Source organism: Oncorhynchus keta, chromosome 20, assembly GCF_023373465.1.
Source record: "Oncorhynchus keta strain PuntledgeMale-10-30-2019 chromosome 20, Oket_V2, whole genome shotgun sequence".
Taxonomy (NCBI): domain Eukaryota; kingdom Metazoa; phylum Chordata; class Actinopteri; order Salmoniformes; family Salmonidae; genus Oncorhynchus; species Oncorhynchus keta.
This window is the reverse complement of record NC_068440.1, coordinates 9,054,181-9,119,028: the sequence shown is the minus strand read 5'-3', so window position 1 is coordinate 9,119,028 and position 64,848 is coordinate 9,054,181. Positions and strand designations below refer to the sequence as shown.

The following is a 64,848-nucleotide window of genomic DNA, read 5'->3' as shown; positions in this document are numbered from 1 at the left end:
TGTTATTACATTAACCAGTGTTATTACATTAACCAGTGTTATTACATTAACCCGTGTTATTACATTAACATTAACAGTGTTATTACATTAACTAGTGTTATTACATTAACCCATTAACCCGTGTTATTACATTAACCGGTGTTAACCGTTACATTAACCAGTGTTATTACATTAACCCGTGTTATTACATTAACCCGTGTTATTACATTAACCCGTGTTATTACATTAACCAGTGTTATTACATTAACCCGTGTTACATTACATTAAACCAGTGTTATTACATTAACCCGTGTTGTTACATTAACCAGTGTTATTACATTAACGGTGTTGTTACATTAACCGTGTTATTTACATTAACCAGTGTTATTACATTAACTAGTGTTATTACATTAACCGTGTTATTAAATTAACCCATGTTATTACATTAACCTGTGTTATTACATTAACATTTACATTTAAGTCATTTAGTACAAACCAGTGTTGTTACATTAACCCGTGTTATTACATTAACCAGTGTTATTACATTAACCAGTGTTATTACATTAACCAGTGTTATTACATTAACTAGTGTTATTACATTAACCGGTGTTAGTACATTAACCCGTGTTGTTACATTAACCAGTGTTATTACATTAACTAGTGTTGTTACATTAACCGGTGTTAGTACATTAACCCGTGTTGTTACATTAACCCGTGTTATTACATTAACTAGTGTTGTTACATTAACCGGTGTTAATACATTAACCCGTGTTGTTACATTAACCCGTGTTATTACATTAACTAGTGTTATTACATTAACTGTTGTTACAAGGCCTATTCCCAGCACCAGAAGGATAAAACCCTTCATTTTCACATTGGCCAGTCAATTCCCGATTTGTTCTCTCTGGTAATCTTCCCTCTTCAGGCGTCCAGACACAAATTATCTGGAAAAACTATTCGCACCAAGATGTTAGCTTGTACATCGTTTTTGAGCCGATGAGAATTTAGTAGCATAAAATACAGGTGGAACCAACCAGCAGAGGTGAATTTTATTTATTTATTTACAAAACTGAAAGTAAGTTATATGAATGTCAATCAACCATTAGGTCCAAAACAGTGCTCTCCTCTGAGCCTGGGGATCTGGATATTTTCACTGACTTTGATGGCTTAGTTGCAACTCTTGCAAATATGGACAGACAGAAAGCCAGCCGTAAGATTGAGACAAGCAGACAAGCAGACTAATGTAAAACTGTATTTGATCTGAAACAGAAGAAAAGGTCTGATGACAGTCATAATGTCATTAAGTCTGTGATAGTTAAATGGGTTTCATGCAGAAACATACAGTAAAAGGCCACCACCTCAATGAGAAGCCATATCTTGATCTTGACCAGGTTCATCTAGTTGCAGTTTTCCCATCACTGAAATTCACCTCAAAGTGTTGACAGTTCATTCTCTGGCATACAGTGACTTCAGAAAGTATTCATACCCCTTGACTTATTCCACATTTTGTTTTTGCAGCCTGAATTCAAAATGGATTAAATAGATTTTTTTCTACACATTTTACACAATAATGACAAGGTGAAATGTTTTCAGACATCTTTGCAAATATATTGAAAATGAAATACAGAAAAATCTCATTTTCATAAGCATTCCCGTCCCTGAGTCAATACCTGTTAGAATCACCTTTGGCAGCGATTACAACCGTGAGTCTTTCTGGGTACGTCTCTATGAGTTTTGCACACCTGGATTGTACAATATTTTCTTTAAAAAATTCTTACAGCTTTGTCAAATTGGTTGTTGATCATTGCTAGACAACCACGCATTGTATTCAGGACATAAAGTTCATTTCTTCGACACATTTTTTGCAGTTTTACGTTAGTGCCTTATTACGAACAGGATGCATGTTTTGGAATATTTTACAGGCTTCCTACTTTTCACTCTGTTATTTAGGTTAGTATTGTGGAGTAATTACAATGTTGTTGAGCCATCCTCAGTTTTCTCCTATCACAGCCATTCAACTCTGTAATTGTTTTAAGGTCACCATTGGCCTCATGGTGAAATCCCTGAGTGGTTTCCTTCCTCTCCGACAACTGAGTTAGGAAGGATGCCTGTATCTTTGTAGTGACTGGGTGTATTAATACACCATCCAAAGTGTAATTAATAACTTCACCTTGCTCAAAGTCTGGTTTTTTAAAATCCTTCTACCAATAGGTGCCCTTCTTTGCAAATGATTGGAAAACCTCTCTGGGCTTTGTGGTTGTATATATGTTTGAAATTCACTGCTAGACTAAGGGACCTGACAGATAATTGTATGTGTGGGGAACAGAGAAGAGTTAGTCATTAAAAAATCTTGTTAAACTCTATAATTACACACAGAATGTGTCCATGCAACTTATGTGACTTGTTAATAAACACATCTTTCTTTCTGAACTTATTTCAGTGTTCCATAACAAAGGGGTTTGGCCTCCCGAGTGGTGCTGCAGTCTAAGGCACTGCATCATAGAGCTAGAGGCGTCACTACAGATCCGAGTTCGATCCCGGGCTGGGTTAGGGGAGGGGAGGGTTTTGCCGGCTGGGATGTCCTTGTCCCATCGCGTTGTAGCGAATCCTAGTGGCTGACGTCGGTCGCCCGCTGTGTGGTGTTTCCTTTGACACATTGGTGCGGCTGGCTTCCCGGTTAAGGAAGCAGTGCGGCTTGGCGGGGTCGTGTTTTGAAGGGAACATGGCCCCCGACCTTCGCCTCTCCCGAGTCCGTACCGGAGTTACAGCGATGGGAAAAGACCGTAACTACCAATTGGATATCAGGAAAAAGGGGTAAAAAAACATTACAATTTCTTTCTTTTTATAACTAAGGGGTTGAATACTTATTAACCCAAGACATTCCAGCTTTTCATCTTTGATTAATTTGCAGAAATTTCCAAAAACATAATTCAACTTTGACATGGGGTATTGTGTTGTAGGCCAGTGACACAAAACCTAAATTGAATCCATTATCAATTCAGCCTGTAACACAACAAAACGTGGAAAAAGTCAAGGGGTGTGAATACTTTCTAAAAGCACTGTATATCAGATGTATTGGGATAAAGGAAAAAGGAAAAAGACACATCTGTCTCTTTGTGAAAATTGATTAAAAAAGTATTAGTATTCAGACCCCTTGGCTTTTTACACATTTCGTTACGTTAACGCCTTATTCTTTTGATTCAATTGTTTTTCCCCCTCATCAAGTAAAAACAGGTTTTACATTTTTTTTGTTGCAAAAAAACAAATAAATAAAAACATTTACATAAGTACTCAGACACTTTGCTCAGTACTTTGTTGAAGCACCATTGGTAGCGATTAGACTCGACTCTTTTTGGGTATGACCCTACAAGCTTGGCACAACTGTATTTGGGGAGTTTCTCCCACTTTTCTCTGCAGATCCTCTCAAGCTCTGTCAGGTTGGATGGGGAGCGTTGCTTTACAACTATTTTTAGGTCTCTCCAGAAATGTTAGATTGGGTTCAAGTCCGGGCTCTGGCTGGGCCACACAAGGACATTCAGAGACTTGTCCCAAAGCCACTCCTGCGATTGTCTTGGCTGTGTGCTAAGGGGTCATTGTCCTGTTAGAAGGTGAACCTTCGCCCCAGTCTGAGGTCCTGAGCGCTCTGGAGCAGGTTTTCATCAAGGATCTGTCTGTACTCCGTTCATCTCTCCCTCGTCTAGTCTCCCAGTCCCTGCAGCTCATAAACATCCCCACGGCATGATGCTGCCACTACCATGCTTCCCAGTAGGGATGGTGCCAGGTTTTCTCCAGACGTGACACTTGGCATTCAGGCCAAAGAGTTCCATCTTGGTTTCATCAGACCAGAGATGTGTGTCATGTGCCTTTTACTGAGGAGTGGCCATAAAAGCCTGATTGGTGGAGTGCTGTAGAGATGGTTGTCCTTCTGGAAGGTTCTCACATCTCCACAGATGAACTCTGGAGTTCTGTCAGTGACCATTGTGTTCTTGGTCACCTCCCTAACCAAGGCCATTCCCCTGATTGCTCAGTTTGGCCGGGCTGTCAGCTTTAGGAAGAGTCTTGGTGGTTCCAAACTTCTTCCATTTAAGAATGATGGAGGCCACTGTGTTCTTGGGGACCTTCAATGCTGCAGAAATGTGGTGGTACCTTTCCCCAGATCTGTGCCTCGACACAATCCTGTCTCAGAGCTCTACGGCAATTCCTTCGACCTCATGGCTTGGTTTTTGCTCTGACATACACTGTCAACTGTGGGACCTTATAAAGACAAGTGTGTCCCTTTCGAAATCATGTCCAATCAATTGAATCTGGACTCCAAACAAGTTGTAGAAACATCTCAAGGATGATCAATGGAAACAGGATGCACCTGTGCTCAATTTCAAGTCTCATAGCAAATGGTATTAATACTTAGGTAAATAAGGTATTTCTGTTTTTATTTTTAATAGATTTACTAAAATGTCAAAAAATATAATTTCCCTCTGTCATTATGGGGCATTGTGTGTAGATTGATGAATATTTTTATTTATTTAATCCATTTTAAAACAAGGCTGTAATGTAACAAAATTTGGAAAAAGTCAAGGGGTCTGAATACATTCCGAATGCACTTTTTCTCATCTAAGACAATCTAGATAACCTGCAAACGTATTGTGGTCAGGCCTACATACAGGGAGGTCTTCCAGCAATCTACTGCTGTAGGTTTAGTTCTTACAATGGCCGTGACTCAAATTAATAACATGGGAGGATGATGTGAAAGAGGAGAAACCATGTATTCTTCCAATAGTATTCTCCGAGGGCTTGTGGTTTGGGAGGATGACACAAAAGAGCTATCTCAGGCTAAGGTCAATGGAGGTTTATTTGGCATACTGGATGGGAGCCATTGAAGGACACACATTGTGTTGGATCTAGCTCCATTTGATAGGAAATGGTTTGAAAAACACAGCAATAAAATCATATAGTATAGAAATGCAATGGAATGTGGAGTCAATCAGTGTTGAGGTAAGTCCCACACCCTTTCCAATAAGAGCGTCAGTATGCAGCCATCTTGTGTCTATCTATCCTCAATCATAAGATGGCCGACACACTGAAGCATCATCTAGTTCTAGTAGCCTATACATGGTTGTTCATATTTATACTGAGTGGGATGTAGGACTATTACATTGACACGTTCTTTTCAATTAAAAAGTGTTTTTGTTTCACTAAGACTATAGGCTACTGAAATAACTAAAACAGAGCCAGTGTATACCAGCTGAAAACGTGTTGACCATAACTCCAGTAACAAGCCTACACATCCAACCAAGTCATCTTTGATCATATTTTCACATTTTCTCTCCCCAATGAAAATGTGTTCTGGAATTCTTGCCCACTCCCAGTGTGTTCTGGTATGTGAGTGACGGGAATAACCAAAGCAAGTTCAGTTTGTGAATGGAAAGTCCCTGAAATGAACAATAAAAGAGTCAAAAACCAGCCATCACGCAGGCTACAGTGAAGGATAAACAATGCCACAGTGCCATCTATATGTAGACTGTAACTCTCCTCACTACTGTTTCAAAGAAATCACATGATGAGTCACTTGACTTTTGGGTATCTGTCGCTCTGGGGTAAAGATTCCTCTAGGAACAGATATGGGATCAGCTTCCCCTCGTCCATTGCAAACCTTAACCATTAGTTGGGAAAATGCAAATCTGACCCAAGATCAGCGTTTTAGGGCAACTTCACCCGACTCCGTCTCTCGACATCAAAGTAGAAGTTGCCTCACCACAAACAAATCTTGGATCAGATTACCCTATTCCTTCTTGACATCTTGTTTCTCTGCATTCTGCAAACAATCAGGCAACTCTGTGACATTCCAATTCAGGAAGAATGAAAAACAAGCTATTTAAATGTTCTATTTAAAAGGGAGCACATTTCACCTGTTGACTGGAAATACAAGACAGCCAGGGGCTAACTCTTTCATAAAATAATGACCTATCGTGTATTAATTAATGCCACTGTACCGAAATCCATGTGACGTTCGTAATTTCGAACAGAAGCAGCCAGCCAGGTATAACCTCCAATGGTGTGCATGTTCCCAGATTCCAGTTTCAAAGAAATCAAGTGATCTTGACCACGCTGGGGCACGTTTGAAAGTAACGTCAGTGTTGGTGCACCATCTAGTGTTGAGTGTGCATTCTGCAATGTGTGACGTCGTCGGATTTCTTTGCGGGGCAAATCATGTTGTGCACGAAGCTCTCTTGAGTTTGTAAAACAGTATATTTTTCACAACATGTTCATGCAATTTGCGCCTCATAAAACCAGTGTATTGACTTAACCTAATATTGGACACCGTGATGGTTTATCGTTATCTATGCCTCGTCTAGCTATGCAAATGTCGGCCTGAAAAATGAAAGTGAAAGCAGTTTCCGCAGGCCACTGGGGAAGTCCGAAGACAAAATCATATTTCTCCATGCTTTAACAACTCCAAACTACACCAGAACAGCTGATAACAGTGTCGAAGACAACCATGGCCAATATTTCAACAATTTACAAGCTATCGTTTCTCGCCTTTACTTACTTCATACAAGGTAAAATTATCGACTTTTCTTCGTGTATTTCCTTTCAACTATCCGGCATCTGTGGTGTAGCTTTTAAATATATATATATTGAAGAATATTGAAAATGACTTAATATATGATACAATTTGAAGCAACTGCTGCTACCGTATCTACTTAATCTGGATTGATCTGTGATACTTTTTACTTTTGTCGCTTGTATATGCATTGAACTTGGTTGATTAATTTAGATCATTGTGTGAAATGACAAGCACACATAAACAGCCTTACAGCAAATATGCATTCATACGAATGCAATTGCTATGTATTACATGTATATTAATGTATTACAGTTCAATAATAGAGATTTACAGTAATAGGGACTTACAATATTTTTGTTTTCACTGTCTGAATACTAAGCATCTCCATCTGCTCTTTTGATTGCCTTTTCATATCTATTCTTACCAAGCTAATCTACAGTAGTTTTATATTCTCACCTGTCCACATTGACGGTCTCACATATTCACACAACTTTCTCGTCCATCTCTCTTCCAGGCTATGGGACCAGCTGTCCAATTCTGGAGTGCTGGTTTGTCCAGGAGAAACCAGGTCGAGGTGGCGGATTCCCTGCTGCAATGATTCAGGAGAAGTCACTGCTGTATATCAATACAGACCCAGAGAGTGAACAAACCAAGTCACAGCAGGGACCATCTGCAGACATCAGCAATGATAGAGTCTACTACATCACTGGTCAGTACTTATACATTGTACATTATGTAGGACAATCTCTTTAGAAATTATGTAGGATTTGAATGACAAACCAGTCGCTGTTAAAGGTGCACTCCGTCAATTTGGTGTTACAGCTCAACAATTCGCCATCCTCTAAAACCAAGCCTCTCATTTAAGTTATACAAGACTACAAAGGTGTTATCGTTTTAGGCAGAGCGTTTCAGAAAAATAAATGTTATTTCATTGAAAGGACCACCTCTACAGACAAATCTCCCTCTCTCTCATCAGACCCTGCAGCCATCCTCTGCAGTTCCTCTCTGCACCCACCAGAGGGCTCAGTCCATAAACCACAGTGTGAGATAAACCCCTTCATGCCCCAGCCCTCCACCGTTCAATGGGCAGTCCCGCTCACTGACTCTGCCCACAGTCCTATCTACCTGCAAGCTGACTGGTACTCTGCAGCCTTGCAGGGCCTGGACGGACAGCTGGCCCTATCCAGTGTCATGCGTGCTCCCACGGCAACCAAGGAACCCACTGGTAAAGAGCCCTATGATTGAAAAATAATTACATTCTTCTTGAGCAAGGGTTGTTAAAGTCAGATTGTTGTATTTAACCATTACAAGTGTTAAAGATGGACTTCGAATCAAAATTGTATACAGTTACCAACACCACAGTTATAATGACTTATTATTAACTAGGGCTCCCTCCCGAGTGGCGCAGTGGTCTAAGTCACTGCATCTCAGTGCTAGAGGCATCACTACATCTCAGTGCTAGGGGCGTCACTACAGACACCCTGGTTCGAATCCAGGCCGTGATTAGGAGTCCCATAGGCTGGTGCACAATTGGCCCAGCGTCGTCCGGGTTTGGCCGGTGTAGGCCGTCATTGTAAATAAGAATTTGTTGAAAAGAAAGTCATTTAAATGAATTTGTCATATGCCATGAAGAAGTATAGAATCCAGTGATGTTTATTACTACGCAATGTCACAGATAAAGCAGTGTGAAAGTTTAATGTCTCTTTCCTACCCCTCTCTCTCTCTCTCTCTCTCTCTCCCAGTGGTGCTCAGTGTGTCCAGTCGAACCCCCATGGTCCGTTCCAGACTCGGGGAACCGGTGGTTCTAGACTGTGGGTTCTGGGCGGAGGCCTCTTCTCCTCTCTCTGGCTCGGGCTTCGCCGTGGAGTGGCGCTACCAGTTCAGGGGCGATGGCCGTCTAGTCCTGGCCTACGACGGCAAGACTGACCGATTTGCCGAGACCAAGGAAAAGGGAGCGGGGCTAGACTTCACGGCTCTGCACGAGACAGGAAATGCCTCACTGATCCTGCAGGAAGCTGAAGTGCGCCACACAGGGACCTACATCTGCACGGCGTACTTGCCCTATCTCCTGGCTCAGGTGGCAGTGGAGCTGGAGATTGTAGGTGAGGAGAGATGAATACGCTTGATTAGTCTGCCAATACTAAAGCGTTGCAATGTTTGTTTTAGACCTGTAGAATTTCAACCACTATGTATAGTATATTCACTGTAATAACTACTGTAACTCCATATACAGTACATTAGAAAACATGGTATTTATGTGTATCATCCTCTTACCTCATTCTCTCACTCCTATTTCTCCCTCTATTTCTCCCAGAGCCTCCGTCCCTCTCCATCTTCCCCTCCCCGCTCCCTCTCTCCGTGCCCGGACAGGTGGTGAAGGTGCAATGCGAGGCGTCAGGATTCCTCCCCCTCTCCCTGGAGTTCTACTGGGAGTTAACAGGGCCTGACGGTAAGGTCAGGCCCCTGGGTCAGGGCAGGGTGACAGGCCACAGGCAGGGCCCAGACAACACCTACAGCCAGACCACCCGTCTGGAGTTAGACTCAGCCAAGCTGGACCTTGGCCGTGGAGGGGAGGTCACCTGTGTGGCCGTCCATCCTGGAGGCACCCGGCGGGCCAGCGTCACCCTCAATGTCATCGGTGAGAGATAATTTAATAGAGCTGCATTGAGTTGATGGATGTTGCTCCTGGGTTCACTGATTCAGAGCCTGATATTTGTATCCCTGTAGAGGTAAAGGTTAGGATTGGCGTAAGGGAATCAATCTGTGATTAGGGGCAATTTCTACCTCAAGCAATGTTCTTTACATTCCATACATGGGTCCATATAGCAGTGTCTCTAGGCCTACCAGTATAATAAAGCAATAAGGCCCTAGGGGGTGTGGTATATGGCCAACATACCATTGCTAAGTGCTGTTCTTTGCACGACACAACGCCACCTGCCTGGATACAGCCCTTAGCCGTGGTAGATTGGCCATATACCACAAACCCCAGAGGTTCCTTATTGCGAATATAAACTGGTTACCAATGTAATTAGAGCAATAACAATGTATATTTTGTCATACCTGTGGTACCTACTGATATACCACGGCTGTCAGCCAATCAGCATTCAGGGCTTGAACAGCCCAGGTTATCATTTCTGATATGCAATTACATTGATCTGAAATGTCAAATACATTTGACTTGACACAACACAACTTATCCTGAGTATGTCTTAAATGTACTCTATCTCTTCATCCCAATCAGGTGTTAATGGTCCCACCATTGAAGACTCCATGGCGATGGTTGCCGTGGCACTGGGGCTCTATGGTTTGATCAAGATCGTCTCCTGGACATTTAGCTCTGGTAACTACAATCGGTTTGAACTAAGATACACAAAAAAAGATGTTGAAGCCGTGAAGCTACAGTGTGAATTTGGATCTTTCGAATTCATTTGGATCTTGTGTGTCAATCTAATGCTTGACCTTTTCTTGCCTTTATAGGGTCCGATGATACTAACTCACAAGAGAAGGTAATTGCGCTTTCGTAAATGTCGTCAGACATATTTTGGAGTTAAGTGTAACTACTATGTGTCTATGTATATTTCCCAGATAACACTGTCTTGCCCAAATCTCAAGCTGTATCCCTCTAGTTAAAACTCCAGCCCCTGGATTGTCAATCAATCAAATGTATTTACTATGGATTACTATGTAATATGATGACATTATCTGTTATGTAGGCCCTTGGATTTCTCCCATTGTCTTTTTTTTTTGTTAGTTGACACACTTTGGGCTCATCCTTATCCTCTCTCAATTACAGAAAGTGAAGTAAATGTGGAAACTCCTGGGATTCCCAGGGGAGTGTGTAATGGAACCAACAAAGCTGGAATTTCAGGAATAAAAGTGCACCGTTTTGTGGAAGGTGGTACACGGAAAGAAGATATTGAGTTTCTGACAGCAGTTGAAAATGAACGATCTAACAAGTGGTCGGGGGAATACAAATATTTGATTGGGTGACTGATTTAAATATTGACATATTTAAATACGGTTATACAACTGTGAATTCCTCTGTAGAAGAACTCAAGAGACTTGTGCACATGAGCGTATGTACATATGGATGTAGATAATTGTGTGTTGTGTTATTAGTGGTTCTATTGGGTTAATTGACCCTGGAATTATAGATTGAACCCTGTCATTATTGGCTCTTCTATTGATTCTGAAGGTGAACATAAGACAAAATCCTTTCAATTGGAATGAGTAATTCCCTGGAAGTGTGTTTATATATTGTTTTCATTTAGTTTGTTTAGGGTTTTATTTAATTATATATTGTCTTGTATAGACGGTATATAGGCTATAGTGATGTTTTGTTTTTTGCTATTGATGTTGCTACCACCACATCAGAATTGTTAGATTAGTGTATTTGCCAGGAATGAGCAACAACTTTGAGCAAATGAGGACTATTTGTGATGGGATGTAATAAATTCTTAATCTTCAAAGCATTTTCCCCGTTGTTGAATTTGTGTTATTGGTCATGTGATAAGTAGATAAGAAGTACTTATCATATGAAAATCCTAGGATCTTTTGATTAGGGGTGCTTTTGCTTCCACACAACTTGACTCAAGGATGTGAATACTCGACGTTTTCCTTGGTCATAACCTAGCTGACTAAACTCAACTCCACGATTTAGAATGGAGTTGAGCGGCAACAAGTGTGTGCATCAAGTCTCAGTCAGTGGATTCTTGTAAAAATGTACATTCTCCCCACCCTGTACATGTTTGTCCTGTGTCACTGTGTTATTTTTTGTGTGTGTTGTAATCCATCGTTTTTGATTAAAAGTACCGTTTTATGTGATGTCTGTCAAACTGCACCCGTATCCACTGTTTTTCAATGGAGTGTAGGAAGTTACTTTACGCACTACCACGCTATATATATATACTGTGTTTCTGTGCTTTTCGTGATTGAAAAGCCCAAACAAAATAATCTAGTTCAATGACTGGTTGCTCCTTCTCTGTTAAAACAATGGCACATTTGGCAGATGTCGCGTTAAAACACCACTTTTTTTTCAGCGCCAAAATAAAAACACGCAGATATACAGGACGAACACAGTCTCAAGGTAGGCATTAAAAAATTGCCTTTTTTTATTTGATTTTTTTTACAAGTATAGACTGACAAGTGTATTCAGCCCAAACTCGTCGCTGCTGGAGTTGGCCTAGTTTTAACCATATGGTTGTACTGTCAGTTGCAAGGAGCGAAACTGTATTCGCCTAATCACTTAATCCAAATGAAATACACATTCTTCTTATTTTTTTGCTATCAATATTTATCGAAGAGTCTCAGACAAACGAAATAACGAATTTGTTTAGGTAAATGCACTATGCAGAAATCGCTCCGCCATTTCATGGTTGCTAAAATTCTAATAGTTTCAGTTTATGTGATAAAACAAGCAAGTATAATGTAGAAAATCATTTTACCAATCTATTCTTAAACCGTTGTGAAATACAGTATTTAACAAAAAATATTGTATTTTCAGCTGTTTGAAGCTGGTGTACAAAAACGAAAGTAAAAGACTAAAAAACTTAAGAACAAGAAGCATAGAAATAGCGCACATAGAACAATTCTAGCACTTCTTAAACGTGCTTTCAATGAAGAATGACAGATCCATAACACACATTTATATGTTGAATTTGTTCGGATCGACCAAAAAGTGACTTATACAGCTTTAAACAAGCTGACGGGCAAATGTAGACAATTTGGACAAAACACCTGACATGTGAAACTGGAGTAAAGTGAATAGCCAATGATCGATGATGTTACTGAGCGACAACCAACCAACAACCAATGGTAGGCTTGAATGTTCCCGAGCTCTTCGGGGCGAGACATTTCGGTATCAAGCGGGTAAGTTGACTATCATTGTTTTGTCCATAGCTAACCGTCTAACCACGGTCTTAAAACAGTAGCTTTATTATATACATCTGCATTTTCATACATAAAGCTAGTAAAATAATTTGTTTATATGTTGTCTTTGTCATACCCCTACCATTTTACCCGGAGAGATTGGCGCTTTCCTGAGCAGTAGCTAACATTAGCTTGTTGCTAATTGAGGTTAGCGAGGTAGCCAGCCAACAAGGAAACAACAAACACAACAGTGGTGTTTGGAGTGTTTTTGCAGTAAACGTGTTTTTTTTTCCTGACAGAAGTTTCAACCAGCTCAAATCTAGTTTAATCCAAAAAATTAACTACTTAGCAAGAGTCCTCGACGTTAGCCTAGCATGCTAGCTCACGTTACTGGCGGTCAGTGTCTGTTTTCGTTGTAGATAAGCCTACAAAATATAAACAATGTTTGTTGTTATAACATTTGTTTTAAATCGTGCTGGTGAAAAGGGACAGGGTGGGGTTTACAATGGATAATAGGTAGCAGTGATGTTTGTGCCTGATCCTGTGTAATTGTCGTATTGTAAAAATGGTTGACCATTCATTGTATTGGATAGGCTCACTAAACCAGATGGCATGACAGTGGTATGTTACTTTTGAATTTGCCCACGGTATCATTTTAACACAGTTGTTTTTGCCGTTCCTCAGCAAAGAATAGTCCCTATCTGATGGCGGTTGCCTCAGCAGCAGTGATGGACAGCATTGTAATCCTTGATGATGATGAGGAAGAGGAGAGGCCTCAACCCTCTTCCTCCACCTCCTCTAAACCCTCAGCCAATCATCGTACTCCCCCAAAAATCCAACAGCCCGCTCCAACTCACATCACCCAATCTCCTTTTGCTACAGTGAAGAAAGAAAGCCATGTTCTTAAAGCAGAAAACCAGAAGCTATTTACTGAGGTAAGAGGGTAGATGGATGGATGGATGGATGGATGGATGGATGGATGGATGGTGGAGATGTTTGGTGGAGATGTTTGGTGCAGTCACATTACAAATATGTCAGTGGAGCTGCAACACTGGAAAGCACAACTACGGCTGTGGCTTTGAGTCTTTGCAGATCACGGAAATCATAACAAATTTGTGCATGATCCTTTCGAATTTGGGCCTTCCCACATCACTCTTAATCAGTGTTTTTTCAAATCCCATAGTTTTGCAGGCTTTTGCTCAATCCCAGCACTAACACACCTGATTATAACTCATCTTTAAGCCCATGTATTGAGCAGGAACAAAAGTCTGCACCAACCCTGTGTCCCCCCCAGTGGAAAGATAGAACAACATTCTTCTAAACCCTTCTCCCTCGTTCACTCCCCTCCCTCGCTTTGTTCAGTTTGTAGAGTACTGCTCGGCCCACACACAGGACTGCCCTGAGGTCATGACCTTCCTGCACGCCAAGCACTCAAAGGCCTCGCCGAACTTCCTGGCCTCGGTGGAGTTCCGCAACACGCTGGGCCGCTGCCTGACGCGCGCCCAGGCCCGCCGCACCAAGACCTTTGTCTACATCAACGAGCTGTGCACCGTCCTCAAACAGCACTCGGACAAGAGGAGGCAGACTGTCGTGAAGGTGGAGCCTACTGCCGGGGAGAAGAAGGAGATGAAAGAGGAGGCACCGACAGAGGAGCTACCGTCTACCTCGGGGCAGCAGGAAGAGAAGAACGACGAGGAGGAGGAGGAGGAGGAGAGGAAGACGAAGAAGGCTTCCCGGAGACAGGTCAGCAGCCCCAAGAATGGACAGAGTCCAAGACTTCTCTATAGCTTTATTCCTCTTCTGCCCAAAGTGTGCACTTGGTCACCCTCACGGGTTTAAAAGCTTTTATTTGGTGTAGATTACTATAATGTTTTGCATCTGATAGTTCATCATAAGGAGCAATGTGCTAGGCATATCTTCATATCTCGCTCTCTCTCTCGCTCTCTCAGATTGCGTACCTGGAGAACCTGCTGAAGATGTACAATGATGAGATCCGGCGGCTGCAGGAGAAGGAGCTGAGTGTCAACGAGCTAGAAGAGGAGGACTCCAGCTACATCCAGGAGCACAAGCTCAAGCGCAAGGTCAGATCACCGAGGCCTATTGGTTCCAATGGCTCAGTTGGTTGGAGTGTGACGCTTGTAACACCAGAGCTGTGGGTTTGATTCCTGCTTGAGCTGTACATGACTTTGATAGATAGAAGCCACTGAAGTCCTCTCTCTCCTCTCAGATGATGAAGATCTATGATAAGCTCTGTGAGCTGAAGGGCTGCAGCAGTCTGACAGGCCGAGTGATCGAGCAGAGGATCCAATACAAAGGGACACGCTACCCTGAGGTCAACAGAAAGGTAACCAACATATTGTTTATTGACAACCCAATGCTTTTTGACCACTGCTAATTTATGTTATATAGACTATGGATGAATATTAGATTTAAAACTAACCCCAGTATGAGATAATATCAAGGAATAAAAATAAATGCATGAAAACAATAACCATTTACATTTTATTGGTCGCATGCAGATGTTATTGCGGGTGTAGTGAAATGCTTGTGTTCCTAGCAATTGATTTTGCTGTCCTTAGTGTTTGCTCATGGCGATACAGTACACTCTGACCCCTCCTCATCCTGCTCTTCCCACCCCTACTTGCAGATTGAGCGTTTCATCAACGGTCCCGAGGCCCAGCTGAATCCCCCCGACTACACAGACATCCTGCAACATATCCGCCGGGCCAACGAGCGCCACGGCCTCAACCTCAGCAAGAAGCAGCTGACCCAGATCGCTCAGGACGCCTTCCGCGAGACCGGCAACCGCCTGCAGGAGAGACGCCACCTCGACATGGTCTACAACTTCGGCTCGCACCTCACAGACCTCTACAAGCCTGGTAAGAGAGCGTAATACACACAACTTTACATTCCTAGTTGGAGCTGTATGTTTCCGTCTGTGCGATTTCTGTGTGTGAGAATAAAGAGAATTACACACTAGGCTGGAAATTACGATACGATATTATCACTATACTTATGTGCCGATTTAAAATATGTATTGGGATTCTCATGATTCTATATGTATTGTGATTCGATACTGTGATTTTATTGCGTTTCGATGTTTCCAAACATATTGATCACAATGGGTGTGTTTGTAAATTCGCTCTGGCTATCTACTCAGATTTCTGAGCACTCTCGTTTGAGCATGCCAGAGCGCAGAATAACTGATGAATTCACGAACGTCGGCAAAAACGCATAATTATATTGTTGCCAGCAGCATCATCAACACTCTGGATAACATGAAAACAGCCTAACCAGCTCTGCTAGGGCGAGTAAAATGGTCAGTGAGCTGTTCCCACGTTTGTGTCTGGAAGTAGCTAGCCAACGTTAGCCAGTTAGCGTGGGTGCTTGACTGGCATTGTGAGGTCAGAACGCTCAGATCAACCCTACTCCTCGGCCAGTGTCCAGTGTGCTCTCTGAACGCTATGAATTTACGAACGGACAATCTGACAACGCTCTGAATTTTACGAACACCCTGAGGGCACTCTGGCACTCAAAATTGAATTGACGAACACACCTCCATACACATTAGGGCGGCAGGTAGCCTAGTGGTTAGAGCATTGCGACATCGAATCCCCGAGCTGACATGGTAAAAATCTGTTTTGCCCCTGAACAAGGCAGTTAACCCACTGTTCCTAGGCTGTCATTGTAAATAAGAATATCTGTTCTTAACTGACTTGCCTAGTTAAATAAAGGTTTTAAAAAATAAATATATGTGTGTGTGTGTGTGTGTGTGTGTGTGTGTGTGTGTGTGTGTGTGTGTACCCCACACCCTCTGCTGCAGAGAGACAAGAGCCATAAATGAGAAACATTGTGTGTGAAGCTGTGAACCTGGTAGTTGACACACAATTACAGAAAGAGTGACACCAGTATGCTGCTTTGTGGATATCAGGTTGGATGTGTGGGAACTATTTAAGAAGATGGACTACGAAGTCACTCTCACTCAAGTCACTCCCACCCCCCCTTTCATTTTGCCCACTTTTACCAGCCACTGACCCTGCCCTGTTGGACCCCACGTTGGCCCGTAAGCTGCGCACTAACCGGGAGGTGGCTCTCTCCAGCCTGGAGCAGGTCATCTCCAAATACGCCCTGAAGCAGGACGACACAGAGCAGGAGGAGAGGGCTAAACGGATAGAGAGAGAGAGGCAGAAGAAAGAGGTAGGAGGAGGAGAAAGGTGTTGAAGGAGACCAATTTACATTTTAGAAATGACTGGAGATGACATTTTAAAAATGTTTTGTAATTCTGACCTGTTGTAGTCAGCCAACGCTTTTCCACATCTGCTTTGAAAATACATGGTATTTATTTACATAAATTACTATATCTGTCACCACTCACTGTCTGTCTTTTCTGTGTGTGTCAACGGAAGGGTCAGTCATCGGCGCTGGAGGCCACCACAGCCGATGACAATCCCCTGAAGAAGGGAGAGGAGGGTGAGGAGCAAGTTGAGGAGGAGGAGGATGATGATGAAGACGACGAGTCGTCTGATCCAGACATCGAGGAGGAGATCCAGGCCAGCAAATCACAAGCAGGGCCAGGTGATGAGGATGATAATTTGTATTTACACAGCACCGTTCTCAAATTCAGTTGTTTTAACCCGGTTTATCCTGGGTCAATAACATGCAGAAATCAAATTTAAAAAATCTGTTTTCAACTGATTTGGGTTTTCTTTTCTTTTTCAGAGGATGATGAGGAGGAGGACAACGAAGTGGAGGCAGCAAACGAGAGTGAGAACGGGGTGGATGGTGGGAGTGACAGAGACCAGGATGGAGGAGAGGATGAAGGAAACGCTGAGGTGGACAAAGACTCCGTAATGAGCGGAATCAGCCTCATTTCCCGGGTTGACACCCCACGGATCTCCTCCTTAGTCGACGAATCCCCCACAGACAGCCCCAGCCAATCAGAGGCGATGGAGGTAGACAAGGGGAACGAATCATCCAATACCAACCTGACAAAGGAGGACATTGTTTCCTCCAATCACGTTTCAGCTGTGTCAATAAGCACTGGTGTGGAAACGAAGGACTCCTCAGCCTCCCCCATGGCGGCGAATCAGGTCTCTTTGCCACCGTCACCGGTGCTGATTTCGACCAATGAGGACTCCTGCACGGTCATCACTGAGACGAGGTCAGCGAATTGCAGCCCCAGGCCACCCAGTCCCAAAGACACCTGCAGAGGCAAGAAGAGAAAGAGGAAAGAGGAGGTGAAATCCAGGAAGTCTTACAACGGGGTTCTAAGGCACCACAATGGGAGGTAAGGCTGTAGCACCAGAATGAATGATGGGAAAGAGAAAAAAAAATCCATGGAGATACCTATCCATTTTCAAATGTGGAGACTTGAATGAATGAATTCTCTCTGTCCGTGTGCAGTGGCCGTGACCTCCCTCTGGACATGGATGTGGTGACCAGTAGCCCCTTGCAGGCGGACTCCACCAGGGCAGACTCTCCCACCCAGGAGATGGTCACCAGCTCCCAGTCCACCCCGCCTCCCAAGAAAAACAAGGTGAGGGTAAATGATGATTGCTAATGTTTAAATACCATGACACAACGCTTTTTTTCCACGTATGCTCAGCATATCAAACATACAGTGCATTCTGAAAGTTCAGACCCCTTGACTATTTCCACATTTTGTTACGTTACAGCCTTATTCTAAAACGGATTCGTGTATCCCCCCCCCATCAATCTACACACAATACCCCATAATGACAAAGCGAAAACAGGTTTAATTTAAATAGAATAAAAGAGAGCCGCACATTCTAGGAGCTCAGACGCAAAAATGTAATACCAACGTTTCGACAGCCAAGCTGTCTTCATCAGGGTGTACCTGATGTCGAAACGTTGGTATTATATTTTTGCATCTGAGCTCCTAGAGTGTGCGGCTCTCTTTTATTTTCACGTTTCTACTCCACTAGCCAGCACCTCGTCTTAATAGGTGTGCGTTTCTTTTTCTTCTTAATTTAAATAGAATACCTTATTTACATAATTATTCAGACCCTTTGCTATGAGACTCAAAATTGAGCTCAGGTGCATCCTGTTTTCATTGGTCATCCTTGAGATGTTTCTCCAACTTGATTGGAGTCCACCTGTGGTAAGTTAAATTGATTGGACATGATTTGGAAAGGCACACGCCTGTCTATATAAGGTCCCACAGTTGACAGTGTATGTCCAGTGTTTCTCCTTTTTGCTGTGGTGCTTGCGCCGCAGCAAATTCGTTTCCGCCACACAACAACAAAAATATGAAACATGAACAAATATTTCTGCTGAGGCGCATTTTGAGGATGCTAGAACAGTCCACATGTACTTTTCCTCTGCAAACAAAATGAGTAATTCATAGGAAAATCAACCAACCCCATAGAACAGCTTATATATATATATATAACACACACATAGCTAAATATTCCTCTTGTGGCGCATTCATGTTACAAGTGCTATAGGGAGGGAAACATGCATTCTATGCTGCTGCTACTCTGTTATCTATACATAGTCACTTTAACTCTACCTACATGTACATATTACCTCGACACCGGTGCCCTTGTATATAGCCTCGCTATTATTTACTGCTGCTGTTTAATTATTTGTTATTCTTATCTTACTTTTTGGGGGGTGTTTTCTTAACTGCATTGTTGGTTAAGGGCTTGAAAGCATTTCACAGCGCGTGTGACAAATACAATTTAATTAAACCAAGATTTAACTTTTTGGCATGACTGCCAAGCCTCTCGTCTGGAGGAAACCTGGCGCCATCCCTACGGTGAAGCATACCCAAGAAGACTCGAGGCTGTAATAGCTGCCAAAGGTTCTTCAACAAAATACTGAGTAGAGGGTCTGAATACTTATGTAAATGTCATATTTCAGTTTACTTTTCATAAATTTGCAAACAATACTAAACTTGTTTTTCTTTGTCATTATGGGGTATTGTGTGTCGATTGAGGGGGACAATTTAATCCATTTTAGAATAAGGTTGTAACAAAATGTGGAAAAAGTCAATGGATCTGAATACTTTGAATGCAGTGTGTGTGTGTGTGTGTGTCATGCTCTAACTCCACTGCCGTGACGTCACTTGTGTACACTATACAAACCTCTTAACAATCTCCACTTTGTGTCATTTTCAGGTCAACGTGGCCACTCAATGTGACCCGGACGAAGTGATCATCCTATCGGACTCGGAATGACCTCTGCCCCAACCCTACTGGGTGTTCAGGCTTCCCATTGCTAGCCTGGAACCAGGTCTGTTTATGCCGCACAAACAGATCTGGGACCAGGCCATCCCATTACTGCCTCTTGACTTCCAAACCAGTGCCTGCTAATGTGAACTCTTGAAAATGCACACATTTTCAGATGGGAGACAGCAAACCTTTCATTACAAATTGAAATTGGCAATGGACGTGGTAGTTTACCACCAGTGTTTACATTTTGTATTTATATGCCGATTTTTGCCCAGCGTCTGGATTGTGTGAGGGAGCAGTATCACGTCAGGTTATTTTTGTATTGTAGCTGTAAAAATGAGTTCAATTAGATATTATTTTACCCGTTTTTATATATTTCTTTTGACAAACCTTTTAGGTGGGTGAATGAATGGGTGTCTGTTTGTATTCTAGAATGCCGGCAATAGAAGATGAACACCGAAGTACTGTATCTTAGATTTTATACAGAGCCATTACACAATCTACACGTCCAACTGTCAGCGTAATCATGGATCATTTACTGTGTGGTTGCTGTGTCCACGTAGTGCAACCTAATGGCCTGAACAACTCTATTTCTCTCAAGTAATTACAAGAGCAACTTGGTGGCAGATTGGCCATTTGTGTTCAAGGTGCCAAATGAACATGATTGAGCAGATGCATTGACGTAAACTGCCAGGTACAGCTTTGCGTTAATGTGAAATGTAGTGCAGTGTCCTACTTTATTCAGGCATAACCCACCCTGAAGAAATGTTCACATTGACTTCGCAGAAATAGCTGTGTTCATGCTGATGGGTGTTGTTGTAGGGGAAGTTAATCTCGGCATGTAGTAAGCAGGTAGGTGTTTAGGTTGATTTGCATCAAAGGAACGTTCATAACGCCTCTTGCTTGAGACTGCAAATGGTGGTAATGATTTAATCAGTCTCATTCTTTTTCAAACCTCCCTAAGACACTGATTGGATTCCGTTGTTTTGACCAATTCAAGAGGGTTACGGGGAAGGTCACATATTTGTTATCTAATTTTCCTTTTAGTACACTGACAAGCAAAGATCACATTTCCTTTTAAATAAACTTTGATAAATGAAAGTGGTTTGTGGTAACTCATTTAAAGCAATTAGGTAAGTTGTCCTTGCAAACAAAGCGCCACATTGTTGCCCAACGTTGTTGAACATGGCAGATAGATTTTCCATGGATAAAGCCGACGTGGAATTAGTAATCACATGTCAGAAATGCGTGTTTGTTCTACATACCATATTTCTATCTGAACGTTCCAAAACGTCCCACTGAACACTCCACAGGTGTTTTCTGGGTAAAGACATAGAAAAACATGAATTGTACATTTGGAAATGCGAAAACAGATTACAGAAATGGACTTTATACTTATTTAACTTGGCAAGTCTATTAAGAACAATGTGTGCTTTGGGGACCTAGATCCAACCCTTTTGGGGGGGGGGGCAAAAAATGACATAACCCAAATTCAACAGAATGTGACCGGTAGAACGGGTGCTGTATGTGGAGGATGAGGTTTGCAGTAGGTATCTCAGAGGGGAGTGAGACTTGAGGGTTTTATAAATAAGCATCAGTGATGTGTTCTATAAGGAGCCTTGGTGGCAAATCGGATGGCCAAATGGTAAAGAACATCTAGCCTCTCGGGAGCACCTTTACCTGACGATCTATAAATTACATCTTCCTAATCTAGCATGGGTAGGATGGTCACCCACAAATCAGGGTGAAAGAGGAGTGATTACGATAGAGGAAACCAAGTCTAGATTGAACCTTAGCCTGCAGCTTGGACATGTGCTGGGATAAGGATGGTGTACTGTCTAGCCATACTCCCAAGTATGAGATGACTACCTCAAGCTCTAAACCCTGTGGGGAGAGGCACATTCTTACCGAACCACATGACCTTTGTTTTGGAGGTGTTCAGAACAAGGTTAAGGGCAGAGTAAGCTTACTGGACACAAAGCTTTGTTGTAGAGCGTTCAACATAAAATCTGTGGAGGGGGCAGTTTAGTACAAGACTGTATAAAGACAAATGAAGGCCTTTAAAAAAAAAAGTTTGTTTCTTTTGTAACAGATCACACATGGGAACAAGGCACAGCTTGCTAAATTACACCAGGTATTTTATTTAGCCTTTTGATAAAGATCACATTGATGTACTTGGCCTAAAGTAACAATGTCTAAGGAAGACTTGCGCCTCGCTCACACCGACTGCGTCATTGTGTTTTGGTACACCAGAAGTACATTCATTTCCAATGGAACACTGCGTTTGCCTTGCAACATGGCAGTTGCAGTGCGTTCTGTGTGGTGCATACGTTGGATTTATTGAACGTATGCGTAGAAGGCTTGACAGACATAAGGTGAATGTTGAACTTTTGTTGCACACATCGACGATGCTGCGCAATGACGCTGTAGGTGTGATCGAAGGCATTAGGCAACAACTCCGGTTCCACACGCATGTGCAACAACTGTGTTCAATATCAAATAATATGTAACCCAAAATATGCACTATTCAGAAGTTAAACAGTATATTTCAGACCTAGTGTACAGTAGCAACAAGCTTTCTATATTTTAACCTCACAATTTTTCCCTTTATGGAAAAAAAGGTATTTATCCTGCCATAAAGATGACAACTGGATACTGGCTGTTAAGTGTCATACAATAGTACAGACTAAGATCAACTGATGAAAACGTGTTACATGAAGTTGAATCCTTTTATGTGATTTAAATGCTATGAAATGCAGCCAGGCAAGTTGTTGAACAGTCCTCTATTGAAACCATACTGTAAAGTCTTGAAACAGTCCATGGAATTCCTTTTCAATCTCACAAATAGCAGCCAACTTGAGAATTAAGAGGGAGTCAATACGAAACTCACTATTGACCAAAAGCACTTTATCTCTATAAACAGTGGGGTTTGAAATTGACACCCTTGATCACGAGAAAAATGACTAAAATATTTAAAATACTGAGCTATATATGCTAATACAATGCTAAGAGAAACCCATTTTGTTTAAAAAAAAAATTCCCTCAAAAGGTAGGGGTAAAAATGGACACCCCTGTTTTTGATACCTCACCATGTGAGGATAATGACATTGAGCCTTTTTAAACATGTTTTATGAGATTGGAGAACACATTGGGAGGGATCTTAGACCATTCCTCCATACAGAATCTTTCCAGATCCTTAGTCTGTGCTTATGGACTGCCCTTTTCTGTCTGGTGACAGATGGCCATTTCTTTGTGGATTTTGATGTGTGTTTGGGGTTATTGTCTCACTGGAAGATCCAGTTGTGGCGAAGTTTCCTCCTCCTGGCAAAAATGTCCTGGTACTGGGTCAAGCTCAACTCTCAGTCTCCGGATTTGAAACCCAATTGAAGAGGGCAGTCCATAAGCACAGACAAAGGATATCAAGGATGTGGAAAAGTTTTGAATGGAGGAATGTTCCAACAATCCCTCCCAAAGTGTTCAACAAATCATAAAACATTTTAGAAAAAGGCTCTGTGCAGTTATCCTCACAAGGTGGGGTATTGAAAAAAGTGGTGTCAGGAGTAAAATGATTGAGACTTTTAAGACAATCTTTCTCTGAGCAATTGTATTAGTATAAAATAATATTTCCAATTTTCTTTTGCATACAATATAGCTCAGTATTAACATTTATACTCTTATCAAGGGTGTCTATTTTCAGACCCTACACCCGTATGTTCTAGTAAGGCAGTCACATTAAGCATAAATTAGTGTTAAATAGTTCAATATTCCCTATTTGTTAAATCTAAACATATCTTTAATTATATTCACTTCAAATACAATTTCCTCAACTGCTGCAATCATGACATTTTACCACATGATTTAACAGATAAGCACACAAAGACTACAAGCAACAAGTTTTTCTCCTGAATAAAAATATAGCCACAACCTTCATAGAAGGTAAAACCCTGGTAAAAACATACAGAATCCTGGTGGATACAGCTTTGTTGAGCCTGCCTACTGTTAATAGTACTCAATGTCTCTCGAGGCATGCATTGGAATTTGGCAGTTTGAGTAAGGAATGATCCGTAAGTAACCCAAGTGTCAGACTGTAATGCTTTGTTGTCTACGATCAATATTAAATGAGGATGACTTGTAAACACACTATACACTTTATAGTTTTGCACCTATCATAATGGGAGCAGATTAGCAAGTGATGTAATACTGTACCGTAACACTGGAATTGGACATTGAACACATCACCCATGTGGAAGGGCATCCTGTGAAACAAGACCGCAGTACTGCAAGGGTCTTCTTCACAGACACTTGAAATGCACTCATTCCCTGGTAGAACAAAGCGTAGAATATTGTAGAACACATCACTTGCAACTTTCCTCTCTATTTCTAGTTTAGACTTTGCCAAAAGTGTTGTTGGTGAGTCATTATCTCTTTTGATTTTTGGTTTTCTTACTGGCATGTGCCACAAAAGTCATACAGAGAATAACCTTGACATGTCCAGTACACTGAACTGTACAATGGTCCCTAGCCATTTTCCAAGGAGGGGCACTTTCCAGAGGTCATTGGAATACCTCTCCAAAGCCCCTAGTCTTAAACACACAAATGGTGTTCACCCGTTTGGTCAAGTGACACTATCATTATCACCAACCTCAGACACTTCCTCCTCACACCCACCTTGGCTGACCCCCAGACCAAACACAGAACCTTGACCCTGCAACACGCTCGGAGAGTTGACCCCTAAGTGCACTCCTGCACTGGCCATGGCCAGGCAAGAGACGGCATTGCTGCTGCTACCTGTACTGGAATGATGTGGCGACAAGACAGAGATCCCAGTCCTGCCACCAACGGCATCTTGACTGGCCGAGAGGGGGAGATGAGATAGGTGCTGAGGGGAGACGCCATCAGTGCGGTCGGACCCTCCCCCATCCCCGTGCCCACCAGCCGCCCCGCCATGTCTCTCGCAGTGGGAGCGGTGCCGCATGTAGCTGTCGCGCCACATGAACTTCTTGCCGCAGCCGTGGCAGTCGTAGGGCTTGAGCCCCGTGTGGGTCTTCATGTGCTCCGTCAGGTGGTGCTTCATCTTGAACTTCTTGGCGCAGACGGGGCAGTTGAAGGGACGCAGGTCCAGGTGCATGTTTATGTGGCGGTCGCGCATGCTCTTGTGGGTGAAGGTCTTTCCACAGTGGCACATGAACACCTTCCCTGAACCCCCGCCACCACCCCCATCCAGTCCATCTATGCCACCGCCCAAACCCCCCTGTGCTGACAAATGGACCGCTCCATGCTCTAAGTTTGGCCCTTTAAATGGTGCCCCAGCCATGCCTATTCCTATGGGATGAGAGGAGTCTACAGAGGATTGGCTGTACATGAGGATCTGGTTGCCTTGCATGTCTATGGGAAAGAGCTGAGCTCTAGCAGCAGACTGGACTTGGCCGAGTAGGGCAGAAACAGCTCTGCCACCACTCTGACCAGCACTGTCATGAAGGTGCTGTGGGGGAGTCTGGTCCATCAAACCACTGTCAAACTTGAGGAAGTCTTCAGAAGATTGGCAGTAATCCATCTATAAGAAAAACTGATTCAGTTTGGTAACGATCCAAAAATACAGAAACTGAGTTGTCCTCCTGATAAGTTAGAATGGTAAGTAGCCACATACACAGACAAACATTTCGCATCAAGGGTTTGACTAACCTGTGCCTCCATCTCATGGTCCGCTCTGCTCCTCAGCTCTCCAGACAGAGTCCTGACATTGGATATGTTGAACGTCCTCTCCCTCTCCCTCAACATCTCCAACTCTCTCTCCTCTTCCTCATCTGGCCCTTCCTCCCCCGACACCACAATCAGGTCATCGTCCTGTGATCTCTCCGTCTTCACCACCAACCACTGCTTCCGGGGCATGATGCTGGGCTGGCTGTAGGTGGGTCGCTTCTGGAGAGGGGAGGCGCCCCCGTCTTGGTAGGACGACACTCCGAAGCTGTCGCTGACTCCAACCTCTTGGTCCGAGACAGAGGTTGTCCGTTTCCTCCTGCTGCTCCCTTGCTTCCTATGGTACAGGAGCTCTTCTTCATCCTCCTCTTCGATCAGGAAGGCCTCTTCGGCCCCAGAAGGGGTGCAGTAGCTGGGAGTGGCGTTCAAGCCTTCCTGCCCTGCAGCTCCAGCTGCCCCCCCTCCGAAGTTGACATCTCTGGGGCTGAAGTAGTTGGTGCTGCTGGGAGACTGGCTCTCACTCAGGGACGGGCGGCTGGGAGGGTGAGGGGCTGCCTGGGTGTTGCTTCCACCTGCTTGGGCACTCCCAGCCCCTAGGGAGCTTTCACTGCTACTGCATCCAGGGTTCCCCTGCACTCCCCCAATGACCCCCTGGGATGCGCTACCCACCACCCGCCCCTCTTTGAGGAGCTCTGTGCACTTGTCCACGATGTGCCACATCTGCAGCACGCTGCCCACGGTGAGGTAGTTGACGATGTCTTCGCGGAGCATGCGCAACTGGCCCGTGTAGGCGCAGCTCAGGACGCTCTCGAACGCCAGCGGGTCCATGACGGCAGGGATGGAGACAGTGGACATGTTCTTCAAGAGCACCTGGGGGGGGAGACAGTTAATGATGGCTGGTGACATCCCAATGCACAGAATCAAGGTTATCGTAAGCTCTCACTTTAGTGCAGCAAGTTGCATAGTGCCATAGGCCTTGGACGAAAACTATCTACATGAGACACTATCAGAGGCTGTTAGAGTTAAACTAAGTTCAGTCTGGCTCTGCAACGCACAGCAAGCAGAACAAGACACACACCTGGTCGTGAAAGTAGGGTGAGGATGCAGCTAGCACGCAGCGGTGGGCCTTGAACACCTTCCCCTGGACCTGGATGGAGAGGTCACAGAGCTGGCCCTCCTCACGCTGCCGATTCAGGCTGTCCAGTACAGACGCCTGGGAGCTGGGGAAGCACACCTGAACCACCGAGCCAGAGGGGGCGCCTGAGCTGCTACAGCCCTGCCCCATTGACAGAGAATGCATCTAAGCTTTTGAAGAGATGGAAAGATAAGTGTGACAGAATAATTCAAAGGCCACGTTATATCAAGTGGTGGATGAATGTTTTATATCCTTTCATTTACCTACAAGAAGGCAGTTTTCCTATGATTGACCCTTTATTAGTGCTTATTAATGCCTACCACAAAACATTGTTCAACCACATTCCCGAAACAGTTATGAAATTGCACTAGGTGGTCAATCAACCAATCAAAACTAATGTAATGTAAGCTAAGCTTTACAGATCACAACCGATTCTTTCTTATAATACATTGACTCAAATTTCTCTGAATGACAGACACTACCTTGAGACTCAAAAACATTTAACATTTTGCTGGGGTTAATGTTTACAGCCTACAGATTGGTTCTATAAATCAAAGTTGTCACATGCATAGCAAAATAACAGATAGCAATGCAATTAGTTAGCACAGGCTTGCAGTCAGTCGATTATTCTAACCAGCTAGCATTTGTAGCCAATCTAGCTAGCTAGTAGTAAAGCATGCTGGTGTGTAAACAGTCTGCCCCGGTGGACATGCGTTGAAAAGGCAGTGTTTAGAGTTTCTCTCGTTACAAAGCATAGTAATTTTCAAGCTCTTAATCGTGAGAGCATCATTTAGCTACAACTAAAAAGTGCCTTCAATGTCTATCTACATCTACTGGTAGCTAGCTAACATTGGCTTGTTAAAACGTATCTAGCTAGCAAGCTAAACACAACTTACCGTTTCAGAATGTGCACCTTTGAAACAATTATGTCAAGCCAGACTCTATACCGACAAGCTACCCTCTCTCCGTTGTTTACATATACATTTCCAATGGTATGATTTGTTTTCCATCGTGTTTTGCATACAACCCATCATGCGCCGCCTTTGAAGAAATGCCAGACGACTAAAAAGGTAGCAGGGTTGTCTCGATTACCGACTAGACACTGGAGGTAGCATAGCAACCAAGCTAATTCAACCTCTTGTGGCGTTTAGTGAAAGTGGTCAAATAAAGAAGGGGTTAGTTAATTAAACCAGACAAAAATGGACAAAAATATAAACGCAACAATTTCAAAGACTTTACTGAGTTACAGTTCAAGGAAATCAGTCAAATAAATTCATTAGGCCCTAATCTATAGATTTCACATGACTGGGAATACAGATACGCATCTGTTGGTCACAGTTACTTTTTAAAAAACTAGAGGCGTGGATCAGAAAAACAGTCAGTATCTGGTGTGACCATTTGCCTCATGACACATCTAGACTCGATCAGGCTGTTGCTTGTGGAATATTGTCCCACTCCTCTTCAATGGCTATGCGAATGTAACAGTACAACTTTACGTCCGTCCCCTCGCCCATACCCGGGCGCGAACCAGGGACCTTCTGCACACAACGACAACAGTCACCCTCGAAGCATCGTTACCCATCGCTCCACAAAAGCCGCGGCCCTTGCAGAGCAAGGGGAACTACAACTTCAAGGTCTCAGAGCAAGTGACGTAACTGATTGAAACGCTATTTAGCGCACACCGCTAACTAAGCTAGCCGTTTCACATCCGTTACACGAAATTGCTGGATATTGGCGGGAACTGGAACACACTGTCGTACACGTCAACCCAGGGAATCCCAAACATGCTCTATGGGTAACATGTCTAGTGGCCCCTCAAGTGGATGGATTATTTTGGCAGAGGAAAAATTAACAGGGATGTAAACAAATTTGTGCCCAACATTTGAGAGAAATCATCTTTTTGTGCAAATTGAACATTTCTAGGATATTTTATTTCAGCATGTGAAACATGGGACCAACACTTTACATGTTGCGTTTATATTTTTGTGGATATAATGAGATGCTCATCTCCGCCCTAGGCGGGAAGGCTTGCGGCAAGTTTAGGTCTGCATATTAAACCCATAGAAACACATTGGGTTTATTTTGAGCATATTTAGTGGAGAGTGAGCGCTCTCACTTCGCCTCTTCCTCTCTGAATAAATTGTATTTCAGTTTAACCTCTCTGAAACAGATCTGGAAGGTAACATTATCAGACGAAATAACCATTCTGCTTAGCGGGGGAGATTTTAGCATGTAAATCTTGGTGGGGCAAACAATAAATGTTTATGCATGCCAGCAAAGCCACAACGCTAAACAATACATTCATTGCGCTATAACCGTGACAAAACAGTGCCGACAAAACTGTTGGGACAGCTTTATGTAGGCCCTAACAGTAGAGCTTTCTTTTCAGCACCATGGAGTGAATCCTTACACCTGGCTATCAGCAGAGCCTTGTCTGGCAGCGAAACAGTTAATTCAGCCTCATTTACTGCCTTTTTGAAAAACAAAGCTGATATGGCTGACTTGATTAAACAAATGTGGTTTCTACTGACAATTGAGATGTACAGACTATGGTATAAGGGGACGACAAGCGGATAAGAGGCTATCGGTAATTTCGACTAAGACGTTAATGCTAGGACAGACGTAGTCAATATAACTATTTGTTCAGGTTTTGAAATCTACAGCGACAGAATTCAGAACATGGTTCATCCTTACAGTATTCTCCCTATACACCAAGCCAGAACCGTAGGATACATAAATGGGGGCATATAAACAGACTAGGAAAGCTCTTACAATATTCAATGATTACATTTCTCTAAAACAGGCTACATCTGCAACATCAAGTCAGAACAGTGGGCTAAATTATTAGGGTGATGCACATGGGCTACTAACAGCTTACTACACAACATACACTTAGTATTACTTTTTTGGCTACAGTATACATATCTCCTTGACATATTACATAATGTATGCAGCAGCATACACATTTTTGGACTCACCTTGTGCTATGCTCACTTGAACAGGAAGGTGGCACAGCGGTCCTAATTGTGGGCTCTAGAAAGAGGCCCGAAATCTCGAGTTGGCATTCCAAGTTGGATGACCGTTTAATTATATTCCCAGTCGGAGCTAGTTTTATCCGAGGTCCCAGTAGTCTTGAACTCACTTAAGTTTGAGATTTCCCAGTTCTGAGGTTCCAATTTTTTTGAACACGGCAGAAGTCATGCTGAATTGACAGCTTGGCCAATGTATTCAAACTTATGGCCCATAGCATTACCCCCTTTTTCGTGATATCCAATTGGTAGTTCCAATCTTGTCTCATCGCTGCAACTCCCCTATGGACTTGGCAAAGGTGGAGATCCAAGCCGCACTGCTTCTTGACACACTGCTTGCTTCACCCGTGTCAGAGGAAACACTGTCGAACTGACGATCAACGTCAGCCTGCAGGTGACCGACCCTCCACAAGGAGTCGCTAGAGCACAATGAGACATGGACATTCCCGCCAGCCAAATACTCCCCTAACCCAATCGTGCGCTTCACAGCCTGGGATCAAACCTCGGGCTGCAGCAATGCCTTAGCACTCATTGTTGAATTTGCCATTTCCATCTTGAAATGTTTACGTTCAATCTGTAATTTATTTTATGACAAGGTTAGAAAAGGATTTGCCAGTAGATTGCTGACTTGATGCATGATGACTGCTTATCTAGCTTGATAAGATTTTGAAAGTATGATGTTGACATCAGTCCAATCAAAGCTACTGTATATATAACTTGATTTGACCTGTGGCTAATGACCTTGACTTTTTGTATGGTCAATTCTAATAAGTCTATTGCAGCACCCAAGATCTCTACATGTAGATTTAAGGCGTGGTACAGTGGTGTTCCCATGAGTGACAGAACACTGAGCCAATTATGGCAAAACTAAAATTACCAACCCCTACACTCCATATTTTCCACAGGCTGCCCCACCACAGAAAGCACTCAAATAGGCTGAAACATCTGCATTTTGAAGCTGCCTTGCCCAAGAAAGCAAAAAGGGAGACAATGTTTGTATGTAGCTTTATTAAAATATATATTTTTTTATACTCAAAACAGAATTTCAGCAAACTGTGGGTAAATGGTTGGGCAAACAAAAAAGGTGGGTAAACTGTTTTCCCTGCACTACTGACAACATCCATCTATGATTATTAACTACAAGACAAAGACTTTAAAAAAAGAGAGCTTTTATTGACTGTTGTATCTCTGATCCAATTGATTAAAAATGAATAATATAAAATAACCACTAATACAAGGGCATGTCTAAAAACCACAATGTACAGATACCACATTCATTTCTCTCCACAGAAAGCACATTTACTTCCGGTTAGCTGATGCTGTGCCAATAACACAATCATTCACCTGCAACAGAATAAATAAACAGTAAAAAAAAAAAAAGCCATTGTAATTCATATATTTAAACAAAATATGCACAGCATTAATATGAACATGTTCCAGAGTGAATTGTATGTTGTTTAAAAAAATTAAATAATGTGCGAGGTCACAGACCTTGCTGGCAAACCGCAGAGAGTTCAGGGTCTCTGGGAAGCTGTCTGCCTCTGGGGAAATGTTGACAAACATCAAGCTAGAAGAGCAGAGACAAAAGGTTTGATCTGCTCATAATCACAACCGTACAACCAACAGTCAATTAAAAATACTAATCCGAGCAGAAATCGCATTCAAACTTCGCTCATAACCCAACTTACGTCTTGCTGTTTCCTCCGAGGCAGCTTTGGAGAAGATACGTCAGCTTTGAGTTTCTGTACGGGATAAAGCTCTCCTGGAATACAGACAAAGAGTGGGAGGGTAAGTGAACGCAACCAAGCTATAACTTACAAAGCACCTGTGGCTCCATAAGCAAGCCACCAGCCTAGAGGCATTGGGCTGCAAACACATACCTTATTAGCCAAGGCAGCGATAACAATCCCAAGGTTGGTCAAGGAGCCGTTGATGGCCGTCATCTCCTTGAAGCGGTCCCCTTGGGATTGGCTCTTCTGCACCCGCTCGCTGCCAGCCAGGTCCACCAAACACAGAGAGGCTGCAGACAGACACAGGAACACCCGTCAGGATACTCATACCAGAACGCAATCAGACAACAGGATTATCATTTGTTCTAATTTAACATCTCAGCCTGTGTTGGTTGCAGATGTACAAAACGATTACATTTGCACTTGACATCTCTTCCAGAGTTCTCGCCCTCAATGTCAAGCTGGAACACAGAGTGCGAGCGGGAGGAGTGGTCGTTCATGTTGGTCCGGGCTGTGGATCGGTTCTGGTTGGCCAGTGCAATCAGGTTACAGACCTGGATGAACAGTTGGTCAAAATGGACACATTAGATTAGTTTATAGGCTAGGGGGATACTTTATTGCAGAGGGATTTGAACCGCCCATACAGGTTTATCAGACAACTGCTCTACCTCCCTGTGTTTGACATGTAGGACAATTCAGGTCCTAAATGGGCAACAATTGTTATTATTTACTTTTTTAAACAAGAGGCTACTTCACATCATTCCTTTACTGTAGCACTATTGAGGTAATTATTATGCACTTACTGGTATGCATTTGTACATACCTATACTTTAATTCTACACAAGTCGCTGTCTCTATGGATAAGTGCCATCCAAATTACTTAAAAGGTCGACATAGCGAAATTATGTTGCCTCAAGACCAAAACAGCGCTTCGCCCCTCTTAGTTGCAGAAATTTACCCACTAGGTGGTTTACTTTCTGCATAGGTCATAATGCTGAGTCTACCTTTAAAATCTAAAACGTACAAATAAAATGAAAATCAAACATTAGTTAAAATGTAAGATAATATGAGTGTTGAAATGCCCACCTCATCCTCAGAGTTGACCTTCTGGTAGGTCAGATTGGTGACAGTGACCTCGCTGTTGGCGCTTTTGCGAATCTCATGCTCCGGTCTCTTGTTGGCCTTGCCAGTGTAGAGGAGATCACGCAGAGTTTCATTGTAGATCTCAACGAAACTGGCAGTAAATGTAAACTGGGGGGGATGTACCGGTCAAAAAAAGGTTGACATAGCAAGTTCCATGCATTTACACATTCCACTTAAATATCAAAATGGGAAATATACAGTATCATCTGATCTGAAAAGCAGAAACACATCAATACAGCAAAAGTCAAATCAACATGTTCAAATTCCCTGTTCACTATAATAGAAATGCCCAGCTGTAGGAACAGCTACCACTCATTCAGATGAAAACCAATGGCATCATCGGTACCTTCCATCCCTGCTCCCACAGTTTCTTGGAGGCCTGGAAGATCTGCTGCACAGCCCGGGGGATGACCCCACGCATGTCCTCCATCTCACCACCCTCCATGGTGTAGGTTTTGCCACTGCCTGTCTGGCCGTAAGCGAAGCAGCAGACGTTGTAGCCATCCAGGGCTGACTGCACCAGGAGGGAGATCTCCTCAAACACATCCTTCTGCGGGATGGAGGGCCCAAACACCCGGTCAAAGCTGAAGTTGTAGCTCTTTTGGGTATCTCCGGCACGCCCTATGTGAGACTACGTGGGAATGGGGAAGTGATGATTTGTTTGCAATCTTTGACATTTAAGAATAGAGTAAAATTAGAGGTCCACACTGAAAAACATACAATTACCTAAACAATGATTATAGTGACCCATTTCATGATTGTGCTTCAGGTGTGTGATTGTTACCTCTTCAGTCTTGGCCAGTGTGAGAGCCTTGTTGTCATGGGCCGGGAGCTGAATATGGTCACTCTGCCCACCGGCCTGCAGGGGGCGCACTCTGCAGAAAACTCTGATGTTTCCCTATAGAAATAAGAGAGCGGTCAGTCTTGTTAGTGTGAGAAGATCAATGCAACTTTATGCTCCTCCATCATGAGCTACAAATGGACAGGGGCCTAGCTAACTAGAGCATACAGTTTGTTTGAAGCAGAAATATAAAAAAATATTAAAAATAATTCAATAGGCCCCAGAGAATTGAATTTTATGCAATACAATCATATCTCAAGGAATTGAGCATTCCCCATACTGAAACACCCCCTTGCCTTGAGCTCTTGGATTGTGTTGTGAAGCTCCCTGCGCTCCATCTCTCCACAGTGAATCTCATCTGTCTGGCGGGCCACAGTCTCCTCCAAGTTGCGGACAGTGTCCTGGGTCTCCCTCAGGGTGGTCTGGCAACGGGAGAGAGTGGAGGACTGCACAGAGAGCTGGGTCTGGTAGAAAGAGAGAAGTCAGACACCTATGCACTAAAAACAAAACAAAATCTTGGGCTGCAACAGGGGCTGGTGACAAGCCGTAATGGCAGTGAGTTTGAATGAGGCTGGGCCAAAAAGGGCTATGCCAGACCTCCCTAGATACTACTGACCAAGGAGCAGAGACACATTAGAACACCAGCTATACTCCATGCATCTCATGTCACAGCAGTCAAGGTGATCCGTTGTCACAATGAGTAGGCCTGCATGCCATTTCACTTCTTGTGTGGGAGAACATGTCCTACCTGCACACTGTGAAGCTCAGCTTCCAGACTCTCCCTCAAGCCCAGAAGAACTTTGTGCTCATCGGTGAGGTTGCATAAGTTCTTCTCCAGGGAGGCCTTCTCGCTGGACACAATGACCAGCTGCTCTTTGACACCAGACAGGGCAGCCAGCTCCAGTTCATACTGGCTGCAACACAGTAAAAATGGCTAAGATTGACATAAACAAGAAGGACAAAAAGAGTAACATTGAATATTGAATTGATGGTATCACTACAACACTACTGGCTAAATGTATGCATAAAGTTATGACTAGTACTCGACTGAAGAAAGGCAAGAGATCATGTCAGCTATAGGCCCACTTGTTTTGCTAAATTAACACTCTCCTTTGATGTTCCTTATGCAAAATAAGTCACTCTTTCCTATGTGGTTACAATGCCCTTTCCCATGCCATGTCACATAGTAGTCAACAATCTGCATGTTCCCTGGTACTCTGTACCTGAGCTGTATGTGGAGTTCTTGTAGGTCTGAAGTCATCTGTGCTTCCTTCTGCCTGCTTTTAGCTACAGACTCCTTCAGGCTCTCGTTCTCCTGGGCTACCGTTTGGACTTTTCTCTGGTAATTGGAAATCTTGCCCTCCATGTCCGTAACTTTTCCCTTCAGGTCCCATGCAGGCCGCCGTGAACCCCCAACAGCTGCTATTGGTGCTAGGAAAACACATTCAACACCCTCATGTTTTAAGATATGGAAGAGAATGTTTGTGGATGCAATATACAGAAAATGTGATTAAGGAAGGACCATGTGATTGAAAAGGGACTTGGGTACCTACCTGCTTTAGCAACAGAGGCAATGGGCGGCTTCTGAAACCCTATTCGGGGTTAAATATATACGTATATATATTTTAAAAAAGACAACGTGAAGAAATATTACCAAACAAGAAACTTACAAGGCTAGCTATTAATATCACATGCATACATATATCTCACCTCTAGAGGGACCAGCAGCTATAGTGGCTGCTCCTGTATGCCGAATCAATTTGGCTGCTAAGATAGAGGATTATAAAAATACAAATAAATACTGCTAATACAGAAAAACAGTGCTAAAACTATGAAAAACAAGATGACATTGGCCAAACCAGTCGTTGAAGTTTGAGTGAGGACACTCACCAACAGCACGCTTTGGTGGAAGGGGCCTCTTTGTTCCCGTTGCACTTGCTGTCGGTCTCATCTTTGGGTCTGAATCAACCCTTCTCATCTTTTTCTAAAGGAGGAAAAAAAACATTATTTTTTTTTACTATTGGCAATTAAGGATCATTTGGAAACAAAAGGACACATCTAACTTGTGTTTGTGGTGCATTTCTAAAGGAATTGAACATGTCCGTCATCACTGTCTGTATTAGTTTTGCAAAAGGTTTTTACACACCTGAGCAGGTTGTTGGTCTGAGCAGGAGTTTATACTCTCACTGCTGCAAGCGGAGAGGACCCTTTTACCAGACATGACTGGTAGTCGGGAGTGGTTCTGCAGAGGTTAGTGAAGGAAAAATCACCTAACTTTACAAAGTGACAACAGATTGTAGCAGGCAGTCCATTTAGCTGCATGTTATTTTTCTGTACCTGCCAATAGAGAAAGAGACTAAACTAACTAGTTCCTGGCTTAAGCTTGTTTATATCCAAAACCACCCTATTCAGATTGGTAGCTTACGTTAGGTTGATAGTTAGCTGGCTAGTTATAGTCCCACTCACCTCTTTATTCATATGGCTTGAATGTGTACCTGAAACAGAGGGAGCAACATGTAACGCTGACAATAAATACATCAATGGCATGACATAGGCTAGCTAAAAAGAAAATAACATTGGCCAGTTAGCAAGTGGAATGATGGGTGGAATTAAACTAACTTTGTAAAGGTTGTAGCTAGAAATCCGTGCTTTAGTTGTGTGAATAAACCAATAGCATGTTAGCAGGAGTGTAGCTAAAATTACGTTACCGTTGGGGTAACGGAAAAGCCATAGCAGAAAAAACAAAATTCAAACAGCCGTTCACTTGAACCACTCTTCGTAATTATAAAAATATAAACAAAAAATGTCACGCATTTTAGTTTATTATTATTTACTTACCAATACGGGCATTCACTCTTGTTTCGCTGGAAACACAACAGCCGTTTGAATTTCAAAATGAAATGTTTTGGTGGCGCTTTACACCGTCCAACGTAATTGGCTGACCTTAGCCCAATCGCGTTATAGGAAACACAATCCCGCCTTCTCTTTTGCCTTACTACCCAATCAAATTTAAATTCTAGTAATTTAGGGGATGTACAATTTTCCGCAATTCCATTCGTGGAACCCTGATACAGAACACCCATTGATCAGTCGTGGTGGGATCATTGAAATTAAATATCGAATATAAAATATAAATATAGCTCTGATTCATCAGCGTGGCTCTATAAAATAACTATATTTTGTTAAATATGAGCAGATTTAATATGAATCTTGAGTCAGATACTGTCAAGATGGAATACCTGGAATTGAAAGATAAGAAAAACAAACACATTTAAATATTATGTAAACCAGTTTTTTTAATTCTCTGTTTGAATTCATTAAAATCTAGATTTCCCCCGAAAAATATTTCCACAACACATTGGCAAATTATATATTTTCTATGAATTATGATGATTATCAAATCAAATGATATTTTTTAAATGCGCTGAATACAAGTGTGAAATGCTTACTTTACAAGCCCTTAACCAACAATGCTTTAAGAAGTTAAGAAAAAAAACGTGTTAAGTAAAAAAATTAAATAAAAGTAACAAATAATTAAAAGGCAGCAGTAAAATAACAATAGCAATAACGAGGCTATATGCAGGGGTTACCAGGGGTTACCAGTACAGAGTCAATGTGCAGGGTAGTTAGTCGAGGGATTATGATGATGATTACTTTTATTATTATGTTATAGATTAAATACATAAATTCTAAACATTTTCACATTCATCAAAACCTACTGTTCCTAAAATACATTGTTCTCTCATCATATACTGTTACCCCATCAGATACTATGGGTTGAGGTCTTTTGGCGAAGGTGGTTTTGCATTTAGATGGGTTTAGTGATATTTTTGCTGGCTTGGACCCATGTATCCCAGGCTATTCAGGGTTGTCTGGTGCATGGTAATGTCTGAGCAGGAATGAAGTAGGTTTAAGGCCATCATGTCCAGCTGTTGTTCACGTCACTGGTAGCAATGTCAATGATGGCCATGATGGGGGAAAAACAGTAGGCCTATGTGATGGGAAAGCCATATCTGATAGGGAACAGTATATTATTGCGATGGCCATTTAAAGTGGTTTAACCCATAGCACGATGAGTAGGGTGTTTTCCTTTCACACCAGAGACCAGGGTTTGCTTCCTGATTTTTCCGTTAACTACACTGGTGTCAGAAGGAACACACAGCTCGGGATGTAAGGGGGCTGAGGTTAGGGAAAGCAAGGGGATGTAGCTTCCCGTTTGGAGAGGGCAGTGTAGCGATCTGTGCTACATTACAATTCCTACCAAATGGAAGACCAGGGTATTCATGCCAGAGACCAGGGTGCACCTGCTGATCCCTCCATTCGCTACAATATAACGAGGGAACAATATGTCAATCAAATGTATTTATAAAGCCATTTTTACATCATCCGATGTCACAAAGTGCTGTACAGAAACCCAGCCTAAAACTCCAAACAGCAAGCAATGCAGATGTAGAAGCACAGTGGCTAGGAAAAACTCCCTAGAAAGGCCAGAAACTAGAAAGAAACCTAGAGAGGAACCAGGCTCTGAGGGGTGGCAGTCCTCTTCTGGCTGTGCCGGGTGGAGATTATAACAGAACATGGCCAAGATGTTCAAACGTTCATAGATGACCAGCAGGGTCAGATAATAATAATCACAGTGGTTGTAGAGGGTGCAACAGGTCAGCACCTCAGGAGTAAATGTCAGTTGGCTTTCATAGCCGATCATTCAGAGATAGAGACAGCAGGTGCGGTAGAGAGAGAGTCCAAAACATATATGATGGGGGAGCATAATTTATTTAAAAAATAAAATTGCACCTTTCTGGAATAAGACCAGGGAAACCAGTTTGGGAACCCCTTTCTTTGCCTAGTCTGTGGTATACCTTTTTATCAGCCATCATTAATAGTGGAAGGCTACCAGCAATAACAAGTACATTCCATATCATCATAAATTCATATTAATAATCATATAATATATGATCATATTAATTTTAATAGTTATATACGTCCCCAAAGACCGGAAATCGATTTCTAGGCACCGGAAGTGTAGAGCGGAGCAGACCCACAAGAGGGAAAAAGAAAAAAATCGAGGAAAAAAAATTCGGAGAATCTGAGGGTTTGGGCGGATTTGGACTGAGTTTCCGAACTGTCCCAACCCGAGGGAGCCCCAGGGTTGAGAGGAAATCGCCAACACCGGTAATTAACATCGAGTTATTACTCAATCGTTAATTATTTCTGTTTGACAGAGCAACTCATATGAGCTGCTACTCCCCTCTGTCTGGATAGCCGGAAGTCTACATGAAACTGCGTCTCGCACAGGGGCATTGGCGTCGACGTTTTTTTTTCTCGTTTTTTTTTTTATTCTCACAGTGTGACGAACAGGGAGAGGGATGGAGGCGTAGGGGTTGTGACAATGTTGTTTTCAAGCGGAAGTTTATTTGTTTATTGTCGACTTAAAACTAGGCCGCATAGTAGCCAGCTAGCTAACAATACTGACATTAATGGAGGCAAGTTAGCTACAGTTAGCTAGCTAACCTCAAGGAGCTAGGTAGCTTCTACGTTAGCTAACTAGCTCAGATTTCACTCCTCTGTTGTTGCTAGCGAACATCAATAGTAGTCTATCGAGCTTGCCACCAGCCAGTTAGCTAAAATAAAGGTTAGAGAGTGTTTTATTGTAGGTAGTGTTGGCTATCCCGTTGGCTGGCAAGCTGTCTTATGTGTGGGATGAGATAGGAAATACTGTAACTTAACTCAATATTCCCCATCAGAATTGTTAGCAGACACGTCTCTGTTTCTGGTCCATTGTGTTACAAAGCTCCAATAAATAACTTCCCCGTTATACACCTAGCGGGATGGTTTTCCATGACAGACTTGTTCCTTGCTATTTATAGTGCCCACTCCTGCCATGTAGCTCAGTGAGAGTAGCTAGCCAATAGGTTTCAGGGAGTTGCATGGCATTGAAAAATATATTCTATTGTGCATTCAATACAATGTATCCATATTTTTTTGTTATTATCTCTGTAGACAGCTCGAAGGTTATATGTAGCCATTGAGGAAACATGCTTTCTGTACACCCCCACTACTGCGCTCTGCATGCATTTATTTGTATGTAAACAGTAACATGCCATTTACAATCCTGACCACCAACGACACTCTCTGTCCGGGGGGCCATGGAGACTTCCAATCAATATGTCTCACACTTTTCTATCTTTAGTTAAATCTATTGGCAGTGGACAAAATGCATGCCAGTGAAGAAAACAAGTGTTCGCTCAGCATTTGTATCGTTCAACGTCCCCCATTCCCTTGAGCAAAACTCTTACATTTCTTTTACTCAACTTCTTAGATATACTTAGCAGTTGCAAGAGACCAAGGACTTTGGCCAGACATCAGTTGAGATGGGCGTGGTCTCGTTTCAACTGACGATGCAGAGCGAGCAAGTGTTTATAAGTTATGTTGCTTTTCAATTACAGAAATAATGGAAGAATCCCATTTCAACTCATCATACTTTTGGTCTCCCGTTCCCACAGTACAAGGACAGGTAGAAACCTTATTACTGGACCTTATCTTGAAATGTACATGGTGGTGTCGCAAATAAAGAAATAATACATGTTAGTTAACGCTAACAAATAATGAGCTTACACCTTAGGTGAGGATGGCAAAACATCAAATCCACTGTAATACATATGTAAGTAACAAAACAACGGGCCTCCCCAAATGATCACTTCTGCCCCTCTCTCCCACTTCCCTTATCAACCTCTACCACCGCTACTCATTTCCTTTTGTCATCTCACCCCATTCTCTCTATTGCCTGTCTTTCTCTTTTCTACCCCTCCTTTACGATCCACGACCCCCTCCACGATAGATTGAAAACGCCATGTTCCTGAACAAGATGAAGGAGCAGTTGGGTCCGGACAATAAGGGTTCTCCGTCGTTCCCTCACTCCTCACATTATCCCGCCGCTGTGCTCACCATGGACACGGGAGGCCGGGTGGTGCCCAAACAGGAAGGTGGAGGCGGTGGTGTCCAATTGAACGCCGTAGGTGGTCATCTGCACCAGCCGCACACCTCACAGAATATCACGGTGGTGCCCGTCCAGTCCACTGGCATCATGACGGCAGGTGAGTAAACAAGACACTCTGCCAGTGTCAGTTTGTCTGGCTATCCTCTGTGGTTGTTCTATGCGTGTCTCCTCCCTGTTTCTGTCTGGTCTAATCATGTTATATATTGAAAGATACAGAAAGAACCAACTTAAACATTCTCAGTATTTCATTGTGTGTGTAATGTGTGCCTCGGCTCTCCCTGGGAGGGGTGTGGTGCAGTCAGGTCACCGTCTCTCTCTCCCTCTCAGCGGGGCTAGTGATAACCACTCCCCAAGGCACCCTGGTCTCTCAACCCACCTCCACACAATCTTTTGTGCCCGGACCCCCTGCCAACACCATGATAGTGTCCGCACTACACCCCACAAACACAGGTAAAACCTCCACCGCATTCCCCCGTTCCCCAAAACCCGTTCCCCAAAACCCGCACTGTGATAGGTTGTGTGTCCGAGTGGCTTGCAAACCTTCCCTGGCTTATCAACAAGCAAAGCAGACTCACTGGCACACACTCACATACAGACATACATTAATTTGATCATTTATTTGTATTTTATTTCATCCCGTTGTTGATATAGGCTGACCCAGCAAAGGTGGAACCACCTAGTCTTTAAAAAAAAAATTATCACAAACTTCAATCCTCAACACTCACAGACATGCATTACACTCACACAAACAAACACACAGTAACACACACATTGCTGCTTGAGCTAACCCCGGCAACACGCTGCCAGCAGCCAGCCACTAACCCTTGACCTGATCCAGCCCCCCTACCCTCTGCGGTGAGAGAGAGAGAGGGAGCGAGCCGGGGATAGTGAGCTCCGTGTGTTGAGTGTGTTCTCCTCTTCTCTCGGTTTCTGTCAGAGAGCAGCCAGCACTCCTCTCTCTACTTCTACAGCCACAGTGAGTACCCAGCTCCATCTCCCCTCCACCCTGCCTCACCTAGCCTACTACTTCCTCCCCGTATGCCATCATCCATCCCTACTGCTTAGCAGTAAAGCATCTGCAGCCTTAGCCTATGGCCAGTCCTATGGTTGTGTTTACCTGCACTCTGGACTGTTTGATGCCTGGTTTGGATGTGCAGTTGAGTTGCGTTTTAAATGACTTGTCTGTGCTGAGATAATATAAGGCAGAGGTTCCCAAACTGTTTTGGCCCGCAACCCCATTTTGATCTCTTTTTTTTTGTTGTATAATATTTTAATTGGGGCTATGATAGTCTATAACAAATCAGTCTAACATTAAGGAAGTGTGGTTTGAAGTGACTGACATGTATCAGAAAGGTATTTGGAAGTTCAGAAGACCATCAGGCGATAATTGTGTATATATATATATATTTTTTTAACCTTTATTTAACTAGGCAAGTCAGTTAAGAACAAATTCTTATTTTCAATGACGGCCTAGGAACAGTGGGTTAACTGCCTTGTTTAGGGGCAGAACGACAGATTTTTACCTTGTCAGCTCGGGGATCCGATCTTGCAACTTTTCGGTCACTAGTCCAACGCTCTAACCAGTAGGCTACCTGCCGCCCACTATGGTCTTCTGTGTAGAAAGGATTTAGTGTCTGGTCCCGTCCTCTCTATTCTAATGACTCCTGCGCGGCATGTGGGCATTATAGAGGGAAACGTCAGACACATCCACACATGTGGAGTCTTGTCTTTCAGTGACGGGGTCATAATATGTTGCAGCTAAAACCGTTCAAAAGATAAAGCCATATGTGTAGGAAGAAAAGAGAAACCACTCCTGTTTATTACAACCGCATCTAGCGGCTACCAGAGGTCACTGAACCAAGCTCACCTCTGAACCAAGCGCGACCCCATTTTCAAATCAGGCGACCCCTAGTTTGGGAAACGCTGCAGTAAGCCCTGTCATAAGCTACGAAGAAAATGTCTAAAATGTCTTCATATATGCAGGATGCTTGGATGTAGTGTTTTACTGAAGACTGTATTTAAGCTCACACTATAAATTGCACAACATATGAAGATGATCAAATCTGGGACCTGTGGATGGTCCAATAGTTATATGAGTTATATTGACTCCAAAAACCCCAATCTGAATGTCGAAGAATATGATCTGATGCCCTTCCACTAATGGTCCAAGGAAGTTATCTGGAGGACCAAAGGAGTGTTCTGGAGTACGACGCTTTGTTCTCTGGTGGTGCAATTCCATCCATGAATGTGATCATCCAAAAGTTGATGAATGTCTTTTTGTCTTGGAATAACATCCAAAACATACAAACTACAGTATCTGTCTGGCCCATTCAAAAAAGCTAAATCAATTTTGTTTAGTTATGTAGCTGTGCAACACTGTCCAAATAGGCAGTTGGGTGTAACCGATTATTTTTTAGCAGCGATGAAGTCTGTCAGGTGTTCCAGTATATGAAGAGATTAAAATGCCTCTGTGTTGTGGGGTGATTTTACCACTCACGTGTTGTTGCTTTCACCGTTGCATACCAGGAGAGACCGCTTTGGATGTTACTCACCAAGCAGAGAGGCCCATGGGATATGTTGTGTGGTTTTTGGTCTCTTTTAATCAGAGCTGTATTCCTCTCTCCCCTTCCCTCCTTTCCCCATCCCGTTTTTATGTCCCTGTTTCAGACAAGAAAGAGGATTTGGTCATCCCTCCTGTTGTCATGCCAACGCCCGGGAAGCGGGGCAGGAAGAAGAAGTCGATGATGCAGAGGGCTGGCGCCAACCTCCCCCCAGGAAGTGATGCGTTGATTCTGGCTCACCTGGCTGCTGGGGGGCAGGTGATTTGAGTTTTTAAGTGACGTCACAAAAGAACTAACATGCTGACTACCCGTCCACGTGCCATCGCGCGCATGTTGATAATCTCCATCCACACCAGACGCGGTCAGGACACGCAGGTTGAAATATCAAAACGAACAGAACTGATTTTAAGGACAGGTCGAAACACATAAACATTCATGGACATTTAGCTAGCTAGCTTGCTGTTGCTGCTATTTTGTCCTGGGATATAAACACTGGGTTGTTATTCTACATTAGATGTACGTGGTCCTTTTTTTTTGCTGGATTTTGTAGAATTTTTACCCATTTTGATTCACACAAAATCGTGTGTTCTCTACTCCAACAATTAATCCACAGATAAATGGAGAAACCTAGTTAGTTTATAGTAATTTATGTGGGTTTTATATGGCGGTTGGCAACCAACTTTAAGGTGCCTTACTGCAACCAACACTGGAGTGTGGACCTCGTTCATCTTTCAATCACCCATGTGGGTATATGCTCCTAAGAACCAATGAGGAGAGGGGAGAGGCGGGACTTGCTGCCTCTACGGAGGTTATCTTCAGTATTACGTGGGGGTTAGATCACTGCATCTCCCCAGTCAATCCATAGTGATAAAATGTGTTAAGGCTACTTATCGTAGTGTCATTACTTCAGGATTAGTGAAGCAAAGCGTTGTTTATTAAACAAACAACATTGTTTTGTGTTTGTTTATAGCACCACACTGCAGACCATTATGACTTATCAAATGATGAGGATGAGCATGGGAACAAAGACGGGACCAAATCATACAGGTAGATTGCAGGCCTTGTGTTTACATACTTTTTTACTCCTTAACACTCATCATTTGTTACCCAAGTTGACCCTAGATTTTTCTTCCCCATTCAACATATCCTCATCTCTAAACAGTATATCTCTGTTTCGCTCGTTTTCCATCCCTTTACCGTTCTCTCTTACCCATCCTCCAGGTGCCGGATGTGTGCGGTGACATTCTTCAGCAAGTCGGACATGCAGATCCACGCCAAGTCTCACACGGAGGCCAAGCCGCACAAGTGCCCCCACTGCTCCAAGTCGTTCGCCAACTCCAGCTACCTGTCCCAGCACATCCGCATCCACAGCGGGGCCAAGCCCTACACCTGCTCCTTCTGCCAGAAAACATTCAGGCAGCTCAGTCACTTACAGCAGCACACACGGTACTGCTGCCTCCCTGGCGTGTATGTGTGTGAGTGTGTGTGTGGTGGTTAATTTCAGGGAATAGGTGACTGCAGAATATAGACTGTCACACAAGATTGAAGGATTGTTAGTAAAAGACAATCACTATCACTACAAATTCAGTGCTAGTGATACCAATGTACTTATCTATATTTGACTTTGAATTTGACCAATACAATATGAATAACCACTCTGCATTAGATACATAGGGTTTTATTGCGACAAATCAAATGAGACAGTATTGATTCCAATAATACTGATTACAAAACCTCTTATTGTACTACATCTATGACCGCAGGTTTAGAATAAACAAGCCCAATAACTACATCTATGACCGCAGGTTTAGAATAAACAAGCCCAATAACTACATCTATGACCGCAGGTTTAGAATAAACAAGCCCAATAACTACATCTATGACCACAGGTTTAGAATAAACAAGCCCAACAAAACTACATCTATGACCGCAGGTTTAGAATAAACAAGCCCATTAACTATATCTATGACCACAGGTTTAGAATAAACAAACACAATATTTATATTTCTGGTGATGTTTGACAAAGCAGCACCACCTTTTTTTCTCTGTCGAAATGTCACAGTTAGTGACCCTTTTATAAGTAGAGTGTGTGCTGTTTTTCTGTTGCCAAGTGTTGTATCGGCGTTGTTTGCTGTCTTGGAGGCTATGTTTTTTTATGTGTGGTTTGCAGATTTCTTTGGGAATTCAAGTCACTCATGTTATTGGCAAACAGAATCTGAGAAAGTTGTTTTGATACGTTTGGTAAACTAGAAATAGTACAGGTCCAAGAATCGATCCTTGTGGAACACCACATTTGATCTGAAGGGGGTGAGTTAACTCCCTTTAAAGTGACAGATTGCATTCTAACCTTTTAGATACCCGGACAACCACAGCAAAGACTAATAAGTTACGTCCATCCTTGGGGAAAGGATGCAATTTTGGGTAAACTATACCAGAAACAGCTTCATAAAATTCATAAATTCATAAATTCTGTCAGACACGTGACCTGTACATTTAGCTATGACCACGTCTTTCCATACTGATTTCTTCATTTTCTTTCCCTGACACTTTCAGTTCTATCTGTTCTGTCATCTCTTCAACCAGTCTTTGGTTTCTTGAACATTTATGAGGAATTAAATGAATGGCTTTCCCTTCCTCCCCCTCCTCCCAGCCTCTCCATTCTGTTAGAGTGAAGTGCACCATTTGCTTTCTCTATTAGGCTACATATCCTCCCTCACAAGCCCCTCTCGATATTTCGCCCTACGTGTCAAGATAGACACAAGAGCTTGCCTTCACTCAAATTCCTTAGCAGTAGGCCTCTGTAGAATGACCACAGAACATCAGTAGGTGGAGAGACCCGAGAAAGAGAGAGAAAGGAAAGGGGGACTGTGCCTGCTGTCTGTTTTCCTACAACCAAAAAGTGCACACTGTCAATCAAACTGCGCTAAAACTTGATTTGGGGGGATTTGATTATGATTTGATCTCTGGATCATTCGTCGCTGATTTGATACATTATCAATCTCTCTCTCTTTTTCTCTCTCCATCTCCCCATCCCCTTGTTAGAAACCACACTGAGGGCAAACCGCACAAGTGTCCCCACTGCTCCAAATCGTTCGCCAACTCCAGCTACCTGGCCCAGCACATCCGCATCCACAGCGGGGCCAAGCCCTACACCTGCTCCTTCTGCCAGAAAACATTCAGGCAGCTCAGTCACTTACAGCAGCACCACAGGTAAACACTACTAAACAGGGACAGTGGGCAGTCACGTCAGGGCACAACCTCTGTAGTTCCATCTACTCCTCTTTTCTTCTAATTGGTTCCCTCTCACTCATTGTCTCTCACATCCTCTTATCTTCTTGTTCATGTTCAACACTCCCCCTAATCCCCACAGACCTCTTTAATAAAAGCGCTCAGCCTATATATGTGTAATTGAACATCTCAATACATGTTCTGGGGCCTCCCTCATGTCAGCATGGGTTTGGACATGAGGCTGTAGACAATGTGCATATCACCTACACTTTGACCTGTAGGCTTTTTATTTATGTAGCCTACATGAAAAATAGATATGAATATTATTCCAATGTTGACCTCTCCCATCCAATTCTGATCAGAGTAATTGTTTGATATTGGGATTTATTGGGATATATTTAATACTTTGTTTTTATTGATGAACACAAAGAGAGTACAAATAAAGTAAAATAACAACAAAAAAGATCTGTCAGTCACAGTGCACATCATACCGTCATCATATTAGTTACATTGACATCATAGAATTAGACCTTTTTCAAGTACGAAACCCATTTTTCCCAGTGTTCCTGACCTCTCTCCTCTTGTGTTCTTAAAGCAAAGGTCATACGCTCCATGTGGTGTATTTCTTCTTCGATGTCTATCCATTGTGTCACTGTGGGAGGGTCTTTTTGTAGACATTTCCTGGTGACAGCCTTTTTACTGGATCTTTAATTTTTTTATACCTTTATTTAACTAGGCAAGTCAGTTAAGAACAAATTCTTATTTTCAATGAAGGCCTAGGAACAGTGGGTTAAACTGCCTTGTTCAGGGGCAGAACGAAGAATTTGTACCTTGTCATCTCGGGGATTCGATCTTGCAACCTTTCGGTTGCTAGTCCAATACTCTAACCTCTAGGCTACGCTGCCGCCCCCTTCAAGAGATATTCAAGAGATATTTTTGTTTGAATTTTTATTTTATTTGTTCCTCTCAGTTCCTTGGAGTGAGTGACGCTGTGACGGAAGTAGTCAGGCTACTGGGGTTTGTGGGAGCTGTAGTTCATTACAGACTGTGTTTCACTTCTGTAGGATTCACACTGGGGACCGACCTTACAAGTGCATCCATCCTGGCTGCGAGAAAGCATTCACTCAGCTGTCCAACTTGCAGGTAGGCCTTCTACATCTCAACATCCAATTCACAAGTCCAATAGATCTTACATTTGGACAATAATCACCTCAATTTCCATTTATTTGGTTGTACGTTTCTCATAGCAAAAAGTTGCTTAGCTAAAATCATTACGTACAGTTAATAACGGAAGCGTAAATGATGTGATGACATCATAGTCAAAATAATCCTAATGTATTAACTCTTTCATGGCTTCCCCCAGTCTCACCGCCGGCAGCACAACAAAGACAAGCCGTACAAGTGCCACAACTGCAACCGCGGTTACACAGATGCGGCCAGTCTGGAGGTGCACCTGTCCACTCACACGGTCAAACACGCCAAGCTCTACTCCTGTGGCCTGTGCAACCGCGCCTACACCTCGGTATGCCTGCCAATCACCCTAAAACTCCTCCCTCTACCCTCCTCCTCAAATGACATATAGTCCCACCCCTTAAAGTGTCACTCCCACTTTTTGCTTTCTAGGTGCAAGGCCTCCACTTTCGAGAGGGGCCTGTTGCATGGAAGGGATGCTCAGCAATGTCATCATTTAGGGGGGGGGGGGCTAGGGAATTGTGAGGGTGGAGACTAATTCATTGTATGTACTTCTTTCAGTAACTGCAGTATTAGATTACTCAATTGACTACTTCAGGTAGTAAGTTGGTTGGTAGTGAAAACAGTTGAACAACAGGTACAAGCAGTAGTCTGGCTTGATGGTAACCCATAGGGTTGTATAGGACAGGTAGGCTTTGGCTATGTAGTTAAAAACAGTTTCCCCCTCCACTGTAGTTTATATACACTCGGCCCATATTTCTTCCAAGTCATTTGCATAGACTACATATTACTGAGTTTGTTTGTACACTACCGTTCAAAAGTTTGGGGTCACTTAGAAATGTCCTTGTTTTTGAAAGAAAAGACCATTTTTTTTGTCCATTAAAATAACATCAAATTGATCAGAAATACAGTGTAGACATCGTTAATGTTGTAAATGACTATTGTAGCTGGAAACGGCTGATATTTAATGGAATATCTACATAGGCGTACAGAGGCCCATTATCAGCAACCATCACTCCGGGATGCTGGCCCTTTTCTTTCAAAAACAAGGACATTTCTAAGTGACCCCAAACGTTTGAACAGTAGTGTATGTGCTGCCGAGCCCTTGCATTTTGTTCCCAAGACCCACTGCATGGTAATTGTTCACTGCACTGTCTATCTCGCTCACCCTCTTTCTCTCCTCTTCTCCAGGAGACCTACCTGATGAAACACATGCGGAAGCACAACCCGGACCCCCTCACAGTGGCGGCTGCCGTCGCCGCCCAGCAGGCCCAGGGTCACACTCCTGGAGGAGCGGGCAGGGGGAGGGGTCGTGGCAGAGGAAGCGGGGCAAACATAGGAGGCGGTGGTCCCGGAGGGGCAGGGCAGAACCCAGGGCAGAACCAGCCCCAGAACCCCAACAACCCTCAGCAAGGCAGCTACCCGCAGACGGAGGGCGTGCCGTGCCCCTTCGACCTGCACCAGTACAAGACGGTCAGCGTCACCGACCTGTCGGCCCATAAGGACCTCTGCCTGACCGTGTCCACCTCAGCCATTCAGGTGGAGCACATGAACTCATAGAGCGAGAGGATGGACAGAGGGGAGGATGGACAGAATGGAGAGGGAGGGAGGGAGTGGAGCCTGGTGTCACTTTTTAAATTGGAGGATGGGCTCATTGTAATGGCTGGAATGGAATGTGTGTCAAACACATTAAATGTGTTTGAAACCAGCTATTTCAATGAGGCAGTCCACTGATTTCTCCTCCCACCAGCCTCCACTGGGAGGGAGAAAGTACTAAGTAAAAACTACACTGCCTTGGGGTTGGCGAAGGAATGAATGGAAGAATGAGGTTTGGCGATGCAAGACCCAATCAGAGAATAAGGAAAGGAGGGCGTGAAGGGACTACCTGAGACGAAGAGGAAGCATGGGATATGTAGTCCAGTATTGAATGAAGAGATGTATGAATGGTTCAAAGAATGCACTTAAAGGAGAAGACATCGAAAAGGGAGAGAGAGAGAGAGAACAAAAAAGGGGGGTGGGGGGCTGATATAAAGAAGGCACTTGATCAATCTCGTATTTTTTCGGTTTCTCATCGTTTCATTTAGTTGTTGTATGTATATTATTATATATGTATGTATTTTTCTACCAACAGTGGAATGTGTCAGCGAACGGCATGGGAAAGCAAAATGATTGTGCAAGGAATGTGAGTGAGAAGAAACATCTAGAAACTGCAGATTTTGTATTTAAGAAGGATCATTTTCTATATTCCCCAACACATTTTTGCAAAGCAAGGGGTGAGGGGGAGAAAGGAGCATCGTGCTGAAACATTGAAATGGCTGTCAGGTACTGTTAACAAGTTTTTTTAAGTTTAGTTTTTTAAACCTTTCATACTGAATATTACATTGTTCTTATTGTGTCAATGTTATCCTCGTTATTATCAATTGGAAGATACTGTAATCTATGTAGATATATATAGAAATGATTTTTTTCATTAAAAAAAAGGGAATGATGTACTTCCTAATCTCTGCCTCTGTAAAGTAAACCAGAAAACAAGAACTCCAAAAGTAACGAATCGTTGACATGTATTTCTAACCCGTCCAATCACAGAGCTCTATTCTGTTCTCTCTATTTATAGAGCAGGCTCGTGATTGGCCGGTTATCTTATGTATACTCCTTGTACTTTGTTATGTGTCTTTTGAAATAACACAGTTCTCAATATTCTTATTAGTGTCGTTATTATTGCTCCTAATACTGTTATTAACTACCCTTATGCTACACTTGCTGTATATGCATAGTACACATTCATCTGAAGAGTTTCTCTTTGTAAGGACAATAAAGTGAGACAGTCGGCGATGACAAGCTTGCTGTCAGATTCTCCTTTTACTGCATGCAGACATGCTGTCGAAAGTCAGTTTGGAGGTATCAATGTACAGTACGTAGGTCAATTATACATTAAAATAATATAAATATTATGTTGTATGTTGGAATGGTTCGCTAGGTGATTGTGTTTGGGACATTAATTTGCCATAACCTGTGCCATGCCCATTTCATGACCTTCACACACACACACCAAAGAAGATGAGAGTATTGGTTTTGGAATCAAAGGAATGCTGTATTTGATATAATTTAAGGGTATACGTTTCCTACAAACTACAGGGTTCTTCATGACACCAGTGCACAGCAATTTGAAAACAATAGAGGCACATTTACATTTTGGCAAGTCCTCAAAAACAAAGTAAAAAACACACTATTCTAATATAACTGATCTACTCGCCATGGAATTCATCCCATTCTGTTCATTAAATGTACATTAAGTAACTTTTTCCCAAGCTTTCTTTGGTTTTCACTGAAATAAGCTCAACATAGAATAAGAAGAATATATAATAAGCAACTATTGGTATTATTTCTTAGTAAAACAGGGGACAACCATGAAAATAGATGATATCCTGGTTAAAGTAAGACACAACACAGAAACAAGGTAACACTTAGTAACACTTCCAGTTGAAGCTCGCATCCGCTACAAGACCATGGTGCTCGCCTACGGAGCTGTGAGGGGAACGGCACCTCAGTACCTCCAGGCTCTGATCAGGCCCTACACCCAAACAAGGGCACTGCGTTCATCCACCTCTGGCCTGCTCGCCTCCCTACCACTGAGGAAGTACAGTTCCCGCTCAGCCCAGTCAAAACTGTTGCTTGCCTGGGCCCCCAATGGTGGAACAAACTCCCTCACGACGCCAGGACAGCGGAGTCAATCACCACCTTCCGGAGACACCTGAAACCCCACCTCTTCAAGGAATACCTAGGATAGGGTAAGTAAGGGTAAGTAATCCTTCTCACCCCCCTTCTCCCCCAACAAGATTTAGATGCAAGTGGCTGTTCCACTGGTTGTCATAAGGTGTATGCACCAATTTGTAAGTCGCTCTGGATAAGAGCGTCTGCTAAATGACTTAAATGTAAATGTAAGGATAAGGATGTTTGATTACTCTGGTCTTCTGATACAACTGAATGGGACACCAGGCCAACACGCTGAACTCAGAAGGCCCTTCATAAATGAAGATAAATGTGACAACTTGACATAACAAAATCATATGTTTCAAATCAGTTTTTTTTTTAAATCTTTGTGTACAGTATAAAATGTTTCAAACTAAATTGAACAAAAAAATCGGATAATATTTTACTAAAATGGGTAGAGTAGTAGCATTTCAACAATAATTACAACATCTAAAATATTCCCATACTGGATTCTCTGGTACAGTTCCTGGTTTGGTTGCTGAGCTATAATAGTACCTGTTAGGACACATGCATTCAGGCTCCTGACAAATCATATTGAAAAAAACCCACACTTAAATATAACAAATGTCTCGTGTTTCGCATAAATAAATAAAATGAAGGAGAAAAAAAATCTGTTCATAGGAGGGAGTTTATGTGGCGACGGTGAGGCAGAGGGTGACAGTGTGTGGAGATAAGGCAAGTTAGTTGTCAACCTCACTTCCTATACCGAGTCAGTCGTCTCCTTAGACCCTGTAATGCCATGAGACACACAGGGCTAGCAAGCTATGCTATCTGACTTATTTCCCTTGAACATACTGATCTGAGGCATTGATTGAACGGTAAGATAGTACTTTATTCAACCCCCAGAGGGGACATTTGATTGAACCAGTCATACATACAGTATACATGAGGAAGGACCGCTTGCCTTTCCTCTGATGAAATGCAATGTCACCACATATGTTCCATGTACTCAATACTTGTATATCATACTATTATGTACTAGTAGTTACGTCTATTAGTAGTACAATACAACACAGCTAGCTTCAGTTAAGGCTACGAAAGGTTCTCAAATAGAGACCGCAACCTGATTTCAGAAGTGCTTCTTTTTACATATGACACCTCTATTTTTACTTCTGATGTCAATCACTTTTTTTTTGTAACTGAAAATTCCTCCCTTTATCATTCATTTCCACAGCTACTATTTCTGTTGATCTGAGGACCACCTTAATAACAGCGTAGCTTCAATGATAACAGTACATCTCAATGAACATCGATAGAATAACATCACATTATGTAGTGTTGGCCAGAAGTGCAATAGTTCCATGATTATAACGTCAAATGACAGGTTTGACAGCTATAACAGAGCAGTAAACCAGTCGCCTAGCACTCTGGACAAAATGAATACAAGTCACATCTGTGAGAACTGCTACATAATCCGCTTGACCTTTCTAAAGACTAGCGATTAAACCGCATCCCTTCAGGGTGTGAGACACAGGCAGTGCAACGAAAACATCAAAAACACATAAATAGCGTGTTGTAACAGTGAATGTAGACACACGTAAATGGGAAAGCACACATTTCGCAGATAGAAATCCATAGAAAATAATAATATATAGAAAAACAACAGCTAAATTGACTGGCTTATTTCACACTACTTCTCCTAAAAGCCTTTGCAGGTATAGATTAGCACGATGAATAATTTGAATGGTTCATATTTTGCACATATTCCTTGTTACTCAAATGTAGTACGAACAAAGCCATGACATTTCTCTCTTAACCAATGACATTTCGTCAGAATAAAACGACCACCAGTAGCATTAAAAACAATGAAAGAAAAATACAGATTTGGTCAGGTCACCTTTGCTTCTGATAAGTAAGACTGAGCACAGAGAAAAATGAATACTGGGTGGAGGATTTGACTGCGTTTACATTGAACTCGCCAGTTAAGATGCACTTAGGGTTTGGCAGCAAGGCAGTGGACACAGCCAGTTATGAAGGAGGGAATCATGCAACAAATATACACGCAAAGAGGTGAAAGGTGAGCGAGGCAGAGAAAGGGGCATTAAGGCACATGGAAAGAAGAGGGGCTTGATAGAAGGGTAGATACTAGACACAGCACAGTGCCCTCCATAACTATTGGGACAGTGAAGAATTTTTTCTTATTTTGACTCTATACTTCAAAAGTAGTAAAACGGTTAGTATTGGTTTCCATATTCATAGCAGCAATGACCACATCAAGCTTGTGACCCTACGAATCTGTTGGATACATTTGTTGTTTGTTTTGGGTTTCAGATTATTTTGTTCCCAATAGAAATGAATGGTAAATAATGTATTGTGTCATTTTGGAGTCACTTTTATTGTAGATAAGAATAGAATATGTTTCTAAACACTTCTACATTCATGTGGATGCTACCATGATTAGGGATAATCCTGAATGAATTGTGAATAATGATGAGTGAGAAAGTAACAGACACACAAATATAATAACCCCCCCAAAATGCTAACCTCCCCTGTTATTGTTATGGTGAGAGGTTATCATGTCTTTGGGATATAATATTTGTGCATCTGTAACTTTCTCACTTTCTCAGGATTGTCCCTAATCATGGTAGCATCCACATCAATGTAGAAGTGTTTAGAAACATATTCTATTCTTATCTACAATAAAATTGACACCAAAATTCCAAATGCAATTTGTAAACGGTTCACCCGATATGGATGAAAATCTGACAGTCTGCACGTTAACCTCAGTCATTGTTTGATTTCAAATCCAAACTTTTGGAGAATAGAGCCAAAAGAAGATAAAATGCTTCACTGTCCCAATAATTACGTAGGGCAACATGTTTTTTGGCATAACATACTTGAGGAGAGAGTTAAAGGCTGTGGTAGTAGGCAGGGTTGTGAAATAGGTTTGCCTGAGCACCGGAGTCCTCAGCCCATATGAGTTGTCACCTAGAGAATGGAAGGACAGGTTGAGAGAGAGGGAGATGGAGAGAGAGACAGAGAGCGAGAGGGTGTGTGTGTGGGGGGGAAAGAGAGAAAATGAAGCCTTAGCATAGAACACCAACAGGAGCAGGGATTCACAAAGTTGGATCAGCGAATTAGCCAACTGGGTTGACGAACATTACGAACAATAGTAACCGGAAATGTAAACGATGTACTATCCTGTACTTGATGCTTACAGTGACCATATTAACCTTGAGCATTCTTTATCAACCGTAGAATGAAGAGTTATACATATAGATCTGTGTTTGTCACAGTTATCTGGCAAGTCATTTTGTACATCCTAATCTGTGAAATATAACTCTGGATCAGGGGTGGCAGGTAGCCTAGTGGTTAGAGCGCTGGGCCAGCAACCGAAAGGTCGCTGGTTCAAATACCTGAGCCCACAAAGTGAAAAATCTGCCCATGTGCCCGTGAGTAAGGCATTTAGCCCCAATTTGCTTCACGGGCACTGTACTAGTACGGCAGACTCTGTAAAACACATTTGACTGCACCTATCCGGTGTATGTGACAATAAAACTATATTGTGTGGGGGTAACCACTGGCTCATTAATTGGAGACCTACTGAGAAAACTGTTGTTCGGACAAGTAACAGTCCTCTTGTTATATAATACGTCACACATCGTTGGTTAGGCTGTCTCACCTGTGAGATGTTGACTCCCGTCAGTTTCTCCACCGTTGCCGGAAGGCGGGTCATGATGTCTAGCACCTCTCCTGTGAGCTTGGCCGCGCCCACCTCGGTACCCCCGCTGGAAATCATGGTGATCTTCTGAGCCTGCGCCAGAGGCCTGCTGATCTCTTCCGCCATCTAGAGGTGGTCAGAGAACATACACTTATTCGCCCAGTTCCTCAGCCCAAAAGCTCGCACCAGGGCTCAGATGTTGGACTCTATAACGACGTGCAATTCTGCATTCAAACTAACTTCACTTGAGTTGTATGACTTTTTCACGCAAATCTTCAATTCAATGCATGACTTGCGCAATATTTGAATGCGCACACCTCAAATGATGATTCCCCCCTAAGTGTGTATTTGAGCTCTATGTCTTGAAAAGGTTTTCCTACTAGTGGTAGTTGCTCCAGCAGCATGTCCACCATGGCTCCCTCCTTGTACTGCTGGAAGGCTTCGGCCTTCTTGGCCATCTGCTCCGCCTCAGCTCTCCCCTTCGCCTCCACAGCAAAGGCCTCCGCATCACCCTTAATCTGAGATAGAGAGAGAAGAACATTTTTGACGGTTTTATTTTATTACTGTGACATACTATGTTGTTACGGCTTGTTTAGGTGTAACTTATCATAAGTTCACGGCAGGATTTAGTAGTATTGATGAAACAAGCTAGAAGACTTGAGTGTGGTAAACATGGCCTTCTCTTACTGTGAAAGTGCTCTCTGCTTATACGAGTCCCAGACACAAGAATGAACTGCTTTTAGGGTTAAAACAAGCTTGGAGCAGTAACAGTCCTATAGTAACAATGTGATAGTTATAGACACACTCACCCTTATGGACTCTGCCTCAGCCTCAGCCTCCATAATGAGCTGTGCACTGTGGGGAAAAAAACAATTATTTACACCTTGTTTTGCCTGTTAGGTGTACAGTATAAAGTACATAGTACATATTCAGTATAGTTTGTATATTTGTTTGTCTGTCTCGTACTCCATGGAACGCATTAATATCTAGTATATTTTCAATGTCTACGCAGTAAATTGTTCACAAAATGCTATATATAATTTGTGAAAGGTCATTTTGAGACCTGTGGCTGGTACGAGGGTTGGGGCGATATTTGGGGAGAGCCCTTCTACGTTATGCTACTCCAAATATCGCGATATATCCAATATAATAATTTTGTGCCATTAATGACTAGATATTTCCAGACGAGGCAATTTTTTAAAACTTATTTAAGATATTAGTCACATTCTAATTAAATAACCTTAGTAACGCAAAACAATAAGGTTTAGTTAATTCATTTAGACTTCATTTTCAACATATTGATACAGCCTAACTGATAGAAATGCACTGTTTTGATTAGAAAAGTTCAAATAGAGAATAGGAGGGGAGGGGTGCGTCACTTGGAGAGGTGCATCACTAGGAGGGGTGCGTCACTAGGAGGGGTGCGTCACTTGGAGGGGTGCGTCACTTGGAGGGGTGCGTCACTAGGAGGGGTACGTCACTTGGAGGGGTGCGTCACTAGGAGGGGTGCGTCACTACTAGGGGTGCGTCACTTGGAGGGGTACATCACTAGGAGCGGGGGTGCTTCATTAAGAGGGGTGCTTCACTAGGAGTGGTGCTTCACTAGGAGGGGTGCGTCACTAGGAGCGTGGGTGCTTCATTAAGAGGGGTGCTTCATTAAGAGGGGTGCGTCACTACTAGGGGTGCGTCACTTGGAGGGGTACATCACTAGGAGCGTGGGTGCTTCATTAAGAGGGGTGCTTCATTAAGAGGGGTGCGTCACTTGGAGGGGTGCGTCACTAGGAGGGGTGCGTCACTACTAGGGGTGCGTCACTTGGAGGGGTACATCACTAGGAGCGGGGGTGCTTCATTAAGAGGGGTGCGTCACTTGGAGGGGTGCATCACTTGGAGGGGTGCGTCACTTGGAGGGGTGCTTCACTTGGAGGATGCGTCACTTGGAGGGGTGCGTCACTTGGAGGGGTGCATCACTTGGAGGGGTGCGTCACTTGGAGGGGTGCTTCACTAGGAGGGGTGCGTCACTTGGAGGTGTGTGTCACTTGGAGGGGTGCGTCACTTGGAGGGGTGGGTCACTTGGAGGGGTGCGTCACTTGAGTCGGTTGAGTCACAGACGTGATCTTCCTGTCTGGTATTGCACTCCCTCGGGCTTATGCATTGGAGGAGATCTATGTGGGCTATACTCAGCCTTGTCTCAGACTAGTAAATTGGTGGTCTGTTGATATCCCTCTAGTGGTGTGGGGGCTGTGATTTGGCAAAGTGGGTGGGGTTATATCCTGCCTGGTTGGTCCTGTCCGGGGGTATCGTCTGACGGGGCCACAGTGTCCCCCGACCCCCTCTAATTCAGCATCCAGTATCTATGCTGCAATAGTTTATGTGTCGGGGGGCTAGGGTCAGTCTGTTTGTTATATCTGGTGTAATTCTTTTGTCTTATCTGGTGTCCTGCGTGAATTTAAGTATGCTCCCTCTAATTCTCTCTCTCCCCCTCCCCTCCCGGAGGACCTGAGCCCTAGGACCATGCCTCAGGACTACCTGGTCTGATGACTACTGTCTGTCCCTCATGCTGCTGCTCCAGTTTCAACTGTTCTGCCTGCGGCTATGGAACCCTGACCTGTTCATGGGACGTGCTACCCTGTCCCAGACCTGCTGTCTCTCTCAATCGCTCAATCACTCTCTCTCGAACCCGCTGTCTCGATCTCTGAATGCTCGGCTATGAAAAGCCAACTGACATTTACTCCTGAGGTACAGACCTGTTGCAACCTCTACAACCACTGTGATTATTATTTGACCCTGCTGGTCATCTATGAACGTTTAAACATCTTGACGAACAATCTGGCCTTAACACTTTAACATCCCGTTAATGGGCTGAAATCCCATTAACGGGATCGATATGACCACAGCCAGTGAAAGTGCAGGGCGCCAAATTCAAAACAGAAATCTCATAATAAAATTCCTCAAACATACATATATTTTATACCATTTTAAAGGTAATCTTGTTGTTAATCCCACCACAGTGTACGATTTCAAATACGCTTTACAGCAAAAGCACAACAAACGATTATGTTAGGTCACCACCAAGCCACAGAATAAGCACAGCCATTTTTCCAGCCAAAGATAGCAGTCACAAAAAGCACAAATAGAGATCAAATGAATCATTAACCTTTGATGATCTTCATCAAATGACACTCATAGGGCTTCATGTTACACAATACAAACAAGTTAATATTTATATCAAAATATGAGTTTACATTGGCGCGTTACATTCACTAGTTCCAAAAACATCCAGTGATTTTGCATAGCCACATCGATTCAACAGAAATACTCATCATAAATGTAGATGATAATACAAGTTGTACACATGGAATTATAGATATACCTCTCCTTAATGCAACCGCTGTGTCAGATTTCAAAAAAACATTACGGAAAAAGCAAACCATGCAATAATCGGACATGGCGCTCAGAAAAATAATAAAATTAGTCGCCATGTTGGAGTCAACAGAAACCAGAAATTACATGATAAATATTCCCTTACCTTTGATGATCTTCATCAGAATGCAATCCCAGGTCCACAATAAATGTTTGTTTTGTTCGATAATGTCCGTTATTTATGTCCAAATACCTCCTTTTGTTAGCGCATTTGGTATACATATCCAAACGCTCATTCTGGTCGAGTGTTACTTCGGACAAAAACTTAAAAAATGTATATTACATACAGGTCGAAGAAACATTTCAAACTAAGTACAGAATCAATCATTCGGATGTTTTTATCATAAATCTTCAATAAAGTTCCAACCGGAGAATTCCTTTGTGTCTTGAGGAGCAACGGAGTGGATATCAGTGGATATCATGTGGAATGCGCGTGACCAGGAAATGGCTCTATGCCAGACACCTGGCTCATTCTGCTCTTATTCAGTCCCACAACACAGTAGAAGCCTCATTCAAATTTCTATAGACGGTTGACATCTAGTGGAAGCCCTAGGAAGTGCAACTTTATTAATATCTCAATGGGATTTCAATAGGAACTGTGTTGAAAATCAACCAACCTCAGATTTCTCACTTCCTGTTTGGATTTCTTCTACTCAATACTGCCCCCCAGCCATAAGAAGTTTTAATGTCCATATATTGTTATAATCTCCCCCGGCATAGCTAGAAGAGGACTGGCCAGACCCTCAGAGAGCCTTGTTTCCTCTCCAGGTTTCTTCCTAGGCTCCTGACTTTCTAGGGAGTTTTTCCTAGCCGCCGTGCTTCTACATCTGCATTGCTTGCCGTTTGGGGTTTTAGGCTGTTTTTCTACATAAGCACTTTGTGACATCTGCAGGTGTAAAAAGGGCTTTATAAATACATTTGATTTGATATGGTCTTGTACATCACGATATATCGTCTTGCATACCACAACATTCGATTTAATCATATATCAGCCCAACCCTATCTGGTACTCACCGCTGGGCCTCGGCCAGCTTCTCGATTTGGTATCTCGTGGCCTCAGCAGGCTTCTTCACCTTGGCCTCCAGCTCCTTCTCCTTGCGGGTGATCTCCTGCTGCTGGAGCATGATCTGCTGAGAGCGCTCCACCACCTGGACCTGCATCTTCTCCTCCTCAATGAGCTGCTTGGTCTTGGCCACCTGACGGGGATGGTTCAAATGGTAAGCCCAAGATCTCAGTAGTACTCTCTATGACCATTTCTATGTGTTTTACAATACATCCAAGTATCAGTGCAATATTATGGACATACCTGTAGCTGGTAGGCCATCTCAGATTCTGCCTTCTTGGTGTTGACCTCGATGTCGTAGGATGCTTTCTTCAGCTCATAGTCCCTCTGAGCCATGGCCATCTGGATCTCATTGACGTGCTGGGCTGAGATCTTCTCCTGCTTGGCATGGGCTTCCTACAGAGAGAGAGAGAGAGAGAGAGAGAGAATGACAGAGAGAGAGCGAGAGAGAGAGAGCGAGAGAGAATGACAGAGAGAGAGAGCGAGAGAGAATGACAGAGAGAGAGAGAGAGAATGACAGAGAGAGAGAGAGAGAATGAGAGAGAGAGAGAGAGAATGAGAATAGAGAGAGAGAGAGAGAGAGAGAGAGAGAGAGAGAGAGAGAGAGAGAGAGAGAGAGAGAGAGAGAATAGGGGAAAACACAGCGAAGGAACGTGATGGAGAACTCAGAAATAAACAAGAGAAAGGGACAGGATAAAGGGCGCAAGAAGAGAAGAAGGTAGAAAGGAGGAGAGAGCAGAGAGAAGGGACAGGTGGCTCACCATGATCACAGCATCCCGCTTGAACTGGGCCTCTCCGATGCGGGCGTCTTTCTGCACCTGGGCGGTCCTGGACTTCCCCAGGGAGTGGAGGTAGTCCTGAACCACAGAGAGGAAGAGAACAACATTGGTTACTTTTTAGTTTAGGCTTCATTATTTATCCAGCATTGGAGTAGTTGAATCAATGGAGTCTCCATTGAAAGAAGAGCGCGAGAAACACCTGGTCGTCGTGAACGTCTTTGAGCGTGTAGCTGACCACGCTGATGCCCATGTTGAACAGGTCGGACGAGGCCACCTTGAACACCTCCTCTGAGAACTTCTTACGGTCCCTGTAGATCTCCTGGAGGGGGTGAAATAACTGGGTTCGTACCAATGTTGATATGCTTGTGTTTAGTGCAATTGTCATGACAGTAAAAAGTTGCCGTGTTCCCGCTCCATCGTGTTACTATGTACAAGTTGTTGAACACGTAGCCAGACACAGATATCCATATGACTATGGTACTGATGTATATACAACTGTTGCATGTGTAACTAGAGTGTTCCGCTGTGCAATGTGCTGACTATGGTACATACAAAAGTACCCTCAAATTACAACATTCTGTACTGTTGCCTCATATGAATTATTTGACCTCAATTCCAAAATGCTGGAGTATAGAAAAAAGTTTTAGCTTCACTGTCCATATAAATACATAGGGGAGTGTGTCTCTGGCCATAGCTCTTGGCTTTGGTCATGGCTTCACTGCATTGAAATGAGTGAGCATCTATAATGTGCTGTTTATTTATCTGCAACTGTAACTGTGGATGTGGCCAGTAAGGGTGCTGTCCAGTTTACCTCATGTACCGATGAAGAAGGCAAAATAGTGCCGAAATGTTTCTATGTTGGACTAAAATGAGTGCACTGCTTTAATGTAGCCTGATCCCAGATCTGTTTGTGACATCTTGCAAAACAGTTGTTTTACAACGGGTTGGTCAAAACAAGCATTGTGATTGGGTAGCCGGCGGCTTCATCTTGTACCTACGACCGCGGCACAGCTGTGCTAAAAAGGTCAAAACCCACGCCCCCCTCGTGTTGTCAAGTTTACCTCCACAGTCAGGTGGGCGATGATGGCCCTCTGGTGGCCCTCCAGCGTCTCCAGGGCGATTTGGGCGATCTCGCCCTCCGACTTCCCCATGAACATCTGACAGGCTGCGGCCAGCATCTCCTTGTTCTGCCCCTGGATCTTCATCTGGACGGAGGAGGGAACACATAATAGCAAATGAACATTTAAAAATGTTTTTTTTTTAAAGCAGAAAACGAAAATGGGCATTCCTGAGCAAGTTCGGGTAGTTGTAGTCTTTTTTGGGGTAGTTAATGAACACGACTCAGGTGTGCACAGTGCTAAAAAACAGAAGCATCTGCTGTACACTACCCAACTACACAGCAGCAGTAGCTGTATCAACACTGCAACAGGCAAGGTTACTCTGTCCTGTCCATAGCACATGAGAGTGAGGTATTTCAAAATTTAATGCCAGTGCATAAATGAATGACACAAGCCAGTTTTAATGATCTACTTGTTACCTACCTAATCAAAGAGAGCCCTTACACTTGTGTTCAAAACTAGGGTGTCTAAACAGGTCTAAATGACTGGTGATTTGACAGAATGGTGTACTTTCATTGGCTCAGGCAGAAATGGAGACCGAGAAAGACGGAGAGACTAACCTGGGCAATACCAGTGACCGAGATGGGAACCCCACGTCGAGTGTAGACTTTCTCACTCTTCACGCTCAGCGTCAGAATGTTCAGGGAGATCCTGGGCAAGAGGAAAGGAGGGAGAGATATGGTCATTCCACAATGTGGTGGTATGATATCCCAAAACAAGGGCAGATGGCAATACATTGCCAGATCATTACCGTGTGTGTTTGCAAACATGACCAGGAGAAGAAACTTTACCTCTGAATCTGCTGAAAACAGGGAAGCACAAACACTCTGCCTCCAGCAATCATTACTGGAGGAGAACGGAGGCACCCTGGGAAACAGAGAGAGGGGGGGTGAGATACACATGAGAGTATTATTACCATCCTACAGCTCTTTAATTGTACATGTTTACACTGTTTCACAACCCTGGTCCTCGAGTAACCCTGGACAAGCACACTTGATTCAACTTGTCAACTAATCATCAAGCCCTCAATGAGTTGAACAAGGTGTGTTTGTCAAGGGCTACAAGTAAAATGTGCACTAGGGGAACTGGAGGACCAGGGTTGGGAAAAACTGGGTTAGAGAATGGACCTGACACCACCATAGCCTCATTTGGACCACACGTGTAGAACATGTTTTTCTTCCTCAGATGCTGTAAAGACAAAAAAAAAACACACCATTTAATTAAACCATTTCATATACCAAGCAGTGGGCCAGGCAGTGGGCCAGGCAGTGGGCCTGACAGTGGGCCAGGCAGTGGGCCTGACAGTGGGCCTGACAGTGGGCCTGACAGTGGGCCTGACAGTGGGCCTGACAGTGGATTTACTTCAGAGCCTTACATTGGCCTATTGCTGAAGCATTTGTAATTCATCAGTCATGCTTGACAGCATGAAATCTATACAGTTGGTTTAATAATAACAATTTGGTACAGCTGCTGTAAGTAACTAAATGTTACTACATTTTTAATATATTCTATTAAGATGTAATCTGAATCTGAGCAGATAGTCAGTATTACAACTATTGTAACATTCCCCATGAAAATCCAAGGGGTCAGCAGACATCACTTGCAGTTAATTGAATCTGCGTAAATGTTGCGCAGCATCCGTATCACGAGCACACCCAGAACATTTAGCTGATTAAGCGCATAGAAGACACGCCCATGTACTGTATCAACAAATGTATCAAAACACATGCAAATACGATTTTCATAAAACATGCAGGGGTGTGTTAGCAATGATACAAATGTATAATTTCTGCCAGACTCCACAGATGTTTGTTTATATTGCAACCCGAGATGCATCAAATCAATCTAAAGATTAGTCAAAATATATCCGATCACTTACCAATTTGACAGAATGAACTAATGCAGAATGCAAATGTATAGATGCAATGCAGCAATACTGTTTTTGGCTCTCAAAATACAGCAGTGTTATTATTGCTGTCGTCTGTCCAATGCCAGTATGTATATATGAAGCTTCTGTCCCGTTATAGCTCTTCCCGTCAAAAGCGTCTATCCATCGTCTCACGCCCATTGCAAAATGTGCTGTCGCCATCTTGTGGTGAGGTGGTGAATTGGATTTCATTCAATGATCAGTGTGAAATACTTTTGCATTTAGGATACACAATCGAATTACTTAGCTATATCAACAAAGTTATTGACTTTATGCAATTTAGTTGCCTTTTGTTCTTTGTTGTGTCAGTATCTCATTAGATGGATGTGGAGGCATCATGCCTATTTAAAAGAGAGGATGTGTGTGTGTGTGTGTGTGTGTGTGTGTGTGTGTGTGTGTGTGTGTGTGTGTGTGTGTGTGTGTGTGTGTGTGTGTGTGTGTGTGTGTGTGTGTGTGTGTGTGTGTGTGTGTGTGTTCTGATGGCAACCCAACTTGTTTCAAGTGAGGCCAATCTGCTGTGATCTGGGACACGGCACCAATGTGACAGGTTGTACTTGAATGTTTTGCTTCATGCAACCACCGCATTGAATGATTGTCCTAAGGATCGGACCCTTTTGAAACATTTTCGCCTAAAATGACAATGTTACATCTTTGAAATGCAGTACAAAGGCCATAATATAATATTGCAGTTTAGGCACAATTTAGATTTTGGCCACTAGATGGAAGCAGTGTATGTGCAAAGTTTCCTATTTATCCAGTGGAGCATTGTAATACTGCACAATGTGCCGAATTGGTCAATTAATACATTTTCAAGAACATTTTAGAGAACATACAGAAATTATATGGTACTACAAAATGTAAGTTTATACACTCCCAGGGATGTCATATATGATGGATCATTAGCTTATACATTAACTTTCACACATCTAGATGGCCTGGAGGGGTGGGTGTGGAGCCAGAGACAGCAGGGGTAGAACCCAATTACTACATTTTAATATACAAATTGATTTTATCAAACTATGCTACATTTTATCTCTGGGACTCTCGGGATGACAAATCAGAGTAAGATTACTGAATGTAAGTACATTATTTACCTTCAGATGTGAATGTATCAAACCAGTTGCCGTGATAAATGTTTTTTGTTGTTGTGCACTCTCCTCAAACAATAGCATGGTATTTTTTTTTTTACTGTAATAGCTACTGTAAATTGGACAGTGCAGTTAGATTAACAAGTATTTAAGCTTTCTGCACATATAAGACATGTCTATGTCCTGGAAAGTTTTATGTTACTTACAGCGTCATTAAAGCATATTTGTTTTAAACTCATATTTTGGATGATGAACATATTTGCATTTATTGTAATAAGGTTATCAATATGTCAATGATTTGTCTTGGCTGATCTGATTTCAGGTAATCAATAACTGTACATAATATCCCTTTTTATTTTGTTATTATAGGGACTGTTTTCACATCTAATAGGGGGAAAAATATTATCCAGCTAAATATTTTTACATTAATAGCCAACTCTATAGGAGTCTTACATGATGCATGGCAGGAAAGTCATACATTACAAAATCTTTGACAGCAAGTGTGCTCATTCCATGGCCTGCTCCAACAGGACAGTGATGACAGGACGGGACGCGGCACTCCCTCTCTACTTCCGGCCCCTTTCATTACGGCAGAGAAACCCCTTAGATTTTCTTTCCTCAGCCAATCAAGATTGGGTTTCAGAAGACCGTGACCAATCATTAGCTCAAGCCTCGGTTTGGGCACGATCCAGACTTATAAATTCTTTGTCCCGCCTTGCTCAAAGGTGGCATCCACATACTTCACAGTGGTCAGTGGGTCAACTGTGGCAATAACAGCACTCCACATCTTCGCTTGTATTTTCTATTATAACTAGCATATAGAATGAGGGAAATCGTGCACATTCAGGCTGGCCAGTGCGG

General features: G+C 43.0%; 7 protein-coding genes across 14 annotated transcripts in view; 4 read left to right on the top strand and 3 right to left on the bottom strand.

Annotated features, from left to right (window-relative positions):
• Positions 1 to 6,137: 6,137 nt before the first annotated feature.
• Positions 6,138 to 11,016, top strand: tapbp.1 (TAP binding protein (tapasin), tandem duplicate 1). The gene is made up of 8 exons (XM_035795285.2): positions 6,138 to 6,536; positions 7,059 to 7,253; positions 7,521 to 7,769; positions 8,287 to 8,646; positions 8,859 to 9,182; positions 9,786 to 9,884; positions 10,022 to 10,050; positions 10,338 to 11,016. Exons 1-8 carry the CDS (start codon positions 6,476 to 6,478, stop codon positions 10,347 to 10,349), a joined length of 1,329 nt encoding a protein of 442 aa, XP_035651178.2. The 5' UTR covers positions 6,138 to 6,475; the 3' UTR covers positions 10,350 to 11,016.
• A 505-nt stretch (positions 11,017 to 11,521) lies between these two features.
• daxx (death-domain associated protein) lies at positions 11,522 to 20,709 on the top strand. Of its 3 annotated transcripts, none has more exons than XM_052472027.1 (11): positions 11,522 to 11,630; positions 13,097 to 13,347; positions 13,775 to 14,155; positions 14,362 to 14,493; positions 14,640 to 14,756; positions 15,060 to 15,291; positions 16,440 to 16,609; positions 16,819 to 16,987; positions 17,132 to 17,699; positions 17,816 to 17,948; positions 19,555 to 20,709. In XM_052472027.1, the coding sequence occupies exons 1-11, from the start codon at positions 11,537 to 11,539 to the stop codon at positions 19,612 to 19,614; spliced, it is 2,307 nt and encodes a 768-aa protein (XP_052327987.1). In that variant the 5' UTR covers positions 11,522 to 11,536; the 3' UTR covers positions 19,615 to 20,709. The 3 variants fall into 3 exon arrangements, with proteins under 3 accessions (XP_052327987.1, XP_035651176.1, XP_035651177.1); XM_035795283.2 differs by lacking the exon at positions 11,522 to 11,630 and adding an exon at positions 12,152 to 12,412; XM_035795284.2 differs by lacking the exon at positions 11,522 to 11,630 and adding an exon at positions 12,479 to 12,808.
• A 1,020-nt stretch (positions 20,710 to 21,729) lies between these two features.
• On the bottom strand, positions 21,730 to 28,064 carry LOC118399297 (zinc finger and BTB domain-containing protein 22-like). 3 transcript variants are annotated; one of them, XM_035795281.2, is made up of 4 exons: positions 27,337 to 28,064; positions 26,384 to 26,605; positions 25,291 to 26,175; positions 21,730 to 25,162 (listed from the first exon to the last, which is right to left on the bottom strand). In XM_035795281.2, exons 2-4 carry the CDS (start codon positions 26,603 to 26,605, stop codon positions 24,224 to 24,226), a joined length of 2,046 nt encoding a protein of 681 aa, XP_035651174.1. In that variant the 5' UTR covers positions 27,337 to 28,064; the 3' UTR covers positions 21,730 to 24,223. The 3 variants fall into 3 exon arrangements, with proteins under 3 accessions (XP_035651174.1, XP_035651173.1, XP_035651175.1); XM_035795280.2 differs by having other exon boundaries at positions 26,384 to 26,610; positions 27,337 to 28,063; XM_035795282.2 differs by having other exon boundaries at positions 26,384 to 26,581; positions 27,337 to 28,063.
• Positions 28,065 to 30,621: 2,557 nt separating this feature from the next.
• kifc1 (kinesin family member C1) lies at positions 30,622 to 36,158 on the bottom strand. Of its 2 annotated transcripts, none has more exons than XM_035795278.2 (17): positions 36,022 to 36,158; positions 35,650 to 35,678; positions 35,330 to 35,425; positions 35,074 to 35,167; positions 34,894 to 34,950; positions 34,737 to 34,775; positions 34,407 to 34,614; positions 33,932 to 34,097; positions 33,480 to 33,647; positions 33,127 to 33,240; positions 32,689 to 32,973; positions 32,286 to 32,450; positions 31,615 to 31,753; positions 31,350 to 31,489; positions 31,158 to 31,231; positions 30,961 to 31,036; positions 30,622 to 30,813 (listed from the first exon to the last, which is right to left on the bottom strand). In XM_035795278.2, the coding sequence occupies exons 2-17, from the start codon at positions 35,659 to 35,661 to the stop codon at positions 30,769 to 30,771; spliced, it is 1,878 nt and encodes a 625-aa protein (XP_035651171.1). In that variant the 5' UTR covers positions 35,662 to 35,678; positions 36,022 to 36,158; the 3' UTR covers positions 30,622 to 30,768. The 2 variants fall into 2 exon arrangements, with proteins under 2 accessions (XP_035651171.1, XP_035651172.1); XM_035795279.2 differs by having other exon boundaries at positions 34,894 to 34,947.
• Positions 36,159 to 38,186: 2,028 nt separating this feature from the next.
• Positions 38,187 to 49,860, top strand: LOC118399295 (zinc finger protein 384-like). 3 transcript variants are annotated; one of them, XM_035795273.2, is made up of 12 exons: positions 38,187 to 38,355; positions 39,630 to 39,697; positions 40,022 to 40,277; positions 40,508 to 40,630; positions 41,118 to 41,156; positions 42,848 to 42,999; positions 43,712 to 43,788; positions 43,963 to 44,187; positions 45,784 to 45,951; positions 47,034 to 47,112; positions 47,333 to 47,491; positions 48,352 to 49,860. In XM_035795273.2, the coding sequence occupies exons 2-12, from the start codon at positions 39,635 to 39,637 to the stop codon at positions 48,718 to 48,720; spliced, it is 1,710 nt and encodes a 569-aa protein (XP_035651166.1). In that variant the 5' UTR covers positions 38,187 to 38,355; positions 39,630 to 39,634; the 3' UTR covers positions 48,721 to 49,860. The 3 variants fall into 3 exon arrangements, with proteins under 3 accessions (XP_035651166.1, XP_035651167.1, XP_035651170.1); XM_035795274.2 differs by lacking the exon at positions 41,118 to 41,156; XM_035795277.2 differs by lacking the exon at positions 45,784 to 45,951.
• Positions 49,861 to 51,104: 1,244 nt separating this feature from the next.
• Positions 51,105 to 63,130, bottom strand: LOC118399050 (flotillin-1-like). Its single transcript, XM_035794809.2, has 13 exons — positions 62,852 to 63,130; positions 62,100 to 62,160; positions 61,764 to 61,839; positions 61,533 to 61,623; positions 60,916 to 61,059; positions 60,054 to 60,173; positions 59,837 to 59,932; positions 59,319 to 59,471; positions 59,027 to 59,208; positions 55,402 to 55,447; positions 54,973 to 55,110; positions 54,554 to 54,718; positions 51,105 to 53,859 (listed from the first exon to the last, which is right to left on the bottom strand). The coding sequence occupies exons 1-13, from the start codon at positions 63,089 to 63,091 to the stop codon at positions 53,839 to 53,841; spliced, it is 1,533 nt and encodes a 510-aa protein (XP_035650702.1). The 5' UTR covers positions 63,092 to 63,130; the 3' UTR covers positions 51,105 to 53,838.
• A 1,564-nt stretch (positions 63,131 to 64,694) lies between these two features.
• LOC118399294 (tubulin beta chain) overlaps positions 64,695 to 64,848 on the top strand; it is a 6,000-nt gene continuing 5,846 nt past the window's right edge. Inside the window, exon 1 of the mRNA XM_035795272.2 lies at positions 64,695 to 64,848. This exon is cut by the window's right edge and continues 19 nt beyond it. Within this exon, the coding sequence (XP_035651165.2) occupies positions 64,811 to 64,848 (38 nt within the window). The 5' untranslated portion in view covers positions 64,695 to 64,810.

Bases quoted from the DNA above. Each gene is read 5' to 3' on its own strand.
- daxx (XM_052472027.1), top strand. From the start codon at position 11,537: ATGGCACATTTGGCAGATGTCGCGTTAAAACACCACTTTTTTTTCAGC. The intron at 14,156-14,361 runs GTCAGCAGCCCC...TCGCTCTCTCAG, and splicing joins AGAAGGCTTCCCGGAGACAG to ATTGCGTACCTGGAGAACCT. The intron at 14,757-15,059 runs GTAACCAACATA...CCCTACTTGCAG, and splicing joins ACCCTGAGGTCAACAGAAAG to ATTGAGCGTTTCATCAACGG.
- LOC118399050 (XM_035794809.2), bottom strand. From the start codon at position 63,091: ATGAAATCCAATTCACCACCTCACCACAAGATGGCGACAGCACATTTT. The intron at 61,840-62,099 runs GTCCATTCTCTA...TCTGTTTCCCAG, and splicing joins TGAGGCTATGGTGGTGTCAG to GGTGCCTCCGTTCTCCTCCA. The intron at 61,624-61,763 runs GTAAAGTTTCTT...CCTCTTGCCCAG, and splicing joins TGTTTTCAGCAGATTCAGAG to GATCTCCCTGAACATTCTGA.
- LOC118399295 (XM_035795273.2), top strand. From the start codon at position 39,635: ATGGAAGAATCCCATTTCAACTCATCATACTTTTGGTCTCCCGTTCCC. The intron at 41,157-42,847 runs GTGAGTACCCAG...TCCCTGTTTCAG, and splicing joins TCTCTACTTCTACAGCCACA to ACAAGAAAGAGGATTTGGTC. The intron at 45,952-47,033 runs GTAAACACTACT...TCACTTCTGTAG, and splicing joins CACTTACAGCAGCACCACAG to GATTCACACTGGGGACCGAC.
- tapbp.1 (XM_035795285.2), top strand. From the start codon at position 6,476: ATGGCCAATATTTCAACAATTTACAAGCTATCGTTTCTCGCCTTTACT. The intron at 7,254-7,520 runs GTCAGTACTTAT...CTCTCTCATCAG, and splicing joins TAGAGTCTACTACATCACTG to ACCCTGCAGCCATCCTCTGC. The intron at 7,770-8,286 runs GTAAAGAGCCCT...TCTCTCTCCCAG, and splicing joins GGCAACCAAGGAACCCACTG to TGGTGCTCAGTGTGTCCAGT.
- kifc1 (XM_035795278.2), bottom strand. The intron at 34,098-34,406 runs GTACAGAGTACC...ACTGTGTTGCAG, and splicing joins GAACTCCACATACAGCTCAG to CCAGTATGAACTGGAGCTGG. The intron at 32,974-33,126 runs GTAACAATCACA...ATTCCCACGTAG, and splicing joins CACTGGCCAAGACTGAAGAG to TCTCACATAGGGCGTGCCGG.
- LOC118399297 (XM_035795281.2), bottom strand. From the start codon at position 26,605: ATGCATTCTCTGTCAATGGGGCAGGGCTGTAGCAGCTCAGGCGCCCCC. The intron at 26,176-26,383 runs GTGTGTGTCTTG...CTCCCCCCCCAG, and splicing joins CACCCTACTTTCACGACCAG to GTGCTCTTGAAGAACATGTC. The intron at 25,163-25,290 runs GTTAGTCAAACC...TTTTTCTTATAG, and splicing joins ACCATGAGATGGAGGCACAG to ATGGATTACTGCCAATCTTC.